This window comes from Benincasa hispida, chromosome 12 (assembly GCF_027475165.1).
Source record: "Benincasa hispida cultivar pf3 chromosome 12, pf3_genome.v1.1, whole genome shotgun sequence".
Taxonomy (NCBI): Eukaryota; Viridiplantae; Streptophyta; class Magnoliopsida; order Cucurbitales; family Cucurbitaceae; genus Benincasa; species Benincasa hispida.
In genome coordinates this window covers 60,966,234-61,038,322 of record NC_143489.1, presented here as the reverse complement: position 1 = coordinate 61,038,322, position 72,089 = coordinate 60,966,234, and the positions used below count along the sequence as shown (strand labels likewise).

Genomic DNA, 72,089 nt, shown 5'->3' with positions numbered 1-72,089 from the left:
TATCATGTTAAAAAAAAATTATGTCGATTATCGTTAAATTAACCTCTAATAAGACTAATATTTATTTTTTTTATAAGCAAACTAAAGTCAATGTATTGTAATACTAAAATATAAAACGGTATATATGTTATAATAAGTTCATAATATCAGTATTATTGTTCGAAATTATAATTTTTGATATATTTAGATAATCATATTTGTTTTATATGAATATATCTTTTTTTTAAAGAAATTTTGGACTACTTATATAACTGTATTTAAGACTTCTACTCGGGAATGTCTTAAATTTATATAATGTTCCAATTAATTTGTAATTAATTTAATATAATTAAATTTATTTTTACATTAATGCAATTTATATTATTTTTGTATTTTATTTTTTTTTAATAAAATAATATATATTATTTTAAGAGTTTTTTTTGTAAAATAAATTTGAATTTGAATATGAATATCTTTCTTAAAAAATAAGAACAACTACAATATAACCAATAAGAATATATATATAGTTGACAATATTTATTTTAGTTATAAAATGTAAACAAAAGAGAATGATATATATCGTTTTCAAGATTCCCACATTGACTATATATATATATATATATATATATACTAAAAAAGTCAACATGAAATCTTGAAAACCAATATTTCAATAAGGTATAGAAAACTTTGAGATGGTTTGACATTTTCAAATGTTTAGACATTTTATATTACTGCAAAACAAACACGATAATCTAGATGCTCATATCATGAAAACCTTAGATTCTCATGAAACAAATAATCCCTAAATGGAAGAGAAAAATGCACAAATCAATATTGTATTGTTCAACAACAATTTTGAAAGTGTGTTCCGGAATTTTTTGGGTATGCGGAAGGTGTTAGCAACCCACAACACCTGTTTAGAAAATGGTGACCAAATTTTAAATCTTGAATTCAAAATATTCTTTTTTTTTTTTAATAAAAAAATGTCTTATTTTACCCCAATATTGAAGTAAGAATTGTTGGGTTATTGTCATAAAACTCGCTGTTTGTTATTAAATATATTCTATTATCAATAAAGATGCTGCTGACGTTTATTCAATTAAACTGTTGTTGAATATGTGAATTTCATTTATAAAGTCTAAATCCAATAAACTAAAGATTCATGGCTATTATTTGAATACATGAACTTTATGTGGAGACATAAGTGGATCAAGTTCAGTAAATAGCCAAAATGGTCTATAGTATGTGAACAAGGTTGGGTACCTTATTCTGGTAACACAATCGAATGTGGCCCACTATGTATTTGTTACAATTTGTTGTAAAGTTCTACAAACGAAATGATCCTGATTCGTTCATGTATTGACATGAGGAGTGGGGACGTCCTATGCAATGAGTTTGCATAAGATCGGACTCAAAATTAAGTCACTCTTGCTTTATAATGTTGTTTACTGTTTAAGACTGACTATTTTAAAGCGACGACCTAGGTAATTTGACCTTAATCCTAAGCTAACTATGAACTCCTGTTTATTCAGGATTATCCTTAGATTTGCATGGGTGAGGATTGGCTCAATAGCGCCGGCTCAATAAGCCTCCAATTTTAGGGGTAAGACCAGGTAAATAGCTGGGGACATAGGGTGCAAGATGGAATTCACTCCTACTCGCTTTTAGGGATAGTAGAGAGGTTGTTCCCTTAAGTGCTGACTCAGGTCTTAAACAAGGGGCCCCACCCTCTCATTGGCTTGAAAAGGACTCCATTTAGTAATTGAATCACAAACCCATTGTTCATTAGATGATCGGTGGGACTTGAGGAGCAAGATGTAATCTTGGGGTAAAACAACTTTTGACCCAACCATTATTATGAACAACTGTGAAGGGTTAATTTACTGATCATGGTTATATCGAGTGGATATAATATATCTATAGTGAGGGGAGTGCAACTATTGGGCTTTAGTGGAGTGACCCGGTAGTTAACAAATGGTGGTTAATTAGGTTAAAGAGTTTAGCCAGTTAATCGTGGATCGTTGGAGCCCATGATCTGTAGGTCCATGAGGTCCCCTACTAGCTCATATCGGACTAAACCTTAGAATAGTATGGCGAACAAATTTGAAATATTCAAATTCGATTTTTGGAGCAAAGCATTAAATATATACGTTATATTTAACCTACTGTTTAATTGTGAATTAAACATAAAGAGAGAGAAAATAGGAGATATTTAAATAAGATTTAAATATCAAGATTATGAACAGGGATTCATATAAATTGGGATAAGTATTGGATTTAATATTAAATTAAATTAATTAAATTGTTTAGTTAATTATTTAATATTAATTTAATTTTAAAGTTGATTATTAAAATTAATTTTGAAATTAAATGGAATTGGTCAAAATTGCATTAAAAGTCAAATCATTGACTAGGTAAAAAATGCAATAGAAGTCAAATTGTTGACTTTTGACTTTTGAAAGTAAAAAAGTCAAATTTTTCGACTTTGGACTTTGAGAGTCAAACTTTGACTAAGTTAGTGAAAAGATCTAACATTTGTGAGTGGGAAATACCAACTTTTGCATGGCTAAGTGTTGATTTCATTTGAAGACACTTGTCTCACTAAGTCCCACTTTGAGTTAGTGGATTTTTGAGTGTCAAATTCTCATCAAACTCAAAGTTGCATGAGTTTGCATATAATGGTCTTTAAAAGCGAGTGTTTAATGTTTTTGAAGGACTTTTGGCCATAGTGGGTTTTGATGAGATTATGTGATAATCTCATCCTTTTTTCCTCTCAAAGCTTTAGCATTTTTTCACTCCAAACTAGTCACTCACCGGATTCCACCATCCCCTTCTAAGGCCAGAGAATAGTCAGGAAGACTCTCGTGGTGGTCTACGAAATGTTCGTAAGAAGATTGGAGTTGATTTGGAGAAGATTTAAAGACTACGAAGGTTGTAATCTTTTTCTTTTTTTACTTGTTTTATTGCATGCATGCTTATCTTTGTAATTAATCTAATTAGAATACTTTAGATCATTTTTTCTTCCGCTGCGCATATGTTCGATCCATCAATCCCATAAAATAAGTGAAAAGAATCCATCAATTGGGCTATGCTAGAATAGAAGGAATGTTTCTCATCTCAAGAATGTGATAAAATATTATAATTTCTCAAATCCGTCATAGGATAACCTTTTAGTTAAAGTTTTTTTTTTTTTTTTTTATATTAAAAAATATTATTTTAACTAAATCCATTTTATCTTGGGTTCAAAATTTCAGACTCCCAAAGAAACTCTCACATCGTGAATCTAGAAAATCAGATTCCCAAATATTTCTAGATTTCGTCGTAGGAAATTTTAGAAAAATATAATTGAAAACAAAATTTTGAGAAAAAAAGATTAAAACATCTTTTTAACAAAACTTAAAAAGATTAAATTTTAAAGATATGAAAATAAACTTAAAAGTGTTGAAAATAATAAAGAAACATTATTAAAAAAAGTTAACATTAATTTAAAACGTAATTTATATGGACAAAATACATAATTTAATAATGCATTTAAAGAAATTACGAACAAGCAATAATATTTACAAGAATATTAAAAAATTAATAAAACATATTGGAAATCGATTTTAGACTCTCAAAGAATCAACTTCCTCACCTCAAGATTCTAGAAAATTGGACTTCCAAATATTTTTAGAATATGTCATTGCAAAATTTTTATAAAATACAAGAATTAAAAAAATTAGCTTAATGTATTTTATACATAACATGAATATAATAAAACAACAAGATAATAAATAATTTTAAAAATGATTAAATCTATTACTTAAAATAGAATATATATAAAAAGAAATATGTAGATAAGAAAATTAAATAAAAATAAAAATTATGTGTGTACAGGTGTGCGTATGTGTGCGCATGTGCGTGTGCATGACTGAATCTGACGTGTGTGTGTGTGAGAGAAATGGCGTTTGATGGCTAGAAAAGAGAGGAACGACGTCTAATGGCTGGAAAAGAAAGGGGTTTGGAGTAGGGGTGTTCATGAGTTGGGTTGGATTGAGTTGAAAGACTTTTTAGACCCAACCCAATTGTTCGATTTGCAAATTTCTTCAACCCAAATAACCCTTATTAAAAAATGAACCTAATCCAACCCAACCATGAAATATTTGGGTTGGGTTAGTTCGGATTAATCGGGTCATTTGTTTTTGTTCTAAAAAGAAACACAACGTAAATATGTAAAAGTCTTATTTAATTATTTTCATATATTCAATTAAGATTAACAACTTAATTTCAATTTGTATAATGAAAATTTTCTTTTTAAGTGCAAAGAAACTACTTTTAAGAGTTGTTGAAGAATAAATTATTAAAAAAATATTAGAATTAAATAAAATTAAAATCAATATATGTATAAATAATTGTGTTATATATAATAAAAAAATATATTTTAAAGTTAATATTAAATTCGGGTTAGTTCGGGTTGGTTTGGGTTATATTAGGTGACCCCATGAACCAACTCAACCCATAAAATTTTCATTTATTTGAATCCAACCCAACCCAAACTACACGGATTGGGTTCGATTGATCGGATCATCGGATTTTTTGAATACCCCTAATTTGGAGACTAATGAATGTGGTGGCTAGCTAAGATTTTTTTGGAAGAGAAGATGGAGAGTTTGGGGTTTTTTTGGCTCTTGCATTTAGGGTTTTCGTGAGGAAGAAAATGATGGAGGATAGCGTTTTTTGGAAGAGAAAGTGGGACTTATAAAACTCAAAACATTGCCATATTTGCCTATTTTCTTTTAAATGAAACTTATTTAAATTTTATGATTTTACCTAACATAGTTTAAGCTCAAAATGAGTTGGAGTTTTAGGCTAACCAAATCCCAATTAAAAAATTTTACTTTTTCTGTTCTTTTTTTACCCTTGACTAAATTAGTTAATTTAATCAAATTAAATAAAAAAAGGCAAAAATTTCACAAACCAATATATGGATGAAATTAAGATTTAATTAATAACCTGCAAAAATGTATAAACACATACATTAATTTAGAAAAGGTCGGACAATAATAGATGATTACAACACTCAAATAATTTGTATTTGATTGTTATGCATTTGGACACTCAAATATTGAGAAAGCAATTAAATATGAATATAGAATGTAAACATTTTCTCAATATTCGAGGTTCAAATTTCCATACTCAACTAACATAGAAAAAAAATCACATTTATCTAAAATTTCATTTAAATTAACGCCACATAAATATTATCTATAGAAAAAACAAAATACCCAAATAAAAATGAGTTGATATTAATTCCTGTTGACAGAGAGACATGTTTTTTATTTTGTTCATGATCGGATTTTGTCTGTGTTGAATGATGTCGCGGGCCTCTTGTGGGTTTGACCTTTAACCTGCTTCTTTCTGGTTTGGTCTTGATTGTTTTCGAGCTGATATGCATAAGAGATCCTTACATCATTGTGGTGTCGAGCGTATTATACTAATGGTGCTTAAAATAGTACAAGGAGTATTTAGTTTAATTAAGCACACAAGAGGTAAGGTTGAGTTTCTTGTTTGAAGATTGCTTACTTTTCTATTTCGGGTGGTCGAATGAGACTATTTATAGATCATTTCTCTGACACATACTTCTGGTTACATGTAATGCCGACAGTGTTAAAGATGTATTACCTGGTCCTCGAATTGTTGAGATAAACACTACTTTTTTGGATTAATTATCCCCTCTTGTGTAAATCTAATAAGAAATTAGTTAACTAGAAATAATAATTATCAAACAAGTGATACAAATGATTTTAACGTAGAAAAATCTCTTTAATATGAGGAGTAAAAGAACTACAGACCGAAATCAAAATCTCCACTATAATCAATAATGAGTGAAACAAATTCTCCTTAGTCACAATTAGAGGCATACACGAAATATATCTCAAGATTGACAATCTCAACAACAAACAATGATAACAAAGAAGAATAAATTAAAAAGATCTCACTTGAAGTGGCAACTAATTACCCACGGTAATATATTGTAGGTAGCTCTAAATCAAATCTCCACCGTCTAGATTGGAGACTCTTGTGTTGAGAACATATTGTCAAAATTTCAGCTTAACTAGACCACAAATCAACCTCCAAAGGCTGAAAAATATTACTATTTGGAATGACTTTTCTTATCTGAAATTCCTTTCAATTTTTCCCTTTGTCGTCAACTCTCTCTCGACCTATGTAATGTTACATCAACCAACTGGTGGCTGCTTTTCATTTTATAATTAAAACCTAGCCCATAATATTGAGCCTTAAAATGGGTCTTCACATAGTGATATAACTCAATAAATCTCCTCTTATTTCATTTTGCGGAGGAACAACAAAACTTAAGTTGTTCTCTTGGTAAAAACTTAGTCAACATATCAGATCCATTATGTGTTGGTCTTTTTGGCCTTTAATATCAAATTAATTAATTTTAATTAATTAATTAATTAATGTTTTGATGATAACAAACTTAATTTTTTTTTACTGAAAATCTTTGTGTTTTAATATGTCCATAGCGTAGAGCTCGGAACAATGATTTCAACACCTCTTGAATAACTCAAATCGAAGCTAAAATGAGGATGATATGACCGAAACAAATCTATAGAGAAAATAGTGTGGTGGATGACGTGGCATAACTAGATCATTTGCATGTAGACATGTGGCATTATATTGGTTGAATGGTGGATCATTAAGAGATTAAATATGATGGACTTTTGATTTTTGGATTGATTTAAAATAAAAAAATTGAAATTAAAAAGAAATTTAAAAGGAAAATAAATTTAATATTATTTTATGTTTGTGTCTAATGACTAGTTTTTTCACCTATGGTATGTTTTTTTATTTTTGGATTCACTTTAAAGAGAATGAATTTAAAAAGAAAATGAATTAAAAGAAAAATGAATTTAATATTATTTTATGTTTGCGTCTAACGGTTTGTTTTTGACACATGGTATGTTTTTTTTTTTGGATTAATTTTAAAAAGAAATTGAATTTCAAAAGAAAAGGAATTTAATATTATATTTTTTTTGTATCTAAAGACTAGTTTAGTTTAAAATCTCCACCATTGATTTTTCTTTTCCAAAATCCAATAGTCCAAATTAATTGTGGTTTCTAAAAATTTTTCCATCTCTATATAAACCATCTTCCTCCCCAAATTTTAAACAAACAAATTTTACATTTCATAATCCTCCAAAACTCAAAAGTTCTATTGTTGCTCTCTCTAAGTTCCCAATTTTTTTCTTTTCTATCTTATTCTTGAGAGAATGTTATTGTATTGTGAGGATAAACTTGTTGAGTGCTTAAACTTATAAATCCACTCTAGTGAGAGTTGTATTGTGTTCTTAAAAAATTCCAACATTTGTACCGGTTTGATCCTAAACCGTAGAAAGGATCGGGTTTGCTCTTGAACCCGTAAAAGGAGCGGTGGTGTAATGGTTGGGCTCTAATCCGTAGAAAGAGTCGGAAAGATTTTATTCAAATTTCCAAGAGGTGCTTGGGAAGTGGAGTAGGTCGAGTTTGACCAAATCACTATAAAAATTACGGTGTCTTCTTCTTTAACTCATTCCTTTTTATTTTTGCAATTAATTTAAGCAATTTATTGTATGTTTTAGTTTGTTCTTATTTATTTGCTAAAATTTGATAGAATTAAATTATCACATTTTTTGTCATCTTATTTGTTGCATAATTTGTATTTTTCTTATTATTTATAAAAAGTGTATTAATTAGTTTAATTGGGTTAATTTAGAAAAAAAAAAGTTTAATTAAACCCTATTCACCCCTCTAGGGTTGCCATATCGATCCAACAATTGGTACCAGAGCTGGTTCTTCTTGAAATATTTATTTCTTGATAAACTTAATTGTTTTTGAGCTATGGCAACTTTAGGTTTTATCTCTTTTACCGATAGTCAAATCTATTACAAAGCCTCATTTCTTTAATGGTACTAATTATAGTTATTGAAAAAATAGAATGAGATTTTTCTTGCTCTCTATTGATTATGATTTATGGGATATTGTTGAGGAAGATTTTAAAATTCCAACAAAAGATGTTGATGGTGTTAGCACTATAAAACCTAAGGAAGAATGGTCAATAAATGAAAAGAAAGCATGCTCTTTAAATGTCAAAGCTATTATTTGCTTATTTTGTGCTTTGAATGAAGTTGAGTATAATAGAGTGTCTATTTGCAAAACGTTAAAGAGATATGGGATAAATTAGAAATTACTCATGAAGGAACTAGTCAAGTAAAAGAAACAAAGATTGATATGTTAGTTCATCAATATGAAATGTTTAAAATTGATGAAAATAAAGCTATTTCTGATATGTTTATTAGATTTACTAACATTGTCAATACTTTAGAAGGACTTGGGAAAAAGTACTCAAATCTTGAGAAGATAAAGAAGCTATTGTGGTCTTTGCCTAACAATGGGAGCCTAAAGTCACAGCCATTCAAGAGGCAAAGGATCTCAAATCTCTCTCCATTGATGAACTCATGGGCTCGTTGTTGACGCATGAGATAAAGATCTAGAAAAACATGGAGGATGAGAAGAAAAATAAAGAAAAGAGTATAGCTTTAAAGACCATCTCTTTAGAAGCTAACTCCCAAGATGAAGATGACCTCGATGAAGATGATGTTGCCTATCTTTCACGTAAATAAAAGAACTTCACCAAGAGAAAGAAGCAATTCAAGAAGCATCTCTCCAACCAAAAAGAGTCAAAAGGTGAAAAGAGCAAAAAGGATGATGTAATATGCTATGAATGCAAGAAGCCAGGTCATATTAGAACCGATTGTCCTTTTATCAAATCATCCAAGAAATCCAAGAAGAAAGCAATGAAAACTACTTCGGATGATAGCGATGAAAGTGAAAGTGGGAGTGATAATGAAGAAGTGGCCAATTTTTGCTTTATGGTTCATAGTGACAAAGAGGACGAACAAAATGATGAGGTAACTCTAGAACCTATTTCTTATAATGAATTGTTCAAAGCTTTTGAAAATATGCAAAATGATTTAGAAAAACTTAGTTCTAAGTATGTTGTGCTTAAAAAGAAATACAATGTTTTATCTAGTAAAAATAAGTCTTTACTTGAAGAAATTGCTTGCTTAAAAGAGAATGAGCATGATGCTATGCATATTGATGAAATGAATATCTCTTGTGACAAGCATGCTTTTGATTGTGATGAGAAAAATTCCTTGCTTGACAAAGTTAAATTTCTTGAGCATGATAGTTGTGAAAAAGATAATTTGATTAAATTACTCAAAGTAAAGGAATTTAGTACTTTGCAAGAACTTGATAAGGCTAAAGAATCTATTAAAAAGTTGACAATAGGTGCTCAAAGATTAGACAAGATAATTGAAGTAGCCAAGCCTTTTGGTGATAAAAGAGATTTAGGCTATATTGATGAATGTTCTACTCCTTCAAGTTCTGAAACTATCTTTCTTAAAGTATCTCATAATATGCCTAAGCTTAATATGCCTAAGGTTGTGTCTAAGCATGTTAAATCTAACTTTGTGCCTATATGTCATTAATGTGGTGTTAAAGGCCATATTAGACCTAAGTGTTTTAAATTGAAATATGCTCATACTACTTCTCCAAGAAGAAATTTTTCTCAAAGGGCAAAGTTTCACAATGCTCCAAGGAATAATTTCTCCAAGAAAAGTAGAGTGCATAAATTTGTTGTAAGAGATAAATCTTTGCATAATGTTGTTTGTTTCTCATGTGGCAAGTTTGGACATACAACTTATTCTTGTTACTTGTCTAAATCCAATGCTTTAAATGTCTATGCAAAAATGAAATGGATTCCCAAGTTTGTCAATGCTAACCATCTAGGACCCAAACAAGTGTGGGTACCAAAGAATTAAACTTGAACATGTGTGTTTGTAGGTTTGTTTGAAAGCCTCTAAGAAAAACAAGTGGTACTTGGATAGTGGTTGCTCGAGGCACATGACGGGAGACCCATCCAAGTTTGTCTTTCTCTCCAAAAAGGATGGAGGTCTTGTAACCTTTGGTGACAACAAGAAAGGTAAATAATTGGTAAAGGTAGTATAAGTAATGAATCTTTTATTTTAATTGAAAATGTACTTTTGGTTGATGGTTTGAAACATGATTTACTTAGTATTAGTCAATTGTGTGATAAAGCTTTAGAGTTATGTTTGATAAAAAGAATTGCATCATTGAAAATGCTAGTGATAGAAATGTTATATTTGTTGGAAATAGAGATGAAAATGTTTATACTATTGATTTGAATGATTGTCCTATTAATGATAAATGTTTATCGGCTTTGCATAATGATTCTTGGTTATGGCATAGAAGACTAGGACATGCTAGCATGCACTTAATTTCAAATATTTTCAAGAATTCTTTGGTTAGAGGTCTTCCCAAGTTTAAATTTGAAAAAGACAAAGTTTGTGATGCTTGTCAAATGGGTAAGCAAACTAAGTCCTATTTCAAATCTAAAAATGTAATCTCTACAACTAGACCCCTTCAACTATTACACATGGACTTATTTGGCCCTTCTAGAATTGCTAGTTTTGGAGGGAACTACTATGCCTTTGTGATAGTTGATGATTTTTCAAGATTTACTTGGGTTTGATGCTAAAACATAAGGATGATGCTTTGAAAAGCTTTTCTAGTTTTGCAAAAAGAGTTCAAAATGAAAAAAGTTTTTTGATTTCTAAAATTAGGAGTGATCATGGAGGAGAATTTGATAGCAATGCTTTTGAAACTTTTTGAGAAGAAAATGGGTTTTCTCATAATTTCTCCGCTCCAAGAACTCTTCAACAGAACGGTGTAGTTGAAAGGAAAAATCGTACTTTGCAAGAATTTGCTAGATCAATGTTGCGTGAGAATGGTTTACCTACATACTTTTGGATGGAAGCCGTTAACACCACTTGTTATATTTTAAATAGAGTTTTAATTAGACCTTATTTGGATAAAACTCCTTATGAACTTTGGCATGAAAAAATTTCAAATATTGGGTATTTCAAAGTTTTTGGTTGCAAATGTTTTATTTTGAATAACAAAGAAAAACTTGGAAAATTTAATTCTAAGACGGTTGTTGGTATTTTCCTTGGCTATTCCTCTGCTAGTAAAGCTTATAGAGTTTTCAATAAAAGAAATTTAGTAATTGAGGAATCTATGCATGTAGTATTTGATGAATCTTGCAATGTTATTTCTAATGAGTCTATTTATAGTGTGATGATTTAGAAGGAAATTTTGGAGATTTACTTGTTAGTGACAAAGGCAAGGAAATTGTTTCAAGTAAGCAAGAGGTGAGCTTAATCGAAAAGAACGAAGTTGGTTCTTCATCCATGTCTAAAGAGTGGAGGTATGCTCCTTCCCATCCCAAAGAATTAATTCTTGGTGATCCCAAACAAGGTGTGAAAACTCGTTCCTCTCTTAATATGTTTAATAATCTTGTTTTTGTTTCTCAAATTGAACCAAAAAGTTTTAAAGATGCCGAAAATGATGAATTTTGGATTTTAGCTATGCAAGAAGAATTAAATTAATTTGAAAGGAATAAAGTTTGGGAGTTAGTCCCTAGGCCCTCTCATGCTTCTATAATTGGAACTAAATGGGTCTTTAGAAATAAAATGGATGAAAATGGAAATATCATTAGAAATAAAGCTAGACTTGTAGCTCAAAGTTATTGTCAAGAGGAAGGAATAGATTGTGAAGAAACTTTTGCACCCGTTGCTAGATTAGAAGCTATTAGCATGTTGCTTGTTTTTGCTTCTTATAAGAATTTCATTTTGTATCAAATGGATGTGAAAAGTGCATTTTTAAATGTTTATATCATGGAGGAAGTTTATGTAGAAAAACCTTCGGGGTTTGAAAGTTTTGATTTTCCTAATCATGTCTATAAGTTGAAAAAGACTCTTTATGGCTTAAAACAAGCTCCAAGAGCTTGGTATGATAGACTTAGTAATTTCTTGCTTGAGAATGGATTTAAAATGGGTAAAATTGATACTACTATTTTTATTAAGACTAAAGAAAATGATATGCTTTTAGTACAAATATATGTGGATGATATTATTTTTAGTTCTACTAATCCATCTTTACGTGAAGAATTTTCTAAGTGTATGTATAGTTAATTTGAGATGAGTATGATAAGAGAACTTAGCTTCTTCCTTGGATTCCAAATCAAACAACTCAAGGATGGTATTTTCATAAGTCAAGAAAAATACACAAGGGATTTACTCAAAAGGTTCCAAATTCAATGAAGGTAAAATTGCAAAAACTCCTATGAGTACATCCACTAAGCTTGACAAGGATGAAAAAGATAACTGTGTGGATATAAAAACTTATAGAGGTATGATTAGATCTTTACTTTATTTAACCGCTAGTAGACCCGATATTATGTTTAGTGTATGTCTTTGTGCTAGATTTCAATCTTGTCCTAAGGAATCACATTTACATGCCGTTAAAAGAATTTTTAAATATTTGCTTGGTACTATTGATTTAGGCTTATGGTATCCTAGAAATGTTGAATTTAATTTAGTAGGATATTCCGATACGGATTTTGCAGGTAGTTTAGTTGACCATATGAGTACTAGTGGGACTTGTCAATTTCTTGGTAGTTCCTTAGTTTCTTGGTTTTGTAAAAAGCAAAATTCGTTTGCCTTATCCACTACCGAAGCGGAATATATTGCAGTTGCTAGTTGTTGTGCTCAAATTCTTTGGATGAAACAAACCCTTTGTGATTTTGGATTAAAATTTGATAATTTGCCTATATTTTGTGATAATACTAGTGCTATTAATTTGACTAAATATCCTATACATCATTCTAGGACTAAGCATATTGATATTAGGCATCACTTTATTAGAGAGCATGTGCAAAATGATAATATTACTCTTGAATTTGTAGTCTCTAATAATCAATTAGCGGATATTTTTACCAAGCATTTGAATGAAGAAAACTTTTGCAAAAATAGGCTTGAGCTCGGTATTATCCGTTGTGATGCCTCTTAATTTTATAATCTACTTATTAAATTTTTTAGAAGGCATTTTGATAGGGGGAGATATGGAAAGCATGTGTTAATATTCTTAGGGGGAGTTATGCTAAATTTATGTTCATGTTTTTAAGGGAAACATTTATGTAGTTCTAAATTTTTCTTAATTATTCTTTTTGATGATTCCAAAGGGGGAGAAGTATAAGAAAAATATGCTATAAATTTGTTATGATTTTGATTGTATTAATTAGGGGGAATTTATTTTTTTGAGTGAATTTCAAGAATGATCTTTATGGTGATATGTTGAATTTTAATTATGTGCTACATATGGTTTATATGTATTTTAAGCTATTTTTCTTGAATGGTTTGTCATCATGAAAAAGGGGGAGATTATTGGCTTTTTGGCCCTTAATCGCAAATAATTAATTTTAATTAATTAATTAATTAATCAATGTTTTGATGATAACAAACTCAATTTTTTTTTTTACTGAAAATCTTAGTGTTTTAATATGTCCATAGCGTAGAGCTCGGAACAACGATTCCAACAACTCTTGAATCACTCAAATCGAAGCTAAAACGAAGACGATATGACCGAAACAATTCTATAGAGAAAATACTGTGGTGGATGACGTGGCATAACCAGACCATTTGCATGTAGACATGTGGCATCATATTGGTTGAATGATGGATCATTAAGAGATTAACATATGATGGACTTTTGATTTTTGAATTGATTTAAAATAAAAAAATTGAAATTAAAAAGAAATTTAAAAAGAAAATAAATTTAATATTATTTTATGTTTGTGTCTAACGACTAGTTTTTTTTACACATGGTATATTTTTTTTATTTTTGGATTGACTTTAAAGAGGATGAATTTAAAAAGAAAATGAATTAAAAGGAAAATAAATTTAATATTGTTTTATGTTTGTGTCTAACGGTTTGTTTTTGATACATTGTATGTTTTTTTATTTTTTGGATTAATTTTAAAAAGAAAATGAATTTCAAAAGAAAAGGAATTTAATATTATTATTTTTTTGTATCTAACGACTAGTTTAGTTTAAAATCTTTACCATTGATTTTTTTTTCCAAAATCCAATGTCCAAATTAATTGTGGTTTCTAAAAATTTTTCCATCTCTATATAAACCATATTCCTCTCCAAATTTTAAACAAACAAATTTTACATTTCATAATCCTTCAAAACTAAAAAGTTCCATTATTGCTCTCTCTAAGTTCCCAATTTTTTTCTTTTCATCTTATTCTTAAGAGAGTGTTATTGTATTGTGAAGATAAACTTGTTGAGTGCTTAAACTTGTAAATCCACTCTAGTGAGAATTGTATTGTGTTCTTCCAAAATTCTAATATTTGTAACGGTTTGATTCTAAACCGTGGAAATGATCGGAGTTGCTCTTGAACCCGTCAAAGGAGCGGTTGTGTAATGGTTGGCTCTAATCCGTGGAAAGAGTCGGAAAGATTTTATTCAAATTCTCAGAAGGCGCTTGGGGAGTGGAGTAGGTCGAGTTTGACGAACCACTATGTTTTAATTTGTTCTTATTTATTTGCTAAAATTTGATAGAATTAAATTATCACATTTTTTGTCATCTTATTTGTTGCATAATTTGAATTTTTCTTATTATTTATAAAAAGTGTATTAATTAGTTTAATTGGGTTAATTTAGAAAAAAAAAAGTTTAATTAAACCCTATTCACCCCCTCTAGGGTTGTCATATCGATCAAACATTATGATCAATATGTATCTTCTCAAGCCCAAACAATTCATCATTCAAAACATCTCTCATCCAATGATACATTACATGTATATGTTTCATTCTAGAATGAAAGGTAGCATTCTTACCAAGAGGAATAACACTCTGATTCGCAATATATCACATATCATTGTTGCTTGATGCCAAGCTCCTATATAAAGCACTTCATCCACAAACTCTCTTTGTATGCCTCTTTGGAGGAAATTAGATATAAATATGATTTATATCAAGTAGAGGAGAAAATACCATAGTAGATATGTGATATCATACTATAGGATAAAAATATAATATGATTATATTTATTATTAATATTTTAGTTGGTTAATTATATGATAATTAACCCAAAAATTAGGTTTGGACGTGGATTAGTGGGGCAGCATCGGTTATTGTAACTGATGAAATAAAAATGAAATTGTTTCATTTTGAATTTTTTGTTCAATCGCCCATTTGAAAAGAAATCAAGAGAGCGCACTGGTGAATCCAAAAACGATCGCTTAAGTAAATCGAGAGTCTAAATGATAATCACTCTCCGCTTAAACGATCGTCCACCTCGCGCCTAAACGATCGCACACTAATTCCTACACAATCGAATAGCTTACCTAAATGATCGTAGTGTGTGTCGAATTTGCTAAATGATCATATACCATTTCCTAAACGATCGTTCAGTAAAACCTATACGATCTTGTAGTGTCTCCTAAACGATAAGCATCGTGCTATGCGATAGCGCCTTTTTCCCTTCCACTTGCTTACCGCCTACACGATCCGTGCTTCATCCTTCCTCTAGCAAATTCACCAATGAACATGCTTTGGAATCTCACTCCGAGAATACCCAGGGCTCTTTTTTGGTGGTATCGTCCCCGCGACATTCGTGTTCGTGCAGTTGTTCGTGCTACTATAGTCGACGCTGCTGCTGGGCATTGTTGATCAGGTGTAGGGTTCCGCTGCGTTGAGTTCCGAAGATTGAAGATTATCTTCAATTGGTATGGCACTCTCTCCCTTGTTATATCTTGTTCATAGCATGCCGTTAATTAAGATTTGTTTGCACAATTGTGCGTTTGAATGAATATTGTTGTATTTTGGTCATTGTGAGATCGGAGCGATCCGAACGTGCTCATGGAACTCTTCGATAAGAGATTCTTCACTGCAAATGTCATAAAGTAACCAGAAGTAGACTTTTGGTTATCTAGATCTCTTGCCATATCTGAATTAGTGTAGCCGACAAGCACTGACTTTCCATTTCCAAATGTGAGCTTCAAGTTGTAAGTACCTCGCAAATATCTCATGATGCACTTGACTACCTTCCAATGTCGTTTTCCTGGATTAGACATAAAGTGACTAACAACATCAATAGCGTGAGCAATATCGGGTTTAGTACATACCATGACATACATTAAGCTCTCAACTTTTAAAACATATGAGATCTGTCTTATATCTTCATTTTCTTTATAGGTAAAAGGATCCTGTTTGCTAATTAGTTTAAAGTGACTAGATAAAGGATAATTAGCTGGCTTTGCTATACTCATGTTGAAAAAGTACAAGGTTATCATATGTAGTCTTGAACAGTATGTAGTTGACATACATGGTGGATCATATTCAAGAGATAACCTAAAGGTCTATAGTATATGAATAAGATTGGATGCCTTATCTTAGTGACACATGGATACGATCTACTTTATAATAACTACAAATGGTTTGATCTAAATCGTTCATGTGGAAACATGTGAGTGAGAGTATCCTATACAAAGAGTTTGAATAAGACCAGACTACAAAATATCTAATCCATCTTTGTACATCTGTTAATTGATGAAATTAATATTTCATACTCGATCATGTGTGACTCAATACTAATCCTGAGTAATTTATGAACTCATGTCTGTGAGGTTAGTCCTTGATTTGCATGGGTGAAAGCGGCCCGAGCTGCCGACTCAACAAGCCTACCATTTTGGGATTTGATTAAATGAGAAGCTAGAAACATAAATTCACAAGATGGAATTCAGTTCTTCCCTATATGGGTAAGGAGATGAGTAGTTCCCTTAAGTGCTAATTTCGGGAATTAAACAAAGGGATCACACCCTCTCACTCGTCCAGGAGGGACTTAGTTTATGGTTAGACTATAAATAAATTGTTCATTAGAGGAATCAATGGGACTTAAGGAAAAGATATAATTACAGGGGTACAACGGACTTTTTAATCCAACTATAATTATGAACAACTCATAAAGGATCGACTTACTTATATTGATTATATCCATGGACATAACTTGTCTTGTAGTGCATAAGAGTTTAACTATGGGTCTAGTGGTTTGTCTTGTAGTTAATGAATGAAGTTAACTTAATTATAGAGTTTAATTAATTAATCTTGGATCATTGGAACTTATAATCTGTAGGTCCATAATGTCCCTTTGCTAGTTCACCACGGACCAATAAGGATCAATTGATGATTAAAAGAAAAATTTGAAGTGTTCAAATTTTTAGAAAAAATATTAATTGGATTGGATACAATTAAATATGATTTATTATAAAGTGTATTTGGATGAGATTCAAATAAAAAAATTATGGAGAATTAATTTATTTGAATATGATTCAGATAATTAAATTATTTGGATGAGATCCATATAATTAAGTTATTTAATTTAAATGAGATTTGAATTAAATAATTACAGAGATAGTTAATTAATTAATTTAAATTGGATTCAAATAATTAATTACTTAATTTTAATGATTTTCAAATCAAAGATTCTGTAAATGATAAATGATTTAAATACTTTAGAACATTTAATATAGGATTTTATTTGGATATATATTCATGTTATTGAATATTTAATTTAAAATTCTTGCAAAAGGGTTATTACAATAGAATTAGGAGTAACCTATAGAGTTCTATAAATAGGGCACTTAGGAGCCGTTAGAGTTTATACTCTCTACTCTCTACAAGAATAATCTCTAAGATTACTTTAAAACTCTCTCTAGAAATTCTCAGTTCTTAAAAAATTATTCTTCCCATTCCCTTTATTCTTTTAAAAAGCGGTTCCTATAAACGGAGATTTTGCTGCCATTACGTATCGGCAAAGGTATGTTCTTAACCTTTTCTTGCTTATTTATATTTTTAATTGTTTCAAGAATCAAAGAATATGATCACACATTTCCGTCAGGGTTCAATTTCCTTCATATATAACTTCTTGGATGTTTTGACTTGTACTATTCGAATTCTAAGAATTTTTTTTGCAGGCCCCAAATCCTTCATGGAAAAATATTTGCGCAATTGTTTCCTCAACATATCAATTCTCTAAATGTTCCAACCAACAATCAAAGTGTCATTAACATAAGTAATATAACAAAATCATCATCATCATCATCATATATATATATATATATATATATACTTTAACAAAAATGCAATAATCAGAAGTATTTTTTTAAAAAAAATTTTTAGTCTTGCTCTCTCATACCTGACTCAAACTTCTTATACCATTGCCTCAGTGCTTGTTTAAACCCATACAAATTATTTTTTATTTTTTTCCAGTTTACATATTGGATGCTGTCTATCTTTCTCCTTAAAACACTGGTTGTTCCCTGTAGATTTTATTATCTAAATCCCCATGAAAAAAATACAGTCTTGACATCCATCTACTAAATCCTTAAGTCAAGACTAGCTGTCAAACCCGAACTACATGTATAGAAGACATCTTAACCACTGAAGCAAAAATTTCATCAAAGTCAGCACATTTTTCTTGACTAAATCCTTTGACAACCAATCTCGCTTTGTAATGCAACCTTAAGGTGTGTTCTTTCTGTTTCACTCTATAAATCCATTTATTTTATAGTGCGATTTTTTCTTTGAGCAATTCCATAAGCTCAAATGTTTGGTTTTTATGTAAAGACTTGATCTAATCTTTCATCATATCAATCCACTCTCTTTTGTGCTAATCTTCTATTGCCTCTTTATAACTCTCAGGTTCTCTTTCGTCAGTCAATAACAAATATTCATTAACTAAATATCTTGTCGATGGATGTTGATCTCTGACATATTTTTTAAGTGAAATATCTAACAAAACTTTTGTTTTAACAATTGTTTGTGAATACTGTGATCTGCCTCAACTTGCTCAACACCCTCATATGTATGAACAAACTGATAATTCTAAACCTCATTTAACTATCTATATAGAAGCCTGTTTCAAATAAACTAAATTCAAATCAATTAGATCATCATTGTGTTTAGACACTATTTTATTTGTCTTCTTAATATCTAGTATTGTTTGTGGTGAGATTGAATCTCAGAGCAGAAGCGTGAATCACTTTTGTTATTGATTTTGGGAGATGAAAATAAATATAGAAACATGCATCTCATGCTATGTAAAATAGATTAAACATTAAATTAAGGAGAGAAAAAAACAATACATTTGAAGACCTTTTCTTCTAAATATTTTCCGAGCCTTTTAATCACGAATAAAATATTGTAATTCGTACTACATAACTCTAAAATGCCTTCCCGACTATCCTCTGGCAGGAATCTCACTTGTGGGAGTGGTTTAATTTGAAAGAGATAAGAGGAATATTAGGAAAAATACAGAATGAGAATTTTTCTGTAGTTTTTGGAGAACATGAGAATCCTTTGAGAGAGAAATATATCTTTGAGTGAAGTTATGTATCTACAAAAATGTAGAGTTAGAATATAAAACGAGAGGGAGTTAACTCCTATTTCCACTCACCCGCTCTCCTAAGTAAAAAGGAGTGGGTTGATTGAATAAATTAATTTAATTAAAATAAAAATAAATTAATGAACTAATTAATTTATTTATTAAATATTAAATATTTAATTTATCATTTGAATATAATTCAAATGTGTATTCTCTCATAACCTATAGTTTTAGATTCATATTATTTATGACCTATAATTTTAATATAAGTCTTATTTTATATTAATTTAATATTTGAATCAAATTCAAATACATTAATTCTCATAATATATATTTTTAATTATAAACTATATATTATAATGTATCAATATACATTATACTATATTTTAATATAAATCCTATTTATATTAAGTTAATATTTGAATCTAATTGAAATATATTGATTTTCCCCAATGTTATGTAGTTATTATTATAAATCATATTTAAAATTAACTATATATATTATAATGTATCAATATACATTATACTTTTTATTAATTATATCATATATAATTAATACATAACTTAGCTCATTTGAACAATTCAATTATTCTTTTAGATTTTGGTCCTTGGTATTTCGTAGTGAGCTAGTAGAGGGACCTAATGAACTTACAGATTATAAGCTCCAATGATCCAAGATTAATTAATTAAACTTTTTTAATTAAATTAATCATCATTCGTTAATGAGACACTTCACTAAAGTCCCATAGTTGCACTCTTATGCATTGTAGAATGTATTGTGTCCATAGATATAACTATTACAAGTAAGTCAATCCTTCACACGTTGTTTGTAATTACAGCTGGGTTAAATAACCATTTTACCCTGTAATTACATCTTGCTTCTTAAATACCACTGATTCTCTAATAAACAATCTGTTTAAGGTTCAACCATAAACAAAGTTCGTCTCGTGCCAGTGAGAGGGTGAGTCCTCGTTGTTCAAGTGCCCGAGTTAGTACTTAAAGGAACAACTTATCTAAATTCCTTAAAGGTGGGAAAAAGTGAATTCCATCTTGTGTAGTTATATTTCCAGCTCCCTGCTCGGTTTTGTCCCCAAAATGGAAAGCGTATTGAGTTAGTGTCTTGGGTCATTCTCATCCACAAAAATCAAAGGATGAGCCCTCATAGGCAGGAATCCATCACTCACTCAGGATTGATGTCAAGTTATATTTGGTCATAAATTGAAGTATTAATCTCTCCAGTTAACGGTGTTACAAAGAGAGATTATACATTTCGTGGTCCAGTCTTATACAAACTCATTGTATAGGATATCCCCATTCACATGTCTTCATATAAACGATTTGGATCAAATCGTTTGTAACACTTTCAACATTTGTAATCTTTACAAAATGGGCCGTATCCATAGTGGTACCAGGATAAGGCACCCAACGTTATCCATATACTATAGATCTTTTAGGTTATTACTTGAACTCGATCTACTTATATGTCAACCACATATTGTTCAAGTTACATCAAATAACCTTGGATCTTAATTTATTGGATTTGATTTATGCAAATAATAAACAACACTTTATTTATTAGAAAGTAACACTTTAATCAAATATTTTGTTTACAATTTACAAAATATGAGATTTAAGACATAAATCCAAATAGTTTGGTATTCTACTAACACAATATCATGACTTCTTATGAGCTTCTTTTGTACTAAATCATACAATTTATAACCAAACTCATCTTGGCCATAGTCAAGAAACACATGTTCTAATCTTTGCTTTAAGCTTCGATCTCTCATCTTGAGGAACATTAACAAAAGGTTTACAACTAAAGACACGCATGTGATTATAAGATATATCCTTATTTGACCATATTCTGTTTGGAACTTCTAATTCCAAAGGAACACATGGTGTAGGATTCAAAACATGTGCTACTGTTCTCAATGCTTCACCCCAAAATGATTTCGATAACTGTGACTGTGAAGCAAACATCTCACTCTCTCAACTAATGTTATGTTCATTCTTTTAGCTAACCCATTTAATGGAGGAGTCTTAGAAGGAATCGTTTGTTTTTGAATACCATGGTTTCTACAATTCTCATCAAAAGGCTCACAATATTCACCTTCATTATCAGTTTTAATACACTTCAATTTTTTACCAGTTTCTCTCTCAACAAGGGCATAAAACTATTTAAACACTTGTAACACCCGATCTTTAGTCTTTAAGGTATAAAGTCATATTTTCCTTGAATGATCATTAATAAACGTCATAATTGTCGGGGGATCGTGCCCTAAATCTCGTGGTTTGTAATGTATAAACGACGATATCATTTATTTAATAAAATAAGGGGTTATTTTATTTGACATTTAGAATTTGGTAACTCAATCCAATAAACACGATCCAAGGTTATTTAATGTAACTTAAACATGTATGTGGTTGACATACAGGTAGATCATGTTTAAGTAATAACCTAAATGGTCTATTGTACATGGATAAGGTTGGGTGCCTTATCTTGGTGACACTATGGATACGACTCACTTTATAATTGTTACAATAGTTGTAAAGTGTTACAAATGATTTGATCCTAATTGTTTATATGGAGACATATGAGTGGGATTATCCTATATAAAGAGTTTGTATAAGACCAAACTGCGAAATGGTTAGTATTTATTTATAATGCCATTATTTGAAAAAACTTACATTTCATTAGGATGACTATAGGTAACTTAACCTTAATCTTGAGTGAGTTGTGAACTCCTATCTATGAGGGCAAATTAATCTGTATAGGTGAAAATGACCTGATTTGCCGACTCAATATGCCTACCATTTTGAGGATTTGTTTGAGTGGAGAGCTAGGAACATAGCTACATAAGATGAAATTCACTCATTCTCAATCATAGTTAAGTAGATGAACTGCTCCCTTAAGGGCTGATTTCGAGTCTTGAACGATAAGGTACTTCACCCTCTCACTGGCTAGAGAGGGGTCTAATTTATAGTTGAACTATAACCAATTATTCATTGGAGGGATCAATGGTACTTAAGGAGTTAGATATAACTACAGTGGTAAAACAGTAATTTTGACATAACTATAGTTACGAGCGATTTATGAAGTGACAACTCACTGTTGATTGGTTATATCCATGGACACAGAAATTTATCTACAATGCAAATAGTGTAACTGTCGATCTTTAGTAGAGTCACTAACAGTTAATGAATGTTGATTAATTAATTAAAGAGTTTAATTAATTATCTCGTATCATTGGAGTTTCTAATCTGTAGGTCCATTAGATCTCCTTTTTAGCTCACTAAGGATAACCCAAGGAACAAATAGTTTTGGAATAATTGAATTGTTCAAATTATTTAAGGAAAATTTTATATTAATGTGATTAATATAAAGTATAATGTATATTGATACATTATAATACATAGTTAATCATGAATATGATTTATAATTAATACTATGTATAAGAGAATTAATATAGTGTATATTCATATATTATAGTGCATTATGAATATGATATATAATCAATAAGAGAGATAAATATTTGAATGAGATTCAAATTGATATAATGTATATTGATACATTATAATATATAGTTAATTATAGATATGATTTATAATTGATACTATATAATATATGAGAATGATATATTTGAATAAGATTTGACTATTATTTATATATAAATGCGACTTATATAAATACTGTGGGTTAAAATTTGATGTAAATATGATTCATATTAAAACTATAGGGAGATGTGTAATTTAATGTGATTAAAATGCATATTGTATGATTAATTAAGTTAGTTAATTAATCATATAATATACTTTATTATATGATAATAATGTGTATTAAATAACTCCTCATTATAAGGGAATTATTTTCCTTTCATGTTGGATGGGAGTTAAAATAACTCCTATCCTCCTCTTTCCTTAAACGATCTATATTGTGAATATAGAAGTAGAGGTTTGTGTTGGGTTTTAGGCTCTAAAACTCATAAATGATAAATGTAATATTTGATCGATCATTAATAAAGATTTATCAATGATTATTCCAATAAATAGTTATTGCTTACCTTGAATTTATCTTGCCTAAATAACCCTAATCATATAAACTAACTGTTGGGAATGTCCGTGAACTTATAGTTCGTGTTAAACATTCTATTTATCAATAAATAATAAATTGTTGATTTTGCATTCTATTATGAAAATCTAATAAACGTATCCATGGCTATTGTTTGAATACTGTAACTTTATGTAGTGACATAAACTGGCTCAAGTTAATAGTATATAGCCTAAATGGTCTAATAAGTATATGGATGAAATTAGGTATCTCATCCTAGTAACACTATTGGATGCGGCCCACTTTGTAATTGTTACAAGAAGTTGTAAAGTGCTACAAACGATGTGATCCACATATCGTTCATTTGAGACATGTGAATAGGGGCATCCTATGCAATGAATTTGCATATAGTCTGGACTACGAAAATAGTTACTTTTCTTTATAATGACCGTTTACTGTTAAAACTGACTATTTCATTTATTACACAACCTAGGTTAACTCGATCTTAATCCTGAGCTAGCTATGAACTCCTGTTTGTTCAGAATTATCCTTTGATTTACAAACGGTGAGAGTAGTCCAACAGCAATGCTCAATAAGCTTTCCATTTTGGGGATAAGACCGGATGAATAGCTGAGGACATAGCCTTGCAAGATGAAATTCACTCCTACCCGATTTAGGGTCAGTAGATAGGTTGTTCTCTTAAGTACTGATTTCAGGTCTTGAACAATCGGGGCTCTGCCTTCTCATGATAGAGAAAGGACTTGATTCATAGTTGTTATGAATCAGAATTGTTCATTAGAGGGTCAGTGGGAACTTAAGGAACAAGATGTATTCACAGGACGGTTATCTTGACCCAGCTGTGATTATGAACAACTGTGAATGATCGACTTGCTGATTATGGTTATATAAAGTGGACATAATATATCTACAGTGAGGGGATTTCAACTATGGGCTATAATGGAGTGACCCATTAGTTAATGAATGGGGGTTAGATCGGTCTAATGTGTTTAGCCGATTAATCTCGGATCGTTGGAGCCCATGATCTGTAGGTTCGCGAGGTCCCCCTACGAGCTCATAAATGGATAAGCTTTAGAGTAGCTTGAGAAATTAATTTGAAACGTTCAAATTAAAATTAAACAGAATAGGAGAATATATATATTTAAATATAATTTAAATATATGAAGATGAGTTTGTGCAAAGATTAATTTAATATTTGATATAAATTAATTAGTTTTATTTAAAAATTAATTTATGAAATTAATTTTATAAAATTTGATTTTCAGTTTTAAAATCAAAATGGATTTTGAAGTCAAATTTTGATTTTGAGAAAAATTGGAAAATTGAAAAAACATGCACAAATGGAAAAATGAGATATTCCATTATCCATCTTCTTCATGCTTACACAAATCCCATTTCCTCATCTTCATTTACTCCAAGCATGAGTTGCAAGTCCTGCAACATTCTTCTTGCAAGTTCACTTGCAATAAATAAAGAAGATTAGAGTGAATTTGAGGCATGTATTCTATTAGAAATTTTAGAGAAAATTTCGAGCTGAAGAAGAGTTCTTCGAGCATGCTGGTGCAGTGAGACTTTCTCTGTAATTCTGTTGTTTCAAGCTATTCTTGAGTCCCATAACTCATTCTAAAGCTCCAAGAGAATAGTGGGGAAGATCTTTAGGTGGTTCACGTTGTTCTTTGGAGAAGACTGTTGCTGATGGTGTTAGACGATAGCCTTCAGTGTTACACGATTGGTCTTAGCGAGATTTTGAGGTTAGACCAAGAGCAACCAGTTCGACCGATTTTCTCGAGGTCCAATCCAATTAAGCCTTAAAGGGTTTTTGGCTGGTCCGGTTCAGACTCATCCAGTCCAGTTCAAGATGCTTGGGTTCAGTTTGGAGCGGTTCAAAGATTATTTTGAAGCTATTTGTAATAGTTAGGCATCTGTTTGCTTGTTTATGCCAAAACTAAAACCGTATCAATTTGTATTTAATTGTTTATGCATGTGATGTATGTAATAATTAAATAATTCATGTATGTGCATACAGTATGCCATGTAGATTTAAAACCCTACCGTAGGAAGCATGTTACATGCATTGAAAGTATGTTATAAATGTTATAATATATAGTATGCATGTTAGGGTTATATTTATTATAATGGTTATATTTGATATTGAATGCCTTTGTTGAATGTTGTGGATGTTTAGCATGTCTAAAATTTTAGGTTGTTATAAAATTGGGTTAGACGTTTAAAATCCATAACAAAGTACAGCTGCATGCTCACTTAGGTTAACAACTAGTTTTTAATCATTAAAATAGATTGTTACCTTATAAAATTCGGTTAAAAATTCATATCGGTTCATAAACCTATCTAAGGCTGGGGGTACTTAAGTTGACGATTTATGGAACACCTCCTACCTGGGGACTATCGATCAATCAGCAGCAGTCTTCTCCAAAGAACACCGTGAACCACCTCAAGATCTTCCCCACTATCCTCTTAGAGCCTTATAACGAGTTGTAGGACTTAAGAACAGCTTGAAGCAACAGAAAACCAAATAAAAGCTCATTGCACTAGCACGCTCGAATAACTCTTATTCAGCTTGAAATTTTCTCTAAAATTTCTAATGGAATGCCTGCCTCAAATTCACTCCAATCTTCTTTATTTATTGCAGGTGAACATGCAAAGAAGAAGCTACATGAGTTACAGCTCATGCTTGGAGTAAATGAAGAGAAAGGAAATGGGTTTTGTGTGAGCATGAAGAAGATGGGTAATGGAAAAACTTAATTTTCCATTTTGTACATGAATTTCAATTTTCAACTTTTCTCAAAATCAAAACCAATTTCAAAATTCAATTTTGTTTTTAAAATTGAAAATTTAATTTTATAAAATTAATTTCATAAATTAATTTTTAAATAATACTAATTAATTTAATATCAAATATTAAATTAATTTTTGCATAATACCATCTTCATTAAGAACTGAGTTCAACCTTTCTTACGCTTCAGGATATCATGCTCAGAATTTAAGTCATAGAAATGGAACTCTGTGTTTGGTTTAGCATGATTCACTATATAACACTCGTGATCAGTTATTATCCATTGAACCTGTTTTTTGGGATCTCTAGTCTACAGGTTGGGTTTTCCTGACTGCGATTCATCTTTCTATAGGCATCAGTCCCATCCTTTCTGAGGTTCTGAAAACTTTTTCTTTGGCCAGTCCTTTTGTCAAAGGATCTACCAGATTTTCATCAGTCTGTATGTGATCTACTCTAACTACACAAGTAGTGAGAAACTCTCTAATGGTGTTGTGCTTACGACGTATTTGACGTCTCTTTCTGTTGTAGTAACAGTTCTGAACTTTTGCGATTGCTGCAGTACTATCATAATGGATCAATATGGCTGGTACCAACTTTTCCCATAAAGGAACCTCTGATAGAAGACTTCTAAGCCAACCTGCTTCTTCACTAGCTGTCGCCAGTGCTATCATTTCTGACTCCATAGTAGATTAGACTAAAATAGTCTATTTTTTGGACTTCCAAGAGACAGCTCCGCCAGCTATATTAAAGATATAGCCACTTGTAGCATTTGAATCATCCGAAAGAGGGTTCCAATCAGCATCGCTGAACCCTACCAGGACAGCAGGAAACTTTTGATAATACAATCCTAGGTTCTAGGTTTTAGGTTTTCTTCAAGTATCTCATTACCCTTTTTATAGCATTCCAATGCTCTTTACTAGTTCTGCTTGTAAACCTGCAAAGTAATCCTATAGCATAAGCTGTGTCAGGTCTACAGTCGGTAGCGTATCTAAGGCTGTCTATGATGCTTGCATACTCAGATTGATTAACACTGTCACCAGTGTTCTTGAACAACTTGACACTAGGGTCATAAGGAGTACAGGTTGGTTTACACTCAAAGTAATGATATTTTTTTAGAATATTTTCTATATACTGAGATTGATCCAAAGAAATTCCTTTTTTAGACCTATTTACTTTTATGCCTAAGATTACACTAGCTTCTCCTAAGTCTTTCATGTTGAAGTTCGCACTCAATATTGATTTTACATCATTTATGACGTACAAGTTTGACCCAAAGATCAATAAATCATCTACATATAGACACAAGATAGTGCAGAGGTTATTATTAAACTTATAGTAAATGCATTTGTCACTTTCATTGAACTTGAAACCTTTAGAAAGGATAAAGTTGTCAAATTTTTCATGCCATTGCTTAGGAGCTTGTTTTAGTCCATAGAGAGTTTTGTCTAATTTACATACCTTATTTTTTTTTATCATGGACAACAAAACCCTCAGGTTGTTCTATGTAAATCTTTTCTTCAAGTTCACCGTTTAGGAAAGCGATTTTTACATCCATATGATGTACTACGAGATTATAAAGGGCAACGAGAGAGAACAAGACACGAATAGAGGTAATTCTAGTGACAGGGGAAGGTGTCAAAGAAATCTACATTTTCTCTTTGTCTAAAACCCTTTGCTACAAACATGGCTTTAAATTTTTCGATAGTCCCATCAGGTCTAAGTTTCCTTCTTAAGATCCATTTGCACCCTATTGCCTTACATTCTGGGGGTAGATCTACTAAGTGCCAAGTCCTATTTGACTCAAGTGAGTCCATCTCATCATTTATGGTTTCTTGCCATAGGTTGACATCAACTGAGGACAGGACAGCTCTTAGATCTTTAGGATCTTCTTCTACATTGTAGGTCAGGAAGTCATTTCCGAAATCTTTGGTGGTTCTAACTCTTTTGCTTCTTCTAGGTTCTGGGTCAGTTTCCTCACTAGGGTTAGGATCTCTAACTAGAGTTATACCACTTGATCCAGAGCCCCCACCATTCCTTGATTTAAAAGAAAATCTATCTTCAAAGAAGTCGACATCTTTTGACTCAATGATCACTTGGTTCCCTAGATCATAGAACCAGTAGGCTTTACTATTTAAGGCATAACCTATAAAGACACATTCGTAAGCTCTACTAACTAACTTTCTCCTTTTTGGGTCTGGAATCTTTACAAAGGCTAGACAACCTCAAGTTCTAAAGTAGGACAAGTTTGGTTTCTTATTCTTGACAATTTCGTAAGGTGAAGTTTTGTTTTTAGATTTTCGGATTCTATTTAGGACATAACACACGGTAAGGATGATTTCACCTCACTAATAAGACGTGGCTTCTGAACTAAGTAAAATAGCAACTACTAGTTTAGCTAAAGTTCTATTTTTCTTTTTAGCTTTTCTGTTCATTTCAGGAGAATAAGGTGCGGTCTTTTCGTGTATTATTCTATGTGAGTTAAGAACTCAATAAAACTGTCTGAGTCATACTCGGTTCCCCTATCACTACGAAGTCTTTTAACCTTGTTATTAAATTAATTCTCTATTTCACAAACAAAAAGTTTGAAGGCATCAAAAGCATCACTTTTGTTTTTCAGCAAGTATACGAAAGTAAAATCAGAGCAGTCGTCAATAAAGGTAATGAAATATATTTTACTGTTCCTAGTCAAGATGTCATCAAATTCACAAACATCAGAATGAATAAAATCTAGAGGCTCTGAATTCCTAAGTATAGATTTATGCGGAGTTTTAGTAATTTTAGCCTGACTACAATACCCGCATTTATCAAGATCATTCGTGGATAACTTAGGTATCATTTCCAGCCTAATCATGTTACTAATTAAATTCTTATTCACATGACAGAGTCTAGCATGCCAAATATTCATAAAACACAACATATAAACAGAAGATTTCATTTTATTAAGGTCCAAATTTAATTTGAACATTCCCTAAGTTGCATATCTTTTCCCTACAAATACATTATTTTTGGTAAGGGTATATAGGTCTGCCCCTATAGTTTGAGTAAACCCGGTTTTGTTGAGGAGATAGCCCAAAATCAAATTCTTTCTTATCTTCTGAGTGTGTAGAACGTCCTTCAACGTGAGGGTCTTCCCAGAGGTAAACTTCAGTTCCACCTTGCCAGTTCCAGCAACTTTCGTGGAGTGGTGACCAACAGAATACTCTTATCCTTAGTTTCAGTATAAGTTTTAAATAGACTAAGGTAGTGACAGACATGGCGCGTGTGCCAGTGTCTATCCACCACCCTTCAAAACCGATCATATTTACTTATGTGATCATGGCGACTAACGGTTCTTCTATCAGGTTTGCCTAACCAGCAGGACGACGTTTGTTCCTACAGTTCCTAGAGATATGCCCAGGTTTATTACAATTAAAGCAGAGGAACTATACTGTTTCTCCTAAAGGGGCCTTTTTTTTGTTAGTTTTGGTTGCTGGAGCCACGATTCTGACCTTTCCTTTTTGTCCACTTAGATTCTTTGTCAGGTTTTACCACGGTAGAGGCGGGTTTTGTAGGTACTGCGTTCATCTCCTCCCTCTGGTCCTGCTTCCGAGCTTCCTCCTCGATCCTTAGCCGGGTTATAAGACTCTCTAAGGAGAACTCCTTGGTCTTATGCCTCAAATTGTTCTTAAAGTCCTTCCACAAAGGGGGCAGTTTATCAATAATAACAACAACTTGGAATTATTCGTCTAGAGACATACCTTCAATATTTATCTTATGGTCTATCTTCTAGAGTTCATGGGATTTGGGCCTCTAGGGATTTGTCATCCATCATCTGGAACTTGGGATGACGGCTAATAACATATTTCTTTGACCCAGCCTTCTCGGTGTCATACTTCTTTTGCAGAGTATCTCAGACCTCATTCGCTGTCTTCATTGTACTGTAGTAGTCATACAGATCATCAGTCAAACCATTTAAAATGAAATTCTTACAAATAAATTATTTCTTCTCCCAGTCAGCAACTTCTTTTATCTATTGTTTAGTTGGTTCTTCTAAAGGGACCATCAACTTAGCTCTGGTACAAGTTTCGGCAACTTTCTTGACGGGAGAAAGAACAACATCTTTTGCTTCCACTACTTGAAGTTCGCTCCTTCAAACCGGAATGGACGATTGAAGTCAGATATCATAACGCCATTGTTGCTACTGAGGGCCATTGATGATGTGGCATAAACGTCTTAAAATTGTTAGAAACAGCAGGACCCTCCGAATGATGAACAGTAAATAGTCAAATCACGGCGGTCAAGCAAGGAGCAAAACCTGCAAAACAAAAACTCATTATAGGCTGAGTTGCGGAGTTCACTCTCTTTAAGATGTTTTGCAGCTCTACCCAAGTGTGCAAGCAAGTCTGAAAATTGCCACGTCGTCTCCAGGATAAAACAACCAAAGAAAACCCGATCGGAAATGCACCGTTACTGATCGAAACACACACCCTTTCTAAACGAACTGCTCAGAGAACTAAAATGAAAGAGGAGAGGAAAAGTGAAATGAGAAGTGAAGAATGAAAATGTGATGATCGAATTGATGAAGGCCAAACCTTTTATAGGCCTTCAGCGTCGAACTGTAGGGAGCGAAAAAGACTCTCTGCCTCAGAATGTAGGCGGAAGAAATGGTGGAGCGGACGAAGTGGACCTTTTTTTATTCTCGATTAAAAAAATAATAAAAAATAATATTTTTATTAAAATTAATAATCACACACACGCGCCATGCCTGACTAATTGGACGGCAGTAACGACACGCGCGAGACGTTTACTGAACCCACATTGGTCTATCTTCTCATTCCTTTCAAAACATGGGTACCCCTTGGGGCCCAAACCCAAAACTCAAGATTAGAGTACATAAAAGAGGTTTCCAACACTAAATTTTCCAATGTGGGATTCTCTAAACAAAAGATTGGTTCCCTCTTGTTTTGAAAGTTAAATTTTCACCTAATATCACATCTTTTAAAACCCTAAGTGGAGCCGGCGACCTTGCAGCATTGTCTCGAGTACGAAACACGTGAGAGAGTTAAGAGAATGAGAGAGCAACTATCATGTAACTGTGGATGCTTTCGACATTGAGAAGGGTTGGTCGAAGAAAGGGCTTATGGTAAGGAAGAGAGAATCGAAGAAAATGATGGGAGGGGGAGAAAACAAAAATGGAAGAGAGGAAATGGCTTGTTGGGAAAATTGAAAAATAGGATCTGAAGAGAAGGGAAAGGAAATTATATGAAACAGGGTTTGGGTTTTAGGAAAATGGAAATGGGGGAAAGAATAGAGGAAAAACAAAAATAATTAAGGGGCTCCAAATTTTCAATTAATTCTTTTTATAAAATATTGTGTACTTTCAATAACAATGTAGTATGTTGCCAAAAAGTTTTTAATATTTAGCGGCGCTAGTCAATACGTCACAAATTGTTTCAGTGATGCCAATGCAAATGTCATTGCTAATAATGATATTCTACAACATGGTTTTAAACGCGTTGTTAAATATAAACTTTTAGTAACAAAAATTGACTGCGCCACTAAATATTTGTCACTAAAAATAGATTTTCTTGTAGTTTGTACACAATGTTCACATGCTTTCGCAAGGAATTCGGTTCCTTCAATAAAATTTGACACCTCTAAGTATTTTTGTTTTCATAGCACCACATATATCAGAATGTACCAAGTTTAGTACAACTGGTTTCCTTGAATAATGAGATGACTTAAAAGTAACTTTTGTCTACGTTCTTACCAAATAATGAGAACACCTTTTTAGGGGTGCACTCTTTATATCACTAAGATGATTTTTCTTGGCTAGTATCTTAGCCTGCTTATAATACAATGATGAATATTTCTCTCCTTAGCTACCACTATAAAGCCGTTAGTAAGCTTCCATTTACCACTATAGAAGGTATTGTAAAAACCTTCTTCATCAAACTTACTTGCAGAAATCAAATTCATGCGTATATCAGAAATGTGTTTCACATTCTTCAAAATCAGCTTAGAATCATTCTTGTTCTCCAAGTGTACATCTCTAATGCAAATTGCTTTTGAGTATCTATCATTGCCTATCCTAACATTGCCAAAATCACCGTGTATAGGATGCAAAGAAATCTCTCTTGGATGTAGCGTGAACTGAGGTGTCATTGTCAATCACCCCACTATTGATCTGTTGTGTAGCAAGATTTATAACATTACCATCAAAAAAATGTAAAAATCGTCGGTGACTAGTGTAATTTTGTCAACACATTACTCTTTACTAAGTCTATACTTAGTACTTCATTTGGGGCTGAGTTTGATAAGGAGGTTCTAAATATTACCCACGAGTCTGACAATGTACCAAGGACCGGTAACCCCATGTATCTCGTCTTCGAACTTGATACTTCACCGCCATCATTTGTTTGAAAAAATAAATTATATTATTATAAGTTTTAGAAGCACATAGTAACTCAAGCTTGTTCCACATATTATTACTAGTTTTAGGGGCACATTGCGAATCTAATAGGAAATTAGTTAACTAGAAACAATAATAATTATCATGCAAGTGACACAAACGATTTCAATGTGGAAAAACATCCTCAATGTGATGAGCAAAAAAACACGAACCAAGGTCAAAATCTCTACTATAATTAATAATAAGTACAAAAAAAGTTATTCGTAGTCACAACTAGAGGCATACATAAAATATATCTCAAGCTCGATAACCTCGGCAACAAATGACAATAATAAAGAAGAATAAATTAGAAAAGTCTCACTTGAAGTGACAAACAATTATCACTATAATCTAGTGTAATTTCTATTGTGTAAATTGAAGTCTCTCGTATCAAAAATATATTGTCAAAATTTTAGGTGGATGGGATCACAAATCAACCCCCAAAGGCTGAAAATCTTTGTTGTTCGAAATGAGTTTTCTTAATTTTCTAAAATTCCTTTTAATTTTTCTTTCTGTCGTCAACCCTCTCTCGGTCTGCGTGATGTTACATCAACCAACCGACGCTGCCTTTGGTTTTATATCTGAAACCTAGTCCATAATATTGGGCCTTAAAATGGGCCTTCACATAGTGAAATAACACATCACATTGCAGGATGTCTATTCGAGTCTGACTCAATTATTTTTCAATTATTATATGTTCAACTGAATTAGTCGATCCAAATCCATTTATCTTTTGGGGTGCACATTACCATGTGCCTCTTTTATCCTATAGACTTGGACTCCTTGAGTTTTGAGCCTTGCATTAGGCAATTCTCAACATAATTATATTGATTAAAAATTGAAAATAGATTGCCATATATTTATTTATTTATGCCACCATTACACGGCTAAAGGAATTTTACTAACACGCTGCTGGTGGTATAGATTGTAGGAGAGATACATTTATTTTTTTAGGGTAATATCGTCTATATAATTTAAGCACTTATAAATGTCGCTTCAAGAATAAAATCAACTTTGCTTCAACTCCCATTCAACTTTTCATCATCACGGTCTGATTCTACGTTCACCCATATTTCTGGAACTGCTTGTACCAGATTATGTACGGTCTCCACCACGTAATCCGCCTCCTTGCTTTTCCTTATGTTTCCCACCTTCATTAATGATACGATAGCATAATTTTGCCATTAAACTCATAATTTTGTATCTATTTGATTTTTAAACTTTCAATTTTATCTTTAACAAGTCATTGAACCTAAAACAAATGTCTAACAAATTCTTAAACTTTCAATCTTTGTTTAATAAGTCGTTGACAGATTTAACATGCACCTTTTAAAACTTGAAAGTTTAGGACTTTATTTGAGTTCAAAAGTTTAGGTCGTTTTTTCGACAGTATGTGGAAGTGGGAAGACGAGGATCTAACCCCTAATCTCGAGGTCAATAGTCCATACTTGATGTCAGTTGAGCTTACTCATTTTGACAAGTTTATGTCTTCATAGATATAAAATTCAATTTTATATACACTTGATCAAACTGTTTCTTAAATTTTTTTAACATATAAAGAATTGTTGGACACAAGATTAAAACCTATAAAATGTAATATTAAAAGTTCATGGACTAAACTTGTAATTTAACATGTATTCTAAAAAATTAAAAAGTTTACCGCATTTGAAAATTCATATTTGTTTACCGTTGATGCAAATACCTCATATTAACAAGAATCTAATTGTAAGTTATATGTGATTTAAATTATGTTTTGAGCTAATATTGATGACGTGGCTCCACTATTTGGATGACTTCCATTAGAAATAATTAGGATACGAGGATTTTATTTACTGTGGAGTAGAGGAATTGAACCTCCTAATGTCGAAGTTGATCAACCTTTATGCTAATTTTGGTTAGAATGATGATTCCAAATTCTAATTTAAATAGGGAAAAATTTCTAATACTATAATAATAAATGTCCTTTCCATTCGATCTTCGATATATTATAAGATGAATAATAATTGAAAATTTTTTACTAATTGATAGGACAAATTTTTTTTATATAACAAACCATCGTGAAATGCCATGCCATTTCAAATATATATATATATATTTTTCCATACACAAAGGAAGGGATCTTTTAGACAACTTCCTCTGATTACGTAGAATATTAAGATTATTTACACGTGATTATGAAAGTAATAATTAAGCATTTTTTTTTTTAAATAATCGAACATATTCTTTATCATTTTTTTTTTATTCTATGAAAGACAACATGTGTAACAACTACCGAGTAGAGAATAAAGTAGGAAAAGAAAATATGTGGTTAAGATTATACTACTTTAAAATCACGTTTTTATCCTTCAATCACCAAATTTATTATATTTAATATTGAAATCTTTAAAAAGAATATTTCTAAGTTAATAAATCTTTGAGAAATAATTTTTTTAATAAAAAATAATAAATAACAATTGATATTTTTATTTGATAATATATGTGGTGGGAAATAGAAACTCCATTATATAAGCTTTATGTTAATTGAGTTATACTCATTTTGAAACAAAAAAAAAGCTATTTCGATTATTATATATCTTATTCAACTTATTAAACTCTAATATGTATAGTGTTGAAAATAGTGTTATTAACCTAGGGGCATTTATGTAATTGTGTAGGTTCCTAGGGTTTCCTACTATCTATTTATACGTTTTGTCCCTGTGTATTCAGTGTATCAGATTAACTAATAAAAAATATCTCTATATCGTGGTTTTTCTCCCTGTACTGGAGTTTCCACATAACTGTGCGTTGTTATTCTCTTTTCTTCTTCTATATTTTAACATGGTATCAGAGATAGACGACGAAACCCTAACCGTTATGGAAGAGAACCAACCACAGTCGTCTTCTACCGATGGAACTTCAAGTTTTGACATGAAGACAGACATTTGAGCAGCCGTGAAGGAGTGTTTTCAAGTAGTCCTACCGGAGTTGATTTCTGCCGTCCAGCTGCAGTCAATGGAGAGCCAGAGTCGATGGGAGCTATCGCGCCAGACAAAAGCCACGATCGGCGATCGAAACCAGGGCGACGCTGCCTTCGACGGTCGGATAGAGACGAATCCCATCGAGCCCAGTCGTGTCTTCGATATTCAGATAGAAACGAATCTGATCGAGCCCAGCCGTGGGTTGCTGCCATCCGTGTCGATCGTGCTCGCGTTGGTCGAATCCTACACACCAGGTCAGATCGATCGTCGTAGAGCCGTGCCTAGCACTTCGCTCGAGCATTCTAGCCGGCTGGTGCCATCTTGTGTGCCGGGCAGATACAAGGACCATCTGAAGTAGCCGACAACTTGTGGCTCGACCCAATGCCCAGATGATGTTAGACAACGGTTGGCTTATCTCCAACAATAGATTTCAGACTTGGATACGATGTTCGGCGCAAATCCCCAACCGGTTCAACTAGTCTATTCAGAGAATTCGGTAAATTCGTTCCCCTATTTTACCAAATGCTTCTTATTTATCTGGGTCGATGGGAAACTCTGCAGGATTTCTTGTAGGGAAAAAATTAAATGGCCAGAATTATTTCTCCTAGTCCCAAATAATCAAAATGGCCTTAGAAGGGCGTCATAAATTTGGGTACTTGACAGGGGAGATTCCGAAGCTGGTACCAGGCGATCCTCAAAAAGGGATCTGGAAAGGGAAAGATTCACTATTGCTTGAAAATTGAAGAAGCAGAACATGTGTATGTTTTCATGGCTGGATTAAATCCTAAATTCGATGGTGTCCATAGTCGAATATTGGGCCAATGCCCTACCCTTCTTTCAGAGAAGTTTGCTCCGAAATACGGTTGGAAGAGGATCAGTCATGCGCCATGAATAATCGTATTACTACAACTGATGCAGCTGCCTTCATTGTAAAGTCGGCCAGTGTTGATGGCGATAAAACCCCAACCTCTTCCCCCACATGTGTGTGAGCACTATAAGAAGCCCTAGCACACAAATAACCAGTGCTGGAAATTGCACGGGAGACCTTCAAATAGCAGGCGACGATAGCCTCATGACAAATCTAATATTGGTTGTGCCCTAGTGAGTGACTTAATAGATGAACATACTTAGAAGCAGTCTTCTATTGACAGTAAGAACAGTTTGAGTATGGTTGGGGTGAGTACTATTGCACAATCATGTAATTTTCCTTCATTTGGCCTTATTAGTATAAATGGTAAAAAACTGTGGATTGTGGACTCAGGGGCCACAGATCATCTTACAAGTTTTTCAGATATGTTTATTTCTTACAATCCGAGTGCTGGAAATGAGTGTATTCGAATTGCAGATGGATCTTTTGCCCTTGTTGCAGGGAAATGCCATATCTCCCCGTTTGACAGTTTAGTTCTGCGTGATACTTTGCATGTGCCTAAAATCTCTTATACTCTGTTGTCTGTCAGTAAAATTACAAGGGATTTGAAGTGTAAGATAATTTTCTCACCTGATTCCATTTTGTTTAAGGATCTGAAATCAGGATGACGATTGACATTGTCCGGCACGATAGGAGATTCTATTTCCTTTCTGAAGATGCTTCCTCTAGAGATGATCATCAAACTGGGTTTATGTCATTAAATTTTTCTATTTTTGAAAATGACTTTATGTTGTGGCATTTCTGTTTAAGACATCCAAATTTTCAATATATGAAGTATTTGTTTCCGCATTTATTTCACAATGTTAATACTTCCTCTTTAAATTATGATGTGTGTATTCGTGCCAAGCAAAGTCGTGTTCCTTTTCGGTCTCAGCCTTATAAACCCTTGAGTCCTTTTACTCTTGTTCATAGTGATGTTTGGGGTCCTTCACCTGTTACCACTTCCACTGGTAAATGTTGGTTCGTCACGTTTATAGACGACCACACTCGCCTTACTTGGATCTTCCTCCTTACTGACAAATTTGAGGTGTCATCCATTTTCCTGCAATTTTATATAACTTTCGGGACTCAGTTCAATGCAAAGATTGGAATTGTATGGAGTGATGATGGGCAGAATTCTTCAACACCTCCTTTAGGGATTTTCTTATCTCTAAGGGAATTGTCCACTAGAGCTTATGTGCATATACTCTGCAACAGAATGAAGTAGCCGAGCGTTAAAACCGTCATCTGGTGGAAGTTGTCCGGTCTCTTATGTTATCTACCACTCTTCCGTCATATCTGTGGGGAGATGCCGTTTTTACTGCCGCCTATCTCATTAATCAGATGCCCTCTCGTATTCTTAACCTTCATACTCCCTTGGAACTTTTAAAGAGTCCTTCCCAACCACTTGGTTAATCTTCGATGTTCCCCTTCGGGTCTTTGGTTGCATTGCCTTTATTCATTCCCATGGCCCAAACTGCACAAAATTTACTCCTCGTGCTCAGAAGTGTGTCTTTGTTAGATATCCACTTCATCAACATAGGTATAAGTGTTATCATCCGTCATCTCGTAAATATTGTGTCTCCATGGACGTCACCTTCCTCGAGGATCAACCGTTCTTTCCAATTAGTCATCTTCAGGGGGAGAACATGAACGAAGAGACTAACTGGTCCTCTTATGTTATTCCCTTAGAGTAAGCTCCTATTCATATTTCGTCTTAGCCTAGTTTTGAGCATGACAACCCAATCCTTCCTACCAACCAAGTTCCTTGTAAAACTTACTATAGGAAGAATCTCAGGAAGGAAGTAGTGTCACCTGTTGAACCGGAACCGCCGGCTTCAGTACATGAGTCAGACCTGCCATAAGATCTAAGTATGTATATTCCTAAAACTAATGATGTTGATGTGTGTATGGAGACTAACAAATGCAGGTAGGATAAGGGCAAAGAAAGTGGTAATACTGAAAGTATGGCAGAAGAGGAGACAGCTGAGAATGAAATGATTTTATTTAATGATGATGTAGAGGATACTACTGAAGTCCCTGATACACAGGTAGTCGATCATGGTGAGGAGCCTGGAAAGTTGAAGGATTGTGATGCCTCGCTCGTTCTTCCTATAGCTTTGAGGAAAGGCACTCGTTCATGTACTAAATACCCTATGCATAGTTACATGATGTATAGTAATCTGGCACCCGAGTTCAAAGCTTTCACTACCAGTCTGGACACTATGATGGTTCCAATTGACATAAGTGTTGTGATGGAAAAACCAGAATGTCGGTCTACTGTTATGGAAGAAATGAGAGCTCTCGAGAAGAATGGAACTTGGGAACAGGTGGCTTTACTTGAAGGGCACAAGACAGTTGGATGCAAATGGGTGTTTACTATAAAATACAAGTCAGATGGGATGATTGACCAGTACAAGGCTAGGCTTGTTGCAAGAGGATTTACTCAGGCCTATGGAGTAGACGACTCTGAACCTTTTCTCCCTTGGCCAAACTAAACACTATCCGAGTGTTTTTGTCAGTTGCCATAAATAAGGATTGATCCCTACACCAATTTAATGTTAAATATGTGTTTCTGAATGGGAAACTTGAAGAGGAAGTCTATATGAGTACTCCTTCTGGATTCGAGAGTCAGTTAAAAAACAGGGTGTGCAGATTGAGAAAGTTGCTATATGGGTTGAAACAACCTCCAAGGGCCTGGTTTGACAGATTCACAACCTTTGTGAAAGTACATGGGTATATTTAAGGGCATTCTGATCACCTTTATTTACAAAAAGGTCGAGATCAGGGAAGATATATGTTATTATTGTCTACGTTGATGACATTATTTAATCTAGGGATGATGATGTTGAGATCATGAAGCTCAAAACAAAGATAGCCGAAGAGTTTAAAATTAAAGACCTCGGTAAGCTAAGATACTTTCTGGGAATTGAAGGGGCTCGATCAAAGGAAGGTATATCAGTTTCTCAACAAAATACACTCTGGACTTACTAAAGGAAATATGCATGACTGAGTGTAAACCTATTGACACACCAGCAGAGTACAATGCAAAGCTCAGTGAGAAGAATGATAGAGTTCCTGTCAACAAAGAGAGGTATCAGCGGCAGTCGAGAAGTTGATCTACTTGTCTCACATAAGGCCAGATATTTCGTATGCAGTAGGTGTTCTCAGTCAATTTATGCAGGCTCCCTGTGAGGATCATATGACAGCAGTTGAAGGTATCCTTCAATACCTGAAAGGAACCCCTGGCAAGGGACTGATGTTTAAAAAGTTCAATAAACGATCTGTTGAAGCCTACACTGATTCTGACTGGGTAGGTTCTGTTGTTGATAGAAAGTCGACATCTGGGTATTGTACATTTTTCTGGGGTAATCTAGTCACCTGGAGAAGTAAGAAACAAGGGATCATTGCTAGAAGTAGTGTTGAGGCTGAGTATAGGACCATGAGTCTAGGGATCTATGAAGAAATCTGGTTGAAGAAAGTGTTATCTGATTTCTAGCAAGATAATGAGCTTCTGATGAAATTGTTTTGTGACAACAAAGCTGCCATCAGTACTGTAAATAACCCGATTCAACATGACAGAACTAAACATGTAGAGATTGACAGATATTTCATTAAAGAGAGATTGGACAGTGGAAACATATGTATCTCTTATATTCCTTCAAATCAGCAAGTTGCAGATGTGCTTACAAAGGGGTTACTAAGACAGAGCTTTGATTATTGTGTAAGCAAGTTGGACCGTATTGATATCCATCCCCCAATTTAAGGGGGAGTGTTGAAAATAGAGTTGTTAACCTAGGGGCATTTATGTAATTGTTTAGGCTCCTAGGGTTTCCTACTGCCTATTTATACGTTGTGTCCCTATATATTCAGTGTATAAGATTAATTAATAAGAAAGATCTCTATATCGTGGCTTTTCTCTCTGTACTATGGTTTCCACGTAACTGTGCGTTGTTATTCTCTTTTCTTCTTCTATATTTTAACATATAGTCCACATGTCACAAATCATATCATTCATATATTTTAATCACAACTAATATAAAGTGAGAGCTAAAAAGCTATTTCTAAGTTCAAGGTTTAATTAGATATTTTTGTTAAATATTTATCATTGAACTTAAAATTTAAGTCGATGAATTTAAGAAAATTTAGCATTCTCCGATTATCAACATGAAAATTTGTAATGGTCTCAACAAGTAAATATCAATAATAATTAGGAAAGAAATTATTAAATAGTTTAAGCATATGATCTCTAACTCCAATATCATATTAAGGGTGTGTTTAGAATACATTTTCAAGTGTTAAATTTAAAAAATAAGTCATTTTAAAAAAACTTGGAGTGTTTGATAATCACTTAAAATAGCTTTAGAAGTGTATTTTAAATAGTTTTGATCAAAAGTGTTTAAATAAAAATGAATTTTTTTCTAAAACTTTTTTCTTAAATCAATCCAAACGAGTCTTAAATCACCATTATTCCCAAAATATTTAAACTAATAGATTAGGTTAATTAAATTCAATCTTTTAAAGACACTCTCACAATTTTAAATATAAGAAATTAAAATAAATATTGGGAAAAAAGATTTAAATGGTAAAACAGAAATATAAAAGACGGGAAAGGAAATTTCTTACCAAAACAGTACGAATACCGAGGGCTTTTCCAGCAGCGATGTTGCGCACGTTATCGTCAAGAAACAACTGGCGAACAACGACAAAACAAATCAACAAGGGATACTTAAAAGATTTGAATTGGATTGGATTGAGGATATTTTTTTGATCAATTTGAAAATTCTAGTCGATTGAGTTGATAATCCAAGAGAAACAAATATAGTCTACAACTCAATTCAATCAAATCCTTAAAATTTAAGTTGGGTTATCGGATTATAGCTTATATTTTTTAACTAAAATATGTAAATTTACATACAACAATGACTAATAATTAAAATCTCATAAAATTCAAATATTAATACTAAATATATATGATATTTGTTGCACATTTTAAACAAAGACAAATATTATAATAATTCACAAATTAATATACAAAGCAAGCAAACTTTAAACAAAGAGAATATATATATAAAATTCGGGTATGGTTGGGTCAGTCAAATATTTTTTTAACCAATCCACGATCCAACCCAACTCAATAAACATAGAAAAAGTTTAATCCAATCAAATTTAAGAACAAAACTAACTCAACTCAACCCTTATATTTTGGATTGCATAGTTTAGATTGTTCAGATTGTTGGATTATTTGAACATCCTCAAGACAGCCTTTTGTCACAAAATACCACAAATATTATGTAGTGATGACATACCGTTCGACGGGGGTCAGAATTAGCGACATCAAGAGCGATTCTTATAGCGTCCATCGATGGCTTTAGAATGACTGGAAACTTGTTCGGCCGAGTCATCTTGAAAAGATTCGGATTCATTGTCTCGAAACATACAATCTTCTCAAAGCAACCCTCTAGGCCGAGTTGGGCGAGTACTTTGGTTGCATGGTTTATATCAGAATTTGTGAATATCTACTAATTCAATAAGAGATTATCAATATTAATTTAGAAAAAAAATTTTGTTGGTATCCTTAAATTTGGATTCTAATTTTCATTTACTACTTAGGTTTGAAAATGTTACATTGAATTTTGATTTCAGTTTTCATTTGATATTTAAAATTTTAAAATGTTACATTCGAATTTTGTTTCCAATCGATTTTAAGTTTGGAAATTTACATGTATATTCCTTTTTTTTTTCTTTTTTTATTAAATACTCACTTTTAGTACTCAATATCTATTAATTAATTTAAAACAATTACATTAGATTTTAATCTCAACTAAATTTCCATCATACTAATATGGTTGGTTCGTAAGCCGTAACTATAACTTACGATTTTTCTAAGAGGAATGGTGAGTAAGAGATGTCGAAGCTTAAGGTCTTGTTTGATCCACTTGTACGGCAACCTCCCATGCACGAAACTGACAAAACAACCCGTCAAAACAAAACGTTATAGTTGATTTTCCTAAATCAGTATTTTTTTTTTCTGTTCTTAAAATTTTGGCTTACCCATGGTAATCATCTGGATGGATGTCATAGCCCAATGCCCGTAGAAAATTAAATATACAAAAAAAAAAAAAAAAAATGAGAGACATACTTTAGGCCAGTAGTTCCTCTAATGGAGATTGTTGGGAGAATTATAAAGTGTTAGGAAAATGGAGCCAAAACTCCAAGCCCATTTCATTTGTTACTTAACCCATAAGCATGTTTTTATTGGTTAATTATGAAAGTGAAAATAACCTTAAATATGGAGGTGACTTATGAAAGAAGAAAAAATAAGAGGCTGTGGAAATTAACTCTGCTCAAGGTTTATTTGCTTTGGGCTTTGTCCCATTTGGCTAAACAATATATATGTGTGCTGCAATATGAAGGAAAAAATGCAAGTGAGTGATTATTAAAAAATACTGTATATTTTTCTCCTTTACATTGAGATTTCTTTCTTTTATTGTTTATTCCAAATTATAGAGTTGTAGTACTGAAAATCAAATAGTTCGTGTTGGACTATTTGAAAGAGATCTATAGCTTGAATTTGAAGATTTTTTGCATTTTCCATCATAGTACAACTTCCAATCATAGAAGAATGGATATAGTCTTGAGTTTAGGGTGAACCAGTATATTTTTTTTCATGACGTTCTCTTTTTTTTCTTATCCACTTTATTTATAATTTTATAATCGATTACCTATTTGGTTCTAATCTGTGAAGTGGGAGTTTGAGATATAATTTAGTTTATTGTACATTTATTTATATCTAGTATAAATTTCCATCACAAATATAAGAGAAGAAATTTGAGTAATATTGAGAAACAACATGTAAAGAAAATAGATTCAAGTCCTCTGATATATGTACTTTTATATCATACTGATGTAATAAATATTTTCGGACTTGTCCACTCTATGAGACAACAGTTGAAAAATTTGAAAAAAAATTATGATTTTATTATTATTTTAACGTAGACAATCACACACAACTCTCTATGGAAGGATGTAATACGGTTTAAAACCAAACGAAGAATCGATCCGACTGAACCGACAGTGATTGAATAGTTCTACAATTGGGTCAATCAGAATCGGTTTTTAAAAATTGGTTGATCGGTCCAATGAAAAAAAATCGACTGATCGACCAATTCTATTGCATCTTTAAAGAGAGACAGCAAACTCGTAAAGAAATGAATTGATGAGATAGCGAGAAAACCGAGGACTAAAGTTTCAAGAAAACCATAGCTTATTTTTCTCAAAATTATAGATTAAATAGATAAATAAATAACCAGTGCATTAAATGTTTTTGAAAAAAATAAAATCACTTTTGTTTTCTTTTATCTCTGGGTAATGTAGCTTAAGGCGTACTTAATCTTCCAGTAATTTCTTTATACAAAGTAGAAAAAACAATTAAAAAAATTACCATATGGTAAATTTTTATTAGTGCAATTTGGGTTGCACAATAGATGAGTACAACTCACATTGCACCCAAGTTTTTTTTATCCCTCTTTCCCTCCCCTAATCTTCACCCTTCTATTTGTTCCCGTTTCCTACCTTCACTCCATTTCTACTCTCTCTTTATTGAATTTCGGCAAAAATTAGAATAGTAATTGTCTTACATTGGAAATATTCAAGTATGTGATTAGTTTCAAGTACTATAAAAGGAGTACATGAGTTTGGTTTCAAATCGTCCTGGGTTAAGGCATTTAAACTTGAGTGTGTTAACTCTAATCAAATTTTCTTTTTGTATTATCTAGTTTGAGTGTAAGAAAATGTTATGAGTGGTACAAAAGCTTTGATAAAGTGTTATTATATTGGAGTCGAGAGAAAATTATGTGATTGTAACAAATTTTCATATAGTGAATTTCTTTTGGTGGGCCACGGTTTTTCTCCGATTTTGGAGGTCTCCACGAAAATTCTTGTTTTTCTTTTAGTTTTTAATTACTTCGGCTCATTCCTGTAGTATTAGTAAGATGTTTTTCCAAACAAGTGGTATTAGAGTTTTAGGTTAGTATTTTCTTGAATTTTTCAGTATACTTTGTGCTTGCAGTATCGTTTGAACTTTCTCATAAAAAAAATTCTTGAAACGTGCTATAATATTGTGAATTATCTGAGTTGTTCACTATTTGAAGACTTGCTAGGCGTGAGCAGATGCGCCAAGCTTTATGAATCTAATAAAGTTGGACGAAAAGAAATTTGATGGAAGGATCTACTTCAACTTATGACAGGGGCAAGTCAATGATATAATCATACAATTTGGGTTACCCACATGCAAATTAAATGGTGATGGTGATCTAATGGAATCCAAGAGTGATTCCAAGATAAGTTCAAATAAGAAAGTCTTCAAACAAAAGATAAACTATTGTGAATGCAGACAATATGAGAACATGAAAAATAGAGTAGGTTCGCTCAAGGGTTCTGGATTGGATATTGACGTTTTCTTTCTCATCAAGGAAGACGATAACTTCCTCTGAAGAAGATGAAATTAACCTTGATGACATGTCTGTTTACCATGATAGAGGATGTGTTGTTAGTGATTCTATAAGTTCGCACACGCCAATTGACTTAGTGGTTATAAAAGTTGCAATGTGTGTGATGGAAGTTATATCGGTGTTTGAAGAACTTGAGCCAAGTGAATGGAAGTTGCACCATAAATTTGTACATGGTTTATCAACAAGTGATAAAAGGAAAAATCTTAAAATGTGAAATTCCATGTGATCTACTCTTTATGGTGGAGTAGGTTATAGTTCTCTGAGTTGAGAATATGATTGCCGGTGAAGACAATGGATGCAATAGAAGCTATAGATTCTTCATATATCTTGCCAAGGTGAAATTTATTAGATTTCAACAAAATATTAGAAAACTAGTTGTTCCACATAAGTAATGAGTTCCAAGCATTATAAATGAAGCCTATGACCTTGATTTCATATTGTCCTAATTAGAAACACTTTAAGCTTAGATGTGGTAACTTTGGTTAAATTCTTTTTTTGTATTTTCTAGTTGAGAGTGTAGAAAATGGTGTTAGCACTGAGTAGTACAAAAGCTTCGAAAGAGAGCTTTTGTAAGTCGGGGAGAGAATTCTATATGATTGTAGCAAATTTTCACATAGTGGATTTCTTTCTAGTTGGTCAAGGTTTTTCTTATAGTTTTGAGTTTTCCTTTTAAATTTCTTATGTTTTTTTTTCTAATTTTTCAATTTGATTTTGCTTATTATTGTGGTAATAGTGGGTTTTTTCCCCAACATTTTTCTTTACACTCTTTCTTCTTCTCCCTTCCCTCTTCAATTCACCATTGTTTCCTATTTTCTATTGTTGTTGTTATTGTGTCTATGGTTTCTCTGTGGTTGTCATCATGCTTACGACTTTTGTTGCCACCATCGAAGTTTTGTTGCCTACCTAACATTGTTGGGTTTTTAGCAAAATGTTAGAAATGCAGTTGTCCTACATAAAAAAGATTTAGGAAAGTCAAGGGCTTGTCCAACATTGAAAAGGTTTAAGAAAGTCATGGACTTGTCCTACATAAAAAAGGATGAGGAAAGTCCTGGGCTCCAAGCCTATAAAAGGAGTCTATGCCTTTGGTTTTTAGTCGTCCCAGTTTAAAGCACTTTAAGCTTGGGTGTACTAGCTCTAGTTAAATTCTCTTGATGTATTTCTAGTTTGAGTGAGAAAAGGGTATGGGTAGTCAAAAACTTTGAGAGTGTGCTCTTGTAATTGGGATTAGGGAGAGAATTATTCTATGTGATTACAAATTTTCACATAGTGGATTTCTTTCTGGTGGGCCGTGGTTTTTCTCCAAGTTGAGAGTTTTCCATGTAAATTCTTGTGTTTCCAGTTTTATTGCTTTCTTTTAATTTCTTTATTATTTTTCTGCTTATTCCTACGATAGAAGTGGGAGTTATTTCCCAACAAGTGGTATCAGAGCGTTAGAATTCGTAGTTTTTTTAATTTCTAAATATGCTTTGTGGTTGCAACATTGTCTGATCTTCCACATCAAAAAAGAATTTTTGAAGCAGGTTGCAATATTTATGAAAAGTATAAGTTGTTCACTATTTGCTGATTTTCTAGGAGTGAAATAGATGTGTGTCAAGCTTTATGAGTTTGATTAAATTTGATGGAAGGATTAACTTCAACTTGTGGCAAGTGCAAGTTAAACATGTGTTGATGCACTATGGATCATAGAAGTACATGTTAAGTAGTGATGGTGTTCTAGTGCAGTTCCAGAGTGATTCTAGCAAAGATTTAAAAAGGAGAGTCTTCGAGCAAGTTCGTTAAAGGGCTCTAGATTGGATGCTGACGGTGTCTTTCTCACTAGAGGAGACGGTGACTTCCTGTTGAGCCTGCTTCTGTGAATTGATGAAACTTTTAGCCCAAATGATGAAATAAAGTGAGACCCTTTTTGCTGATCCAAACCGAGAGCCCAGTTCTTTGCCCCAAAATCTTTTTGGTTGGTATAAAACTTGGCTATTGTGTGCCCATAATTTTTCAGCTGATGCCTTACACATGGTCTGTCCCACTGTTCTTTGTCTGATGGAAAAATAAAAGAATGACTTTCTTTCTAATGGGTGTTTATTGCAAAATTAATTTTTCTTTCTCCTTGTTCTTTGATTCTCTCGTTCTCCGCCTTCTGTGTTCTTTTACTTTCTTTTAACCCTAATGCTTTCTTGTTTGATCTGAGCGACTACTTTGAGTATACGATGGAGGAGTCTTGCAATCGTGTAGACGATGGCAAAAAGAAAAGGTAAAGGAATATGCAATCGTGTAGACGATTGCTGAAGGAAAAGGTAGACGATCGGTCGATCTTCTAGACGATATGAAGAAAATAGTAAACGATCATGTTATCTTGTAGACGATGAGAAGAAAGGGAAGAAATGCTCAGCGTTGTACGTGGTTTGGCTATTAAAGCTTACGTCCACAGGAAGGAGAGAGTTTTATTAATGAAGCTAAGTCACAAAGTCTTTTTCTTTAAAGATCTTTCAAGTTCTTCTTGAAGCTATGTAGTTGTTGTATCTAAAAATTTGTAAATGATGAGTATTTATACTAATTCTGATATAAGTAGTTACAATAACTAACTGTAAAGATTAAAGAAATGTAAAAAAAGCTTCTTGAATGTTGAATGTATGAGCTTATAATCTTCAAATCTCCACCTTAAGCTCAACATGCAAGCTCTTCTCCTTCCGGATTTAACATATCTTCACCTCTTTTCAGGAAGCAGAAACCCGATCTGACCAAGACAATTAGCAAGCTTGAGTTTACTCACAGCTTTGGAAAGCATGTCCGCTGTGTTCTCGTTGGTATGAACTTTTGGCACCTCGACTTCTCCTTTCTCTATTCTATCTCTTACAAAATGATACTTGATATCTATGTGTTTGGTCCTTGAATGATACTGAGTATTTTTGGAAAAGTGAATGGCACTTTGATTATCACAGTAGATTTTAACTACTGTTTGATTAATATCAAAGTCCTTCATCAATCCTTTTAACCATAGTGCTTCCTTTATTGCTTCTGATAGAGCCATGTACTCTGCTTCTGTGGTTGACAATGTTGTGATTAATTGTAAATTTACTTTCCAACACAACAAGTTAGGACCAAATAAGAATAGATAACCTATTAGAAATCTCCTTTTGTCTTGGTCACCTGCAAAATCTGAATCAACATATCCATATAGCTCTAAATTTGATTCATTAGTACTTTGATATGTTAATTTCGACTGTTTAGACCAAATTAGATATCTTAAAATCCATTTTGTTGTTTCCCAATATCTTTTTCCAGGGTTAGACATGTATCTACTAACTAAACTAGTGCTGTAAGATAAGTCTGGATTAGTAGATATCATTAAGTATATTAGATTCCCTACTGCTTAATTATAAGGAATTAATTAAATTTAAGTCAAATCTCTTTTGGTGAGTTCTCAGAGGAAAGTTTAAAGTGTGTAACAATAGGTATGGTGACTGGTTTTGCATTTGTCATATTGAATCTGTTTATTACCTTTTTACAGTAGCTTAGTTGACTTATGGTTAGGGTTGAAGATGTTCTGTCCCTTTAAATATCTATCCCAATGATCTTTCTAAACTGACCCAAGTCCTTCATGTCAAATTCTCTCTTTAGGAGATTTTTTACATGAGTTAAATCCTCCTTAGATTTTCCTACTAGTAACATATCATCAACATAGAGCAATAAGTAGACTTTGTCCTTATAGGTAGTAGAATTAATATAAGAACAAATATCATAGGAACTTCTTTGAAAACCTATACTCTCTATGTAGTCATTAAACCTTCTGTACCAGCATCTAGAAGATTGTTTTAGACCATATATTGACTTATTTAGGAGACAGTACAGGTCTTCCTTACCCTTTTCCTCAAACCCTTTAGGTTGAACCATATAGATAACCTCATCTAAGTTTCCATGTAGAAAGACAATTTTAACATCTAGTTGATCTAATTCTAGATTATACTGAGCAACTAGAGATAAAAGTAGCCTAATAGAGGTTTGATTACTACTGGTGAAAAGGTTTCAGTATAGTATATTCCTTCTCTCTGAGTAAATCCTTTAGCCACTAACCTTGCTTTGTACCTAGACTTTTCTTCTTTAGTAGAACCTTCCTTTAGTTTATATATCCATTTAAAGGCTATAGGTTTACAACCTTTAGGAAGAGGAGCTAGGGTCCAGGTATTATTGGCAGTGAGTGACTCCATCTCTTTACACATAGTTTGAATCCAAAACCTAGCATTAGGGCAGTTTAGTGCCTCTTCAAAAGTGGTTGGTTCTTGGTCATTAGGAGCTATTGTGGCATTTAGAACTAGGTTCATACAGTTATTTTCAGTATACCTCGCTGGAGGAACTATCACTCTTCTTTTTCTATCCCTAACCAAGGAATACTGACTTAAATCAGGTACAACTTTAGTATTCCTAGTGATCTCATTTGAGGCATCCTTTTCTTCTTCTAAATCTATAGGAGGGTGGTTAGTGGAAGATGTTGGGGTTGATGCCCTAAAGTCTCGAGTCCTGTAGTTTGTAAATAGTATGTACGAACACTTTTGTTGTTAATATATGATATTTACTTCACATCTTGTATTTTGCTCGGTTAATTGTTTTATTTGCTTTACCACAAACCAATAAACATAAAAACCCTGATTATCTGTATGTGACTCAAGCATGTATGTAGTGACATACAAGTGGATCATGTCTTGAGTGATAACCAAAATGTTCTGTAGTAAATGGATAAAGGAGGGAAACCTTATCCTGGTAATGCTATGGACGCGACCTACTTTGTGGAATGGTCACAAGTGTTGTGATTTGTCACAGATGGTCTGATCTTAATCATTCGTGTTGAGGACATGCGAGCAGGGGCATCCTATACAAAGAGTTTGTATAAGACCTGACCACGAGGTGTTAACGTCTTGTTATATAACACCGTTCATGACAGAGACTTCACTTCACTAGGATGACCATAGGTAACATGACCTCAATCCTGAGTGAGTTGAGAACTTCTACCATTGAGGGCGATCCTTTGATTTGTATGGGTACGAGTGGCCAGATCGTTGATTCAAACCTACCATTTTAGGGATTTGTCTAATTTGGGAGCTGGGAACTCAGCTACACAAGATGGAATTCACTCCTTCCCCGAGGTAGGGGTAAGTAGATAGATGGCTCCTTTAAGGGCTGATTCTGGGGCTTGAACGATGTGGCGCCACACACATTCTCTTAGCCCGAGAGGTGTTCACACATAGTTGGACTATGTTATATTGTTCATTAGAGGCATCAGTGGTACTTAAAGAGTGAGATGTAACTACAAGGGCAAAACGGTAAATTGGCCTAGCTGTACTTACGAGCGTCTGTGAAGGGTCATCGTACTCATGATTGGTTATATCCGATGGACACAGAAATATATCTGTGGTAAGAAGAGTTTAGCTGTTGGTCTTTAGTGGAATCATTGACAGTTAACGAATGGTGGATTTCAAGGCTAAAGAGTTTAGTCAGCTATTCACGTACCATTGAAGCTTCGAGCCACAGGTCCATTAGGTCCTCTGGTAGCTTGGATAAAGTCGAGAACCAGTGTTTGGGTTAATTTGAAATGTTTAAATTGACAAGAGGAAGTTCAACTATATATGATATAATTGGACTAGTTAATTATATATGATATAATTGGCTAAATATATGAGATAAATTATTTTGGAGGAAATTAGATATAAATATGATTTATATCAAGTAGAGGAGAAAATACTATAGTAGATATGTGATATCAAACTATAGGATATAAATATAATATGATTATATTTATTTATTAGTTAATTGATTAATTATATGATAATTAACAAATTCTTCCACGTTCGGACGTGGATAATGGGCAGCGTTGGTTACGGTAACCAGCGGGTTAAAAATGAAAAGAGTTTTCATTTTTTGTATCGTGCATTCATTTTTTTTGACCGCCCAAAAGAATTCGTGAAAACGATCGCCCGAGAGCCTATACGATAGTAGCTCTTCCATCTAAATGATCGTCTACCTCACGATTTCTCTAAACAATCGTATACGTTTTTCCTAAATGATCGTTCAGGTTTTCACACGATTGTGTAGCTCCTCTATGCGATAAACATTCCTGCTATACGATAGCACTGTATTATCTCCCACTTGCTTATCGCCTACACAACTCATTATCTTTCGTCCTCTACCAAATTCACCAAAGCCCACTCTTTGGGTTTTCACTCCGAGAATACCCGGGGTTCGTTAGTGGTGGTATCATCCCCGCTGCAGTGTTCGTGTTTGTATTGATCGTGTTGTTACAGTTGATGTTCCTACCGAGTGTTGGTAGATCTGTTGGAGGGATCCGCTGGGTTAAGGTTCAGAAGTTCGAAGAGAGTCTTCAACTGGTATGGAACCCTTTCCTTGTTATTCCTTTTATTCTGAGCATGTCGATAATTAGATTAATGTGCATAACTATATGTGTTGAATGTATATCTTTTATATTTCAGTCACTATGAAATCGGAGCGATTTGAACATGCTCATGGAACTCTCGGTATAAGATCCATCAAAAGAAACTTTAGGTGACTCCACCTCAATTCTAGTAGTATTAGGGCTATTAGAAACTTCATAGGATGTCTTTTCCTTTTGCATAAACATTTCTTTTTCTCTGAAAGTGACATCTCTGCTTATAATAAATCTCTTTTCAATAATGTTCCACATTTTAAATCCTTTTACTCCCTCAGAAAACCCTACAAACATACACTTTAGTGCCCTAGATTTTAATTTTCCTTTATTTTGATAAATAACCAACACATCCAAATACCCTTAGGTTTTTTAGGTTAGGTAGGTGTGTGATCCATTTTTCTTCAAGAGTAAAAAAATTTAGGGAGGAATGTGGACACTTATTTAATGTGTACACTCTTTAGCTTGCAGCCTCTGCCCAGTAATTTTCACTTAGTATTACATCTAATAGGAGACATCTAACTCTTTCCATGACTGTTTTATTTAGTCTTTCAGCTACTCCATTTTTTTTAGGAGTGAATCTAACTGCCCTATGCCTAGTAATTCCTGTTTCTTTACAGAATTTGTTAAACTCTTCACTACAAAATTCTAATCCATTGTCAGTTTTTAAGTATTTAATTTCTTTAGAAGTTTGTTTCTCTATCACGAATTTCCATTCCTTAAACCTATCAAACACTTGGTTTTTAGTTTTAAGGAAGTAAACTCAATTTTTCCTAGAGAAGTCATCAATAAAAGAAAGTAAATACTTTGAGCCACTTAGGCTAGGTGTAGGAGCTGGACCCCATAGATCAAAGTGTATATAGTCTAGGATAACTTTTGTGGTATGTTGTGCTTTAGTAAAAATTTGCCTTGTGGCTTTCCCTAAAACACAGTGTTCACAAAAGGTTAGATCTTTTGAGAGATCTTTAGGGAGAATTCCTTGATTAGATAGGACTTCTAGGCCTTTAGCACTTATGTGAGATAATCTTTTGTGCCATACACATCAGCATCTATGATCTCATTTGTGGTGGCTACATAAGCTCCCGCCCTCATCTCAACTCCTTGACCACAAATAAGTCATTTATCTTTTCCCCAACTAATATTACTTTAGAGTCCTTTAGCACTTCAAGAGTTCCTCCTTTACCCCTGTATTCATACCCTATAGCATCTAACATACCTAAGGAGATTAGATTTCTCTTAAGTAGTGGAACATATCTTACATTCCTAAGAAGTTTGATGGTTCCATCCTTAAGTTTCATGGAAACAGAGCCAATGCCTTCTATTTTACAGCCTTGGTTGTTTCCCATATAAACCATTTCTCCTTCTGTTTCCTTAAAGGTGTTAAACCAAGGTTTTATTGAGGTCATATGGTAGGTGCATCCGGAGTCTAAAACCCAATCATGTTTTCTTAGAGGGTTTACATGATTAGATTTGTCTAAAGTTGAGGCTAAAGCATTTGAGTAGATGAAGGAACCTTTTACAACAAATGCTTCGGGTTGTTTGCCTTTTGAATCCTTCTCTTTCTCTTGGTTCTTTCTCTTTAAAATAAAACAGTCTTTTATTAGATGTCCCTTTTTCTTACAGTACTTGCATTTTATTTTCTGTTTTGATTTATTTTCTTCTGGGTTATGAGAATTTCTGTCTTTAGAATAGTTTTGCTTAAAGTTTCCTTTTACAAACAGACCTTCACCACTAGGTTTATCCTTTTTTATCAATCTGTAGCTCAAGCCATCTGGTTCTTAGGGCTGAGATTATGGTGTCTGTGCTTATACTATCCCTTCCATACTTTAGAGCATTCTTAATTTCTTTATACGGTTCAAGCAAACAGTTTAGAAGCACATAGGTCTCATTTTCATCACCAAGTTTTTCTCCTAGAGTTTTAAATTTAGTAACTATATTCTTGAACTCATCTAAGTTGTCAGTTAGAGTTTTAGATGAATCCATTTTAAATGTGAAGAATTTCTCCCTAAGATACATTTTGCTAGGAAGGTCTTTAATAGTATACAACTCTTTTAGCTTAGTCCATATTCTATATGCAGTTTCTTGATCTAAAACTTGTCTAAGAACACTGTCACTAAGATTAAGAACCAACATACCGTAGGCTGCCAGCTCCCAATCTTCCTTTTCTTGGGTCGTCACTGTGGTAGGGAGTGTTGATGGATCAAGGAGGGCTCTGTGGGCTTTCTGCTGGCCGAGTATCGCCTTGATCTTGGCCTTCCACAGTCCAAAGTCTCATTTTCCATCGAATTTCTCCACCTTGAACCTTGTTACTGACATTTTGGATGAATAACTTGTGTCTTCATTCTCCAAGAATTAAGATCTTGAATGCCTATTGCTCTGATACCACTTTGTTGGGCCTGCTTTTGTGAATTGATGAAACTTTTAGCCCAAATGATGAAATAAAGTGAGGCCCCTTTTTGGTGATCCAAACTGAGAGCCTAGTTCTTTGCCCCAAAATATTTTTGGTTGGTAGAAAACTTGGCTATTATGTGTCCACGATTTTCGAGCTGATTCCTTACACGTGGTCTGTTCCACTGTTCTTTGTCTGATGGAAACATGAAAGAATGACTTTCTTTCTGATGGGTGTTTATTGAAAAATTAATTTTTATTTCTCTCTCTTATTCTCTGATTCTCTGATTCTCCGCCTTCTGTGTTCTTTTACTTTTTCTAACCCTAATGGTTTCTTGTTTGATTTGTACAACTGCTTTGAGTATACGATGGAGGAGTCTTGCAATCGTGTAGACGATGGCAGAAAAAAAAGGTAAATGAACATGCAATCGTGTAGACAATTGCTAAAGGAAAAGGTAGACGATCGGTCGATCTTCTAGATGATATGAAGAAAATGGTAAACAATCGTGCTATCTTGTAGACGATGAGAAGAAAGGGAAGAAATGCTGAGCGATGTACGTAGTTCGGCTATTAAAGCTTACGTCCACGGGAAGGAAAGAGTTTTATTAATGAAGCTAAGTCACAAACTCTTTTTCTTTACAGATCTTTCAAGTTCTTCTTGAAGCTATGTAGTTGTTGTATCTAAAAATTTGTAAATGATGAGTATTTATACTAATTTCTGATATAAGTAGTTAGAATAACTAACTGTAAAGATTAAAGAAATGTGAAAAAGCTTCTTGAATGTTGAATGTATGAGCTTATAATCTTCACTTCCTTTGAAGAAGACGAAATTCATCCTTGTGGTATATTCGTCTTACCATGATAGAGGATGTGATGTTAGAAATTTCACAAGTTTGCACATGGGCATTGACTTAGCAGTTATGCAATGTGTGTGGTAGAAGTTGTGTCGATGGCTAAAGGAATTCCAAGTAAGCCAAGTAGATGGAAGTTGCACCATAACATGGTTTATCGGCATGTGACGAAAAAGAAAAATCTTGGGAGGTGGTATTTCAAGTGGTCTACTTTTTATGACGAAGTAGGTTATAATTGTATGAGATGAGAATTATGATTGTTGGTGAAGATAATGGATGTTATAGAAGTTGTGGATTCTTCAAATATCTTGCTAAGGTGGAATTTGGATTTTTTGACAAAATATTAGAAATACAGTTGTCCTATATAAAAAAAATTTAGGAAAGTCATAGGCTTGTCCTACATAAAAAAAGTTTAGGAAAGTCATAGGCTCCAAGCTTATAAAAGGAGTCCATGCCTTTAGTTTTTAGTCGTCCTAGTTAGAAACACTTTAAGCTTGAGTATGCTAGCTCTAGTTAAATTCCCTTGATATATTCTCTAGTTTGAGAGTGAGAAAAGGGTGTGAATAGTTAAAAGCTTTGAGAGAGTGCTCTTGTAATTGGGATCGAGGAGGGAATTGTTCTATGTGATTGTAACAAATTTTCACATAGTGAATTTTTTTCTGGTGGGCCGTGGTTTTTCCCCGAGTTTGGATTTTTCCACATAAATTCTTGTGTTTTCAGTTTTATTTCTTTCTTTTAATTTCTCTGTTATTATTATTATTATTATTATTATTTTGCTTATTCTTATGGTAGAAGTGGGAGGTATTTACCAACAAACATAATTCTTTCTACCACCATTTTTTTTCTTCTTACACCAGCTAGTTGATCATTTGATGCTAGTACCCTCAACAGATGTTGTTAGTTTTCGTAAAACGAAAATTGTTATAGTTGGTTCGATGATGACCTATTGATGATCACCCTTTAAGTGGATGTTTTTTTTCTAAAGAACCCAACTTTAAGGAAACGACATGTGTTTGATTAAAAGACACAACTCTATACCAAAAAATATTACTATTTGGATTACCACAAAGAGTCTATAATTACATAGTTTTCTTATCATTTTATACACACTCAAAAAATAAAACACACACATACATATGTTCAAAGAATGGTTTCTTTATTTCTTTATTATTTTTCTATACAATTATTCATATACTGTAGTGTTTGTTAAATCTTGTGGTTGAAATATTACATTCACATGTTAATCATCTTTTCTAATCTAGGAGACAACTATTCATGACACCTTCAGCACCATAGAGAGAACGAAATTATCTTGAGAAATCATGTATTTGTTGAGTTCGGATTAACCTCTCTCATCATTTCATCATACTTTTAAGTAAAAAGTTGTCAAGCTCATACTACTTTATATTGAAAAGTTGAGTTCAATTTTTCACAACTCTCTTTTGTCAATTTGCTCTTAGAAAAGCAAAATATATAGATAAATATGAGAAAGTGTAGAAGGAATTGAACGAAATGTTGTGTGTGAAAAAGTGTTGGTAAGAGAGAGATTTAGAATATGTTTGGTTAATTTTTTAAAATAAGTCATTTTGGAAAAAAGAATTGAAATGTTTAGCAACAACTCAAGATAGTTTTTTAAACGCTTTTAAAGAGCATTTTAAATTAATTTTATCAAAAAGAATTTAAATAAAAACGATTTCTTTGAAAAACTCTTTTTATTGTAGTCATTTCAAAGAGAGCCTTATAAAAATATTTAGATCTAATGAATTTATGACACAAGTTAAACATCTCTTCAGTGAACAAAAACATGAGGAAATTTGTACAGTTGACTTATTTTAGAGACCCAAAATGTTAAATGACTTATTCTTTTTAGAAAAATGTCAAATAACCTTCTATTGATGTCATGGTTGAGTGAAGTTATGAATATGTCCTTGATTTATTTATTCGTCTTTCCTCTTTCATTTTTTGATGCCTCTTTCCTTCTCGGTGTGACCACAACTTTTTTGGCGAACCAACTTTGAGGAAACTCTTTTCTTTTTCTCTTTCTTTCTTTTTCTTCTTTTTTGACATACCAGCTTCAGTGAAAACTCTTTTTTTTTTTTTTCCCTTTTTTTCCTCTCTTGTTCTTCTTCTTCTCTAACAATGAACCCTCTCAACTTGGTTAGATTTAGAACAAAATCCCAAATCTAGCATAAAACAGAAGGAAAAGAAAAAGGTGAATGAAATGAAGAGAATCGCGTAATTGGGAGGGAGAGAGGAATGGTATTGAAGATGATTGAGCCCTCCCAAGAGAGAGTGAGACCCAGAGATAGCGAGAGATATAGAGAGAGAAAGTGATTTATGAATGAGAAAAGGAAGAACGAGAGATAGAGAGAAAAGATTGATTTATGAGTGAAAAGGGAGAGAGATAGCAAGAGAGACCGAGAGTGAGAGAGAAAGCGAAATTAAGAAAGAGAGCAGGACTAAAAAGAGCGAGGGATATAGAGAGAGAATATTGATTTATGAATGAAAATAAGAAGAGAGAGAGAGCGAGAGCAAGACTAAAAGAAAGCATGAGCGAGATGGCTTTTTCGCGTGCACGAATATATTTTGATAATTTTACCTAAATTTGATATCAGTATAGGGTGATTTGACATTTTTTTTTTTGTTTTTGAAAATATAAATCATTTGACATTTTTTGTGCAATTTTTGAGACGTTGGACAACTTTCCTAAAAACATGTAAATTTTGAGTTTTGATAAAAGAAAAAACATCATCTCATTTAAAATTAGAACTTAATATTAAAATGCAAAAACATAGATTAAAATGGTTAATGGGGGAAATTACTCGCAAACCAGCCAGGTTGCCACCATATGTCTCGAAAAGCTCTTTCCGAAGAATGGAAGCTTTAGTTTCTGGAATTCCACATTTCTGGATGAGAAAAACTGTCAAAAACCAACACTACTACTCAAAATCTTGAATCAATAAATATAAAATTTAAAGAAAATCCACAAAAACATGGGAAGAAACGAAACAGATGTCTGATACCTTCGATGTTTTTATTGACAGCATCAGCAATTCCAGTGTTGAACGGGTACAGAGTATCATCCATGTCTGTATGCAAAAACAGAGTTGCAAAATCTGAAATCTCAACTCATGGAAATGAAGATAGAGAAGAAGAAGAATTTACCGAAAAGGATGCAGTCCAAAGAAGAAGCCATGGAGGTGAAGTTGAAGAAAAACAGAGAGAAACAGAGGAAAACAGAGACTTCGAATAAAGAGAGGAGGAAGAAGAAGAAGCAAGATAAAAAGCAGAGGGATCGAATATTTTATTTTTTTGCTACAACTTTCTAAAATATTTATTTTAATACATCAACATTGAAGGATAAAATTATTTTGTTTCCGATCATTTTTCAATAAATCTTAAATTTAGTTTTTCAAATTAATTTTTAGAGTTGTTATAAATATAATAATTATATCTAAAGTATTAATAAATATAGTACAATGCAAAAGAATTTGTAGATATTACAAAATTTAGATATAGCTCTGTGAATCTATCAGTGATAGATTATATCGTTGATAAATTTTGTTATATTTTTATAATTTCTTTTTAAAAAATATTGCTATACATTTAATTATCGAAAAAGAAGACGTTATGTTATATCATGGAATGTGATATGAAACAACTTTAAAAGTATTACTTAGTGTAATTATCCTAACTTTTATCAAAATTAGTTGAAATAATTATAACAATTTTCATGTAAGAAAACATATTATGCGACTACATTTCCAAAATCTATAATAAAAAAGCTCATATATAATATATATAAAAGAGATCATGAGAACATTATCTGCATTTTCTCATTGCATAATTTAATAATACATATTTTTGTCTTTTGTTACAATTATTTGAATTGAAGTGGTGTATAATTTTGTTTGTGGATGTGATTTAGAATAGATATGACATCTCATGATCTAACGGTAGAAATATGTTTGAATGAACATTCTCATCTTTTGTCTTGTTACACCTATTTAGATGTGATTTAGAATATATATGAAATCTTATGATCTAACATTAGAAATATGCTTGAATGAGCATTCACATCTTTTGCCTTGCTACACCTATTTAGATCATAAATATGACACATCAAAATCTAATGATAGAGATATGTTTAAATGGAAAATCATGTCTTTTGTCCTATTACAATTATTCTGATCAAAACAGTGTATCCTTTCGTGTAATGAATGTGATCTAAACCATAAATATACAACATCGTGATTTAAGAATGAAAATATGTTTGAATGGAATATCACATCCTTTACTTCTTTATAGTTATCTAGGTCGAATTGGTTATGTGACAGAGTGATGTATCCTTCTGTATATAGGTATAATCTAGACTATAAATATGAATATCACAATCTAATAATAAAAATATGTTTAAATGAACAATTACATTATACGCACTTTCAAATATTTTTTAGTACAACAATTGCAGGGATGGGGTATTAAAATGAACAATTACATTATACGCACTTTCAAATATTTTTTAGTACAACAATTGCAGGGATGGGGTATTAAATTTTATTTAAATTTAATATTATCATCAATGTGGCCCATGTACATTATCAGTTATTTTATCTCTTAAGCCTATTATTTTATCAAGCCAGTTAAGTAAACGATATTTCCTAAATTAATTAAAAGTCAATTCCTTAATTAAACGTCTCGATGAGATGTGTTATATAAAGATAAAATCGTAGGTATTGTCATATCTCCGCTTCATCAAGAAACCTAAGTAACTTATAAAGAAATGCTAAGAGAGAGAAGCTTGATCCGTTACTAAATCAACATCACAAATCAAGGTATGTTGAAAATCATCTAGTTCAAAGATCTTAACATTTATTGTTTTATACAATATTAGGGTTTTATTATATAATCATGAAATTAAAATTTATATGATATCAAATAACTTTTAAAGAGAAATGTCATATCAATTACCATTGACTTAAGTTCACTTTGAAAGAATATTTTATTAATTAGAATCTTTTTAATTTTTTTTCCTATGTATTAAATAAAACTATAAATTTAACGTGATCACACGTGTTATATAAGCTAAGAAATAATAACAAATATTTTAGAAATATTAACGATAAGTAAACGGGGAATAATTTTCTTTTTCAGCTTTATTGAACCAATAGTATTTTAAACAAATTTTAAACTTATTTATTTCGATCATCAACGGCGTTCGAACATTATCTTTCTTTATTCGCAATTATTTTAATCATATTCCTTTTTATTCCTATACATAAAATTAAAACTATATTTTTTCACATTTGGATGAAAAATTGTAAGAAATAACACGTTTAGGTTTTTACCTTACAAAACTAGTACTCTTCTTGAAAACTAGTCAAAATAGTTTTTTTCGGTCCAGTTAAAAAAATCAACTTTTCTAATTCATCAATTATTTTGGGCCTTCCATCTTGCTTAATTACACATCGAGATTTGCTAATTTTTTTTATTAATCTTCTCAAATCTTAAACCAAATCTTATATTATTTTTAAATTTCTCCAAATTTGGTTATATTTACTAAATATTATATCAAATTATTACGTAATGTTTCAAATCTTTAGTATAATTTACGTTTTCACAATTATATGAATTTCCAAAATTCTAAATGGGTTTTTCAATTATCAAAATAGATTTTTCAAATTGATTCAACATTTCTAAATTTTAAAAAAGATCAAATTTTTCGAAAAATTGAGTAAGATTTGAGATATATGTAGAATCTCGTTGTTAATCCTACCTGAAATTCCACTAAGAAAGCTCAAATATGTGAATTTCAATGTTAACTATGCTCAAAATTTCATCGAGAAAACTCAATTATATAGAATCTCGGTATTATTTTACTTGGGATTAACACCGAGATGCACATAATCTTGGTATATAATTTAGCGAGATGTACCGAGAGATCCCAAACAATCGATAAGTTGGAAAAAGTTGATTTTTTAACTAAAATCTCGTGGTTGATCTCGTCCAAGATGGATCGAGAACAACTATTTTTATGAGTTTTTAAAAAATATGCTAGTTTTGTAATGTAAAAACTTAAATGTGCTATTTCTGACAATTTCCTTATTTGAATGTTACTCTTTTAGTTTCCTGTTAGTAATCTTAAATATCTTAAAAGGTTGATTTTTTTCTCTCAAGGTACATAATTGAAATCTAGATTTCTGAAATTATAGATACTTAGGATTATAGATGTTTGGTTCATGTTTGTTATAGTTATCTTTAAATTTTTTATAACTGTGTTTGTTTCGTAGCATTTTTCATTGAAAATATCTTGAATTTATGTCCCAAGAATGTCCTTATAACTATTTATTAATTTTATATCATTTGAATATAACATGTTTATTTTTATCAACTTGAATTTCTTTTTAAATTAATGCAATGTATATTATTTTTATATGTTATTTTCACAATAAAATAATATATATTAATTTAAAAAATTTATATAAAATAAATTTTAATTTCAAATTCCAATTCAATATCTTGGTAAAAAAAATATAAGCAACTATGATATATAATAAAGGGCTGGTTGCACAAATAATAATCAGACCTAAAATAATTAAAAATGTAGAACAAGGATAAACATACTAGGGATATGGTACAAAATTAGTGCTAGATATCAATAATAGCATCTATCAGTGATAATTATATAGATAAATGACTAAAAAACCCACACACAGCCTACCATTTCACACTTCTTCTTCCAGTTTTCTAAATTGAAAGCTATCACTGATAACATCTATTAATGGTAATAACTGATAGCAGCTATCAGTGGTAGATCATGATAACCAACTTACCATACTAATGGTAGCCATTGATAGTGTAACAACCCGATCTCCTAGGACTTAAGTTAGACCGTTACTAAATACATGCATGGAACTCAAAACGATACTCCGTTATGGCGAAATAAATGCTAATTAAATAAGGTAAGTTCAAAAGTCGTTCATTAAATTCAAATATTAAAACAATAGTAGGGTACCCATGAATCATAAAAGACAATAAATACGTCTGAAAAACAATTCTTAAAAGTAAGTTTTAAGCATCAAAACTAAAAGAGAGGAACATGAAAAGAACTTTAAATCTCATGAGCGGAAGCGTAAAAACTAGTCCCAATGGCTCAATCACGAATTTCCCTTGTCCATCGCCGGTGCATCTCTATCCTTACCTGAAACAACAACATGAGAGAAAGAATGAGTATAAAATACTCAGTAAGTAACCCCACTACTAAGGTCAGGCTGGGCATTTATGTCCTATAGATACCTACCTTTGGTGAAACATATAAACTACTCTAGTCCTCATGGGACACATATACATATGAAACAAGAAGGAGACTGAGTCCTATCCTACTGTAGTTAAATATGTCCACTACCTCTGATGAATCCCGAGGGAAACGCAATCTCTTACATATGCATGATTATGCATACACCTCTTTCGTATACACAAAACCCACTTAATGTGTACCTCTTTCGTACACATGGTTACGTATACACCTCTTTCGTATACACATAACCCACTTAATGTGTACCTTTTTCGTACACATGGTTAAGTATACACCTCTTTTGTATACACCTAACCTACTAATTATGTACCTCTTTCGTATATCTAGTTATGTATATACCTCTTTCGTATACATATAACCCATTGAGTATGTACCTCTTTCGTACACCCCAGATCCTCTCTATAAAGGTAGGGATGCGTACCTCTTTGGTACACATAGTTAGGCATACACCTCTTTCGTATACACATAACCCACTAAGTATGTACCTCTTTCGTACACCCCAGTACCCTCTGTGTATGTATCACTTTCATATACACCAACCCTAGTACATCTTTTCATGTACTAGCGCCTTTGGACATGCATCACTTTCATGCACTAACTCATGTAACAATTAATCATTTGAAATTTCATAATACATCATATAACTTACGCACTTTCATAAAAAATCACATCAATAAGCACCTCAACAAAATGCTATAACTTTCACCTAACTTTAAGACATTTCCGTAGTGGTGTCGCTTAATTCATAATTTAAGATCATGCCCAATCGTCCTTTTAATATATTTCATAAAATTCTAAATCATGCTCATACATTAATGTGCTTCAATCATATTATCACATGCTCATATATCTTTTCTAAACAGTCTATTAAATCTCAGAACAGTCAAAATTATCCTTGTAACTAGTCTTATAATCTTCAACATCAACAGATCAAATACAACCATATAGAACACATACCATCTCATGCTAGCATTCAAGTGTCTATGTGCACAAATAAATCTTTCAGATCTCATACCAGAACATACATTGGTCATACTATACTATCAGTCCATCATGCTGCCATTCTGCCATATCATTCATTTATCATGCTAGCATACATCTAATGCCTGACCCGTGGGCAGTTCCAGTAGTAAGATTACTTACCTCTAATCGCAAACTCTAGAAACTATAAGCTCAACCTCTTCCTTGCCCAATGGAACCTTGAATCAAACAAACATGCAAAACAACTTTAATCCTTGTTGGTTGTTGTTTGAAATTTGGAGCCATTAAGAAGTGGGTAACTCAAATCTAAGTCGCAAGCGTTGTGGCCATTGAAGTTGCATGCTGCAGCGTCAGAGGACATTGGTTGGAGATCGTGGACATTGTTGTTGTTCATTGGAAGGAGAAAACGAACAGATGGGAAGTGGGGTTTGACTTTTTATATAAATAATAATAATAATAATAAAGGAAATAAATATATTTATATTTAATTCCTTTCCATTTATACTATTAAATTCCTTTCCATTTATACTATTAAATTCCTTTCCATTTCAAAAGAAAATTAATTCCTGCCATTAATTTTCAAATTGAATAATTTCACGCCAACAATTAAATTCCCACACTTACACTTGAAGTCCAAAATGCCCTCCAACTAATAACAATTATTGAAATTCCAAATAATAAAGTTACTGAAATTACATTATTACTAAAAAAATGTGCGGGGTGTTACAGATAGCTACTATTAGTTGCTTTCATTGATAGCTGCTAACAGTGATAGTTTTCGATTTGAGAAATATTACTACAACCTTGAAATAGTAATACTTGAAAAATCATCTTTCGATTTGCTATCAACCATCAATAGCTATCATTGATACACATTGATCAATTAGAATCAAATTTAAAATATTAACACCTAAGGCTATCAGTGGATATCAATGATAGACTTTTATAAGTACTTATTTGTTGGGATTGGTGTCCTAATTCTCCCAAAGTCTCGTGGTTTGTAATCTATACACATTGTTATGAATAAAATAAGAGTTATTTTGTCTGCCATCTACTCATATCTAATAAAGAAAGCTCAATAGTTATTGTATGTAAACTTAAGCATGTATATGAGATATACAAGTGGATCACACCTTAAGTGATAATCTAAATAGGCCTGTAGTATAAGGATTAAGGAGGGATATCTGATCCTGGTGACACTACAGATACGATCCGCTTTGTAGAGGTTTGCAAGTATTATGAACTACTATAGATGGTAGATCCTGATCATTCATGTGGAGACATGTGAGTGGGGGTGTCCTATACAAAGTGTTTGTATAAGACGGGACCACGAGATGATTCGTCTTTGTATATAATGCCGTTGATACTGGAGACTTACATCTTACCTAAACAACCATAGGTGACATGACTTCAATCCTGAGTGTTTTAGGAACACCTGCCTTTGAGGACGGTCCTTTGATTAGTATGGGTGAGAGTTACTAGATTGCCAACTTAACATGCCTACCTTTTTGGGGACTTGTCTGATTTTGGAGCTGGGAACTCAGTTACACAAGATGAAATTCACTCATTCCCCAAAGTAGGAGCAAGTAGATAGATTGCTTTCTTAAGGACTGATTCTGGATCTTGAACGTAGTGGCCATAACTTCTCTTTGGAAGAGAGGACTCAGTCATAGTAAGACTATGACTTATGTTTATTAGAGGGATCAGTGGTACTTAAGGAGCTAGATGTAACTACAAGGGCATAACAGTTATTGGTCCAATTGTACTTACGAGCAATCTGTGAAGAGTTATCGCACTGTTGATTGGTTGATATAGACACATAATGAATCTGTAGTAAGAAGAGTTCAGTCATCGATCTTTAGTGGAGTTCTTAGAAGCTAACAGATGGTGGATCCTGTGACTAAAGTGTTTAGTCAGTTATTCACGTACTATTGGAACTTCCTACAGGTTCATAAGGTCCCCTTGGTAGCTCAATGGATTCAAGTTGAGAATCAGTTCTTAATGTTGATTTGAAATGTTCAAATTGACAAGAAGTAATTCGATTATATATGATATGATCGGTCTGATGTATAAGATACATCAAGTGGAGGATTAACGTAAATGAGATTTACATTAAGTACTATGAAATAGAAAAAAAACTATGGTTTATATGTTTCATGAGATGAAATATTAAAACTATAGTTTATAAATATAGTATGGTAAGTTGGTTATCATGTATATTTATAATTATATTAATTATTGGATAATTATCTCTTTTTCTCTAATAACCAATTGAGTGAGAAGTTATTGATGATTTCATGGTAACCGTGCAATAAAAGAAAAAATATTTTCCTAATTTTAGTAATTGTTGTGAGAATTACCATTCTCGAAAAGATCTCACAAGATGTTGTCAAGTGGATTAGATTCACTAAACGATAACTGAAGAGAGACTGTACGATCGTGGAGTGACACTACACGATAGTCACTCAGCTGGCTGATAGTTAAATGATCGCGGAGCTTTTGCTAAACGATCATGGAACTTCTTCTAAATGATTGGGCATTATCTATACGATAGACTTGTCATCTATGAAGCACAGATACTTCATGTGAGGTAAAGAATCAGTATCAGATACGTATCGGATACTGATACTTCCAGATACTTCTCAGATACGTATCTGACACGCGATTTGAAGTATCTATATTTTCAGATACTTTTTAGATACGTATTTGACACGCAATTTGGCGTATCTATTTCTATGCGTATTTTTTTTAAAGAAAAAAGACAAGTAACTCGTTTAATTTTTCCCAATCTAAAATTAGGTAACCTATTCAAAAAGCTCACTACTCAAGTCCAAAACTAAAAGAAAAAAAAATTAACGAACCAAACCCTAGACTAGAATCATATAATCTCCATCTTCACATTTGAGTCCCCACAAAGTCCACCAAAATAGAAACCATTTGGATCTTTTCAAAAATTTAATGAAGAAGTTCTTCGTTTATCTTCATACTCCTCCCTCTAATCTTCTTCTTATTCTTTGTAATATGAGTCACTTTTCTATTGAATTTTATTAATTATTGTACTTCAACATCTTAGATGTTGCTTTTCTTGTATTGTATTTCAGTGTTTGTATTCTATTTTGTGCTATTGTTATTAACTTATATGCTAAATTTATCTATATCCTATATTTTCTTAAAGAAAAAGATGTATCTTCAACGTATCAGTATCCTCATTTTTTAGAAATATCTATATTAAAAAATGACGTATCCTTAGACATATCTGTATCTTAATTTTTTATAAATTGACGAATTGTCGTATCCGATCGTATCCGTATCGTGTACTCATATTTGTATCTGTGCTTCATAGCTTGTCATCTTCCACTTGTTCAATCGTTTACACGATTGTTCTTCCTCTAGTCTCTGCCACGAACCAAGTCCATACAGAGCTCACACCTCTGGATTCTCGCACCGAGAATATCAAGGTAGCCATTATGGTGGTGTCATACTCAACTCGACATTGTTTGAGGTTTTTGGAGGCCGTTCGTTGTGTTTGTGATCTTGGAGATCGCTGAGTTCGTGATTGCTGTGATCGTGTTGTGTTGGGTCATAGTGTGCAAGCATTCGTGATTGTTGCCTTGTTGATTGTACGAGCGGTCGAGATAGAGGGTGTTTGAAGATGAGTCTTCAAAGGTATGATTCTCTATCCCTTGATCTTTGTTAAGCATTCTGTAATTTCGTTGTATGCGTGACCAGTTAGTTTTCGTTTCTTGATTGTAATTGTGTATATTCAAATACGATTGAAATTTGGAACGATCATTCTACTGCTCGTGGAGATCCTCATATCAGATTTTCTTCATTATTAACTTTTGAAAGGAAACTATCATCTTTCAAAAATTAACATTTAAAGCTGTAAGTGATAGAAGTCTACCAGTGAGACTTATAAATGACTATCTCTGTTATTTACCTAAGTCATATCACCAATATCATTAATATGATTTATAATTGATATATACCTAAGTCATATTACTGATATATGAATATCACTGATAGCTTTCATCAATGGTCAACACCGATAGCTTTTAGTAGTGGCTATCAATGATAGACCACTACAATAAATATGACTTATTATAGCTATTGGACATAGCCGTTATAAAAATAGGCTATAGAAACTCTAATTTTTTTTTTTTAAAAAAAGGGAAAATATTAAAAATCAAATTTTGGGGGTGTGCTCAAAATTTTGTAGTTATCCGCACAAACACTCAAAATTTTTGGGGTTGCACGCTTCACCCCTTCTTCAAACACACAAAACCCATATTTTCTTTTTCTCCATTTCTCTTCTTTCCTTTCTTCGTTTCTCCACACAAAATCCCAATCTTCTTTCTCTCAAATCTCAACCCTTATTTTCTTAAATCACAACTTTTAGCACTTAAAACCGATATTGTTCTCATTCATCTCTTTATCATTCTCAACTCCGCGTGATGCCCTAAAATGTGCGCCTGCATTCTACCGTCAATGGTTGATTTTCTATCGTCTCTGTCAGTTGCAGCAACTTTGGTGAGTATTATTTTCCTCTCTTTACTCATCCTTAGATCCATTTTCATTTCCTTTTTCATTTGATTTTGGATTTTCCTTTTTTCATTTTTCTTTTGTGTTTTGGCATGTTTACTATTTGTGTTTAGTTGCTGTTCGATTATAGTTTCTGCACTTGAAGGAGATTGAGTTAGCTAAATGGAATGCAATTGTATATTGGGTTTTGTTTTCTCTGATGGTTGATGATTCTATAACTCTAGTCTAAAAATTTATGCTAGAACTCGATCCTCGATTCAGTCTAAAACTCGATCCTCGATCCCTACTGTGAAGAACTCGTCCCCACTATGAAAAGCTCAATTCGGTCTAGAACTCGATCCAAGTCTTAATCCAATCCTCGATCCGGTCCAGAACTCCCCCACTATGAAGAACTCGATGCTTGCCCAAATTTGTCGCAAAACAAACTCACTCGATGCTTCCCCACTCGATGCTTGCCTGATTTGAGCATGAGAGATTTTTAAAGTGGGTAATAACATACAAATGCTCAGATTTCAATTGAAAACATCTTTTAAAACATTTTGAGTTATCGTTCTCTTATTCTTTTGATAACAATTTTCTTTTCTTCTCTCTTGTTCTACACAATTTCTCTTCTCGCCTTCAATTGTTTATTGCTTTATTTACCATGAGTATTATTTGTAGGTTTGTGATTATAGACAAGACTAGAATCTTTTTGTCAATGAACCATAGTTAGAAAAGTATTATTTTGGCATGTTTGTCATGCTTATTTTTTGTTTTTTTTTCTTAATGGGCAAACAAGTTACACTTTACTCAATTGTTGATTTCAATCTATTACTAGAATTGTAAAACATCTCCATATTCTACATATTGTTCTGAATTTTTTTAACATATTTATTTATTATGCCTTTGTTTCTATTTTACTACTATTTTCATATGTTTAAAGTTCATGACCATTACTTGTATTATTATTGTCTATTAATGGAATTTATTATTTCAATGATCTATAAAGTTTAATATCAACTTATCCTTCCTGACCAATGCTTGTATATATTTGTTACATTGAGAATAGCTCAAATGAATGTCAGGCTCATGAATTTAGAGGTAATTAAAGGTTTAATAATTGTGTTTACATAACTTTGTCGATTATTAATGAACCACATATTTTTAGGTTGTTTTGAGAGTCAAAATGACAATTATGTACTTTTTATATAGTTTTGACATTCAATTGTGATTTTGGGAACCAATCTGATTTTAATTCACTTTTTATGTAGGTAGATGAAGATCAAAGATGGAAGCTCAATTTCATGATGCTATAATCTTCAAAACTTGATGAATTTTGTATTTTGTGAACCTTGTATGGTTGAAAATTACATTTGATATATTTTTTATATTATTGGATAATTTTTTTAGTTTCTAATGTACATTGATTACTAAATTTCAATAATGAAAGGAAGTCATTGTATTTAATGCATACATTGTGAATTATTTCATGTCTATTTAACTTAAAACAAATATTTGTAATGTAAATAGACATAATTTCAATGTTGTTTATGAAGGAACTCTTAAACAAGAGTATCCATGAGCGGGTTCGGATCTTTCCTATTTTATCGTGACTGAATTATCACACACATATTCTAACAAACATGTATGCATTTAAACACTAATTATATGCATGCTTTGACAAATAAAATACAACAGATTGAGTAAACGTATCAGTTGAAGGCTATCTTTACTCGAACTCAATCCAATAGAAGCGACTCCTCTACAATCCTTATCCCCCAACAATTAGTCTTCTAATAGCACCACGATCGTCTAACAAATGGCAGCGCATGAACAAGTAGAAACTGGGGATGACACCACCACTTGAAGCCCTTATTATTCTTGGAGTGAGAATCCAAAGAGTGGACTTTGATGGAATGAGTAGAAGGAGGAAAGGAAAATCGTGTAGAACAACAAACAAGTAGGAGATAGTAGGTGATTATCGTATAGTTGAGTGCTTGTCGGTCAGAGAAAGGTACACGATCGTGTAAGTTTTACTAAGCAGTCGTCTAGTAATTAGTAAGCATTCGTTTAGAAAAGTTCGGCGCACTAAGCGATCGTTTAGAGAAGGTGAGAGATCGTTTAGAGAATGTGTGCGATCGTTTAGTGCGTGGGTGTGCGATCGTTGGGAGTTATCAAGCGATCATGAAGTTTCCATACCGTGAACGAATTTTTTCTAACTCTTTACAAAGTGAAACAAATTTTTATTTTATTCTTCAGTTACAATAACCGAAATCATTCTTCCCACATTGGGAAAGGAAGAAGCAAAAATTGAGAAAGGAAAGAAAATAAAAAAAAAAAAGGAAGAAGCAAAAACTGAAGAAAAGAAAGAAAAAAAAAAGGAAAGAAAATAAAAAAATATATAAAAAGGAAGGGAAGAAGAAGTGTGCAACAAAACAAGACAAAGGAGGACAAAATTGAAAATTAGAAAAATTTAAAAAGTTGACTGGTCAACACTTCCATATTTGCAAATATTTTAATGAGGTAATATATTTTTATATTCTTTTCCTTATTTTACTATCTACTATAGAGTAATATATATGATTGACAAAATATATATAAGAAAGGAAAGATAGGAAAAAAAATAAAATGGGGATGACCCTCAACATGATAATTTAAAAAATCCATGTTTAAGGAGGACATCTAAAACTTTCGAGATGCCTGAGAATCTCTAGATGTCATGACATCTTATAATGCTGCAAAAGAAATGCAGTAATCCATATACTTCATGAAAATCTAGGATGTCCAAGGAACAAACGGTCATATAGTGTTTATGCTGTTATGTCTGCGCCAACCAATACTAAACCTTAATTTAATATACCTTTTAGAATTTTACCACTCAAATTGTTTATTCTCAATTAAGAAATTCCTTCTAAGAGAATTCTTAAATTTGTTTTAGAAAAGAATAAAAAGAAATGAGCGTGTGAATTTTAAAGATATATTAAATTTCAACTATTAATCAATAAAAATATAAGAAAAAACAATGTGCATGTATCAAATGTTCAGTCTCTCATCCCACATATTGTTAAAAAAAAATATATATAGAAAGTCAAATATAGCCTAATGGTGTATTATTTTACACAAAAGTTTGGGGTATCTATTTTTCTAAAATAATAATAATAATAAAATTAATATCAAAAGGCGAATGTAAGAGAAGTTTCTCGCAATTATGAACTTCTCAAAACAAGTTTTCATTCCAAAACCTGAATAAGTAAGGAAATTTTTGCAAAAATCAGAAAATTGTTCCCTTACAAACAAAAACAAGAATTGGCAAGAATATTCAGAGAAGAAAACAAAGTATATAGGATACATACAACACAATACATTTGATATATATTTGAATTTTCTATAAATATACCAAGGTATATTTGATATGTACATGAACAAGACAATTGCACAATTTATTGTCTTATATACCATACAACATATGCGATGTATATTTACATTTTTAAGTATGTTCGACTTATACTTGAGATCTTAATGAAGATTTGATTGGTTTTCGACTAGGAATATGAAATAAAATAAGTGAAATCTTCTAAAATGAAGGAAACATTAATTTGAAATATCTTGCATTAAATGAATATCAACGATAATTAATAAATAATGAAAACAAAATAAAAAATTGAAAAATGATGGTAATAAGAAAGAATTATATAATTAAAAAAATTAAAATAATAGTGAAAAAGTTAAATTGGTCTGAAATTAAAGCTAAAAATTTTAACAAAATAAATTAAATTATAGGATATTTATGAAATATATGGTGTAAAGAATTTTCAGTGGACAAATCTCTTATTTCAATTTTTTTTTGGTTTCTATATAGAAAGCATAAAGATAAGGCTATGCCTCGAACATTTCATTTTTTACAAAAATGCCTATTGAACTTTGTTTTTTCACTAATGTCAGTGGTTATATATATAAAACAATACATTTCATATATTCTCTCTCCCCATGATTCACGGCCATTTCTTCCTCCCCTCTTTTTTTTCCTTCCAACTGTGTGAGTTGCAGGCAGAAGATAGATGACATGGGGCGAGCAGATTCGATGATGAAAGACGACCGACGTGAGGTGAATTAACGGTGCGACACGAGACGACACAAACGACGTGGGACGAGTCAATGATGCGGAGCAGATTTGGTCAACGTCATGATGGATGAGAAAATCGACGAGCAAATCCAGTCAACGCCGACGGAATAAGTAGATCCGATCGATCACATGGGGATAGAGATCTGTGGCGGCTATAGCTGAAGAAGAAGAAGAGATGAAGATGGAGAGTTATGTGTTATAAACCCTGAAGATGGATAAATGAAGATGGAATTTGTTTGTGTCACCTATATAGATCCGTCGCACCAAGATCGAGGAGAACTTTTTTTTTAAACCCTAAATATATATGTTATAAACCCCCAAGTCAATATGCATTCCTTTTTCTGATATATGTGAATTATATATTGTGGTATATACCTTTGTTTATTTGATATATACTGTTATTTATGTTGAACATTAAGTCAATATGTGATTTATATACTATGAGATAACTGATAAAGAAATTCGATTAAACAACATA

At 32.4% G+C, this 72,089-nt stretch overlaps 1 protein-coding gene across 1 annotated transcript; it reads right to left on the bottom strand.

The window, feature by feature from the left end:
• Nucleotides 1–33,416: 33,416 nt before the first annotated feature.
• Nucleotides 33,417–57,975, bottom strand: LOC120092612 (uncharacterized protein C24B11.05-like). Its single transcript, XM_039050753.2, has 8 exons — nt 57,837–57,975; nt 57,695–57,760; nt 57,494–57,591; nt 42,547–42,584; nt 42,371–42,458; nt 41,802–42,011; nt 41,119–41,184; nt 33,417–33,779 (listed from the first exon to the last, which is right to left on the bottom strand). Exons 1-8 carry the CDS (start codon nt 57,865–57,867, stop codon nt 33,648–33,650), a joined length of 729 nt encoding a protein of 242 aa, XP_038906681.2. The 5' UTR covers nt 57,868–57,975; the 3' UTR covers nt 33,417–33,647.
• Nucleotides 57,976–72,089: the final 14,114 nt, after the last annotated feature.

What these genes read in the sequence shown, in the direction of transcription:
- LOC120092612 (XM_039050753.2), bottom strand. Translation starts at nt 57,867, where the DNA reads ATGGCTTCTTCTTTGGACTGCATCCTTTTCG. An exon ending in GCAACCTGGCTGGTTTGCGA is followed by an intron (nt 42,585 to 57,493) that starts GTAATTTCCCCC and finishes AATTTTCTACGG; the next exon opens with GCATTGGGCTATGACATCCA. An exon ending in CCATTCCTCTTAGAAAAATC is followed by an intron (nt 42,012 to 42,370) that starts GTAAGTTATAGT and finishes TTGAATTAGTAG; the next exon opens with ATATTCACAAATTCTGATAT.